The sequence below is a fragment of the Sceloporus occidentalis genome, unplaced genomic scaffold (genome assembly GCF_023333645.1).
Source record: "Sceloporus occidentalis isolate IW3139 unplaced genomic scaffold, rSceOcc1.0.p SCAF_565, whole genome shotgun sequence".
NCBI lineage: Eukaryota > Metazoa > Chordata > Lepidosauria > Squamata > Phrynosomatidae > Sceloporus > Sceloporus occidentalis.
The window spans coordinates 23,367-86,219 of record NW_028317545.1 but is presented as its reverse complement, the minus strand read 5'-3'; the positions used below and the strand labels follow the sequence as shown (position 1 = coordinate 86,219).

At 52.2% G+C, this 62,853-nt stretch overlaps 4 protein-coding genes across 4 annotated transcripts; 2 read left to right on the top strand and 2 right to left on the bottom strand.

The window, feature by feature from the left end:
* Positions 1-5,194: 5,194 nt before the first annotated feature.
* LOC149271105 (pyruvate carboxylase, mitochondrial-like) lies at positions 5,195-31,461 on the top strand (the record flags this gene model as incomplete). Its single annotated transcript, XM_089507623.1, has 12 exons — positions 5,195-5,377; positions 18,623-18,767; positions 18,856-18,945; positions 22,855-23,076; positions 24,555-24,711; positions 25,011-25,251; positions 25,686-25,935; positions 26,946-27,190; positions 27,893-28,072; positions 28,667-28,912; positions 29,050-29,190; positions 30,279-31,461. Coding segments are annotated over 12 exons (2,349 nt in total), but the record flags the coding sequence as incomplete, so codon positions are not given.
* Positions 8,452-16,380, bottom strand: LOC149271106 (leucine-rich repeat and fibronectin type-III domain-containing protein 4-like). The gene is made up of 3 exons (XM_089507624.1): positions 15,969-16,380; positions 13,015-14,499; positions 8,452-9,894 (listed from the first exon to the last, which is right to left on the bottom strand). The coding sequence occupies exons 2-3, from the start codon at positions 14,457-14,459 to the stop codon at positions 9,162-9,164; spliced, it is 2,178 nt and encodes a 725-aa protein (XP_089363750.1). The 5' UTR covers positions 14,460-14,499; positions 15,969-16,380; the 3' UTR covers positions 8,452-9,161.
* A 1,133-nt stretch (positions 31,462-32,594) lies between the features above and the next one.
* LOC149271104 (uncharacterized) lies at positions 32,595-35,136 on the top strand. The gene is made up of 3 exons (XM_089507627.1): positions 32,595-34,087; positions 34,249-34,359; positions 34,758-35,136. The coding sequence occupies exons 1-3, from the start codon at positions 33,632-33,634 to the stop codon at positions 34,923-34,925; spliced, it is 735 nt and encodes a 244-aa protein (XP_089363753.1). The 5' UTR covers positions 32,595-33,631; the 3' UTR covers positions 34,926-35,136.
* Positions 35,054-38,978, bottom strand: CUNH5orf15 (chromosome unknown C5orf15 homolog). Its single transcript, XM_089507625.1, has 3 exons — positions 38,816-38,978; positions 37,881-38,500; positions 35,054-36,829 (listed from the first exon to the last, which is right to left on the bottom strand). The coding sequence occupies exons 1-3, from the start codon at positions 38,922-38,924 to the stop codon at positions 36,698-36,700; spliced, it is 861 nt and encodes a 286-aa protein (XP_089363751.1). The 5' UTR covers positions 38,925-38,978; the 3' UTR covers positions 35,054-36,697.
* Between the last annotated feature and the right edge of the window lie 23,875 nt (positions 38,979-62,853).

Genomic DNA, 62,853 nt, shown 5'->3' with positions numbered 1-62,853 from the left:
AATTGCTGGATATTGCCTGGCTGTCCATGCATTTGGGGGCTGGAAGGGGCTGCAGGGGCTGCTGCCTCAGCACAATGGGGCTTCATTAGGGCAGCATCCCAAACTGCCCCCTTCCCCCATGGCAGCCATTGGAACACACATTCTGACCAGAAGTGGTCTTGGAGCCTGGGTTTTGGTGTTGTGTGGCTCTGAAGGGACCGGCCAGATGGGTCCATCCCTGGGCTGGGGGTGTTTGCCTAGACTGGGGGGGGGGGGCAGCCACGCCATGCCTAGCCTACCTTGCAGAAAGGCTGGGCAGGGGACCTCCAGTGGGGATATTTTTGATCTCCTGCTTGCTGTCCTAATGCCCCCCAGGCTCCCCTCCCCAGAGGCTTCCCTGACATCCAGCCTTTTGGTGGGGAGTTTCCTGGGCAGAGCAGGAAACCCCAAGACCTCCTATATTAAAAACCACATTGGGGGGCTTCCCCACTCGTGCCTCTGCTTCTTCTATGGCCTCCCGGCCTCCCCCAGCCCATGGGTCTGTTTGGCCGAGTTCAGGGGAGTGCACCTGAGATTGTATCCTTCCCTTAATTAGGAGAACTTTACTGCTGACTAATTACATTTCCGGGGATTGGTGAACTTCCAGGCTTCTGCTTACTTGGCAATCCCATTAATTACGGCCCTCCAGACCGGCTCTCCCCAGTGTGGCCCATCCGACCCCAGAGTGGCACAGGTGGTGAGGGCTGTTCTCCGGCTGCTGGGCTCCCTGGCACTCAGGGCAGGAGCCACCTCAGCTGGAGGCGGACCAGTGGCTGGACAGAGCAATTCTGGCCTGTGGATTTGACTCCTGCCTGCTTGCTCTGGGCAGGGACTGTCCAGGGTGCTGGGCATCTCTGGCCAAGGGCAGCCCAGGACCCTGGACAGGGTGAAGGGAAAGGAGAAGAGGAGCCACAATCATTAGCAAAACTCCAGGCTGTGCTGCTCTCTGAGGGGGGCGAAGGTGGGGAGTGAGTGTGTTTTTGGGGGTGCCACTGAAAAGACCACCCTTCAAGATGGCTGAAGAGGATGGACAGACGGACGGGTGTGCAGTCATTCACCTGTCCCCCCTTTCCTCCACTTTCCATGCAGTGTGGCCTTCCTCCTGTCCCATGGGAAGCTCCATGGGGCAGACGGATGGTCTCTCCTCTTGCGTGATCTGTGTCTCTTTTAGGATGCTGTGGGGTTTATTTCTGAGGAGGGGAGAAGACTGAGTAGCACTGCTATGGCCCAGGGAAGTGTTATTAAGAACCTCCTCCCTTTGGCAAAAGAATCAGGCCCGTTTGGGGCGAGGGAAGGAGCAGAGAATGCCAAAAGGAAGCTGCTTTTATCTTCTGCTGTTGCAAGAGTCTTGGTGGGGGGGGGGGGGGTCCAGACACACACGTGTGCTTACACATACGCACAGATGCACCAGAGTGTGTAGAGCAAGGGGGTGGAGAGGGAGAAGCTAGGAGATCTGAAACACAGCTGGGTACCCTGGGTAAAGGCTGAGCTGAGTTTTCAGCCGTGGGCCTCTTTCTTTGGGTCCCCCAGTGAGATCCAATGGTCACCCCCATCCTCCTCATCTGGTGGCAGTGAGTCCCAAACGCTTGCTTCTTAAGTCTCCTGCCAGGAGGAATCTCTCTTTTGCTACCTTGGCCGCCTCCTCAAGGTCTTTGCTGCCTCTCATGATGGCAAAGTGCAGAGAGGGATTAGTGTCTCTGCTGCAGAAGAGCCCGGTGGGCCTTTGCCTCTTGTAAGGACTGCTTTGGGTGTGAAATTGCACAAGGGGTGTGTGTGAGAGGGAGAGGCTTCCTCTTCTGGGCTCAAGGAACCTGGGACTCAGGGGCTGGCAGTGTGTATGTGGTCTGTGTGTGTGCGTGCTTTTGTATCCTTGGGGTTCATATGCACTCCTGCCCCACTTCCCACCACTGGGAATGACTTGGAAAACAGATTCCCAAAGATATCAGGGCAGGGAAATAATCCCTGAGTGCTGCCACCCTTTGGGTCCTTGTGTGCCCCCTCCTCCCATTGCAGCTGCACTGTAGGGCTGGCCTTTTGCCTTTTGCTGGCCAGCCTTTGCTTTGTCCAGGGAGGAAGGGGGTCCTTTGGACCTCCTCAAACCTCCCTTTAGAGCAGAGAGACAGGCTCTGCCCTGTTTCGGTCCCGTGCGCCTAATTGTTTGTGCATTTTCAGCTGCAGTGCTCCTTGGTATGTAGTTGCCAGTTGTTGAGAGCCAGCCATCCTTCCTTGGGTGGGGGGCACATGTATTTCTGGAGATGTCTCTCATCTGTCTGACTGGGGGGACAGATGCCTCGTGGGGGCAAGGAGGCCTTGGTTGAGCCACCAGATGGAGACCCTACTAGGAGCCTGACCTCCTCCTTGATCTGTCTTTCTCTGGATCCAGATCTGTTCTGCTCTGGGAACTTACATTTGCTGCTCTGGAACATGCAAATTGACTTGGATTTGCATATGTAGAGAGATTTGATTTGCATAATTCTGTTTCTGTAGTTCCAAAGCAGTCTCTCTTGTTTGGGAGAGGAGGGGCGCAAGGGGAAGGAGGCCCACTGTTTTCCATTGTGCCCCTGGGGTTTATTCACCCCCATTTGGGAGGGAGGCTGCCACTTCTTCCCCCCCTCTCCGAGCTGAGGGGAGCAGCCATTGTTTGTGGAGCAGGGACAAGGAGTGGCCCCTCCAGAGTCTCTGAAGGTGAGCAGAGCCCCCCACCCCACCCCAGAAGAGGTTTCTGCCAGAGGACCCCCTTCACGGCCAACAGATGGCATGCCCTGCCAGTCTTGGAACACCCCCTTCCTCTCCTCTCCTCTTGGCCAGGGGAGTTTCTGAGCACTTAGCGTTTCGGCTGCGCCTTGCCATCCCTGGGGATGGGGCACGAGGAAAGCACAGCGGTCCCCTCCCTCCCTTCAAAACCTTTTACAGGCGTGTCATGGCGCTGCTGACACAAATCTCTTAATGCCATTTATTTATTTAAATGTGCCGCAAAGGAGCCACTTAACTGGGCCTGCCCTTGGCGTCGCTTCAGAAGGCATCAGCTGACAGCCCTGAGTACAGGAACCGAACTCGGCCCTGCCTTGCCAGCGAGGAGGCATTTATAATTCATGGGGGAAGCAAGGTTTCTGGTTGTGGTGGTGGAGGGGCAGGCGGGCAGGTGTTGGCAGAATCAGCAGAGCCACAGAAGGAGGGTGACTCTGCTGAGCCTTAAACATGGGAACCGTCCCATCCCTAAAGATGGGAGCAATGAAAACTGCAGGCTAGAAATGCCAATTTAAAAAGGAAAACTGTCCTGAATAATTCATTAGATTAAGGAGGGGGGAAAACAAACCTTCTCCACCGTTTGTAGGTTCTGCCTTTTGTGTCACAATTCTCCAGTTCCACAGCATAGTGGCACTTGAGGAAACGGCGAGGAAGACGGTCAGGAAGGAGTAAAGGGCGCCCTTGGCGGTGGGTGGGGTAGGTTGGGGGGAGCCCCAAGGACCCTCCGGCGTCTCTCTTGCTGCTCCCTAAAAATAGTCTCTGGGAACAGGAAGCTAAGCAGCAGGACACAGAGGCCAAGGCCTTCCTAGAGGCCAGCTCCCCAGCTGCCCCAAAGCAGACCCAGAAGGGAGCCTTTGCCATGTTGGTTGTGTACTGACCTCACAGCCACAGGCTCCGTGAGTTCCGCTGCTCTTTCCAGCTCCGTGCAGCACCTGAAAGTGACTCACACACACACAATGCATACACACAGTGCATACTTCTATACCTGCGTTGCACAAGCATAATAAAGTGTGCTTGGGACAGCCAAAGACAAGAGGGAAGTCTGTCTGAGTCTCCTCTGCTGGAGGGATTTAGGCAGAGGCTGGATGGCCGCCTCCAGGATTGCCCACCTCTCCCCAAGAAGGAAGCCTACTTCTTTTCTGTTTCCATTCTCTTCCAAGGCCGTGTAAACTTCATAGGGTCACCATTAATAAGTCGGCAGGTGACTTGGGGGCAATTGTGCGCACGCACACGTGCATATAGAGCGCAACTGTGCCATGGGCCAGATCCCAGCTGCACGAGTGGTTTGCTGGGGAACTGAGTCGCCGTCTCCGTAAAAAGTGACTCGCAGCGACTGATTTTGAAAGTCCGGTGACGTTATGCAATCTGGCACCTTGTGGGTCACGCTGCATCTCCCCGAAGGGCCTTGTCACTTCCATTTAAGGTTCTGGCAGACCAAGGCGAAGGGAGTGTGTTGAGGCTGAGAGGCCTTGCACAAAATGGTGTGTGTGTGTGTGTGTCTCTGTGTGTGGGTTTGACCTCTCCTTTGTCTTCTACCACCAGCCCCCTCCAATCATCCCTCTCCTCCAGCACTCCTTCCAGAAAGAACCGTGTCCTTTGTGGTCCCAGGAGCTTGTGGGGGCATTTGAGTGAACTGAGACACAGACAGCTAATATACAAATGGAGTTGACTGCAGCGGGATGGAGAAGGGATGGGGCTGGGCCAGGGTTATGCCCCATGGGGCTCCCCACGCAGTAAAAAGGGGGCTGGGGGCACTCTCTCTGCCTTGCGATTGGCTCTTCCTTCCTCAAAGCCCACTGGTGTGAAGTAGCTGCTGCCCAGGCCTCAGTGTGGGTGGGGGACCTAGTTCCACCCACTGAAATGGTGGGGGTTGTCTTGCAGTATTCAAACTCCAGAATTGCTGTCCTCAAATAAAAATCTGAAGGTTTAGAAGCAGTTCTGGTTTACACATAGGAGCCGGCAGTCCTGGATGGCAACTGCCTTGTGTGGCAATTGCCAGCCAGAGTGAGCCTTATTGGGCTTTGCCACGAAATCAGGGCACCCTGGCCCAAGATGCCTTGCCTTTTTGCTGCTCCTAAAAGAACTAAAGCAGCAGGTAGCTTGATCTCTGGTGGAGGTTGCATTAAATGTTCTTCCTTAAGGCAGCTTCGGGTGGTTTTGGGGGGTTTTGTGTCCTGGAGTGCCATAGAGCCTCTGTTTTCCATGGAGAAGGGAGAACTTGCTGGAGGGGGAGGGAGTGGCTCAGGTCTGATGGGAGCCTTATGGGCTGATGGGAGAGGTGCCTTGCATTGCCAAGCCGGCAGGAAGGAAGGCAGGCAGGCAGGCCTGTAGCCGGTCACTGGATGAACCTGTGTGTGCATGCATGCGTGGACCTCTTGGGAGCTCCTGTCTCCTGACCACCACCCCTTTCTTTCCTCTTCCTCTGCAGGTGTTCCGGAGTGGGGAGGGGATGGGGATCCGCCTGGACAGTGCCTCTGCTTTCCAGGGGGCTGTCATCTCCCCACATTATGACTCCCTCCTGGTGAAGGTCATTGCCCACGGCAAGGACCACCCCACCGCTGCCTCCAAGATGAGCCGAGCCCTGGCAGAGTTCCGGATCCGAGGGGTCAAGGTAGGAAAGGGCTCCCAGAAGCCCCTCTGCTTTCCCATTTGCTTTTTGGGTCGGGGGGAGGGTGGGTTTGGGTTGCTTGATAGAGCGGTGCAGCTTCTTCTGTGTTTCCCCTTGTTCTGTGTACTTCCATTTGTTCAATGATTTCAATTCAGAAAAACTCACTCAGTCCTCATCTGCTTGGTCCTCCTGGGGTTTAGCTCTGAGGGCTCTACCCCACCCAGGGACTGCAGCTTCTCAGTCCTGCGTGGGGACTCTCCAGGGTCTGTGCGCCAGGGTTTAAAGTGCATTCCTTGCGTTCCTACCATGGGTATGTTCCTTCCACCTCATTGTCAGGCTGGGGCCAGGAGGCGAGGGTCTCCTTGCTCTCAGCCACACTCTGGTGGGTGGGTGGGTCCCACCTTCACCCAGAAGTAGATCTGAGTACCGCTGATGGAGCCATTTTCCGAGTCTGTCCAATGTGTTCAAGATGGCAGCCAAAACTGTAAGGGATTAGCAGCTTAACACCTCTGGGCAATCAGTGTATTTGAGCAAGCAGGGTGACTTTGCTCAGGTAGTGTAACATTTGTGAAAACCTCAATTTGACTGCAGGACCCTCAAGGCAGAGGGGTCTCCGCCACCTGTTCTCCTGCCTTCCTCGTTGCCTCCTCACACCTTGCGTGGCCACTGCGCTGGCTGGCCTAGAATGAAGGAAATGACGAAGTCATTGTGGCAGGAGGGAGCTGGCCCCTGAGCTTCTGCCAGGGAGCATTAAGGGCAACACAGCAGGGAGGCTGAATGGATGTCCAGCAAAAGGGAGGGAGGGAGATGGAACAGAGCTCTCCTTGCCTCATGTACCCAGGCACCTCTGGAGGCTGAGTGGGGTGGTGGCTACCAAGGGAGAAGGAGGGCAAGCCAGGCCCCTGGCTGGCAAAGAAGGGCCACTGAGCCACTCTCCATCCATCCATAGTGCCTGCCTGGATCTAGTTTCAGTGTTGGCTTCCCCCTCGCTGCCCCCCAAAATCCCTGGGAGGGCTCCTGGGAGTCCCAGGCCTCAGTTGGGACCAGGGCAGGGTGGGTGCATCCTTCCCTAGGAGGCCGGGCTGCTGCTGCGAATGGAACTGGAGTTGGTGCCCAGCCTTTGGGCATCCTCAGAGGGGAGTAATTGGTGGGGATTTATGAACAGTGAGGAAGTGTGGAGGAGGAGGAGAGCAGGAGCGCCATGCCAGGCTGCTAGCTGCAAAGGGCCAAGACAGATCATGCAAATTAAAACTAGTGGGGAAAAGGAAAGAGGCCAGCGTGGGAACCTGGGTCATTTCTCATTTATAATGGGAGAAGAGGCTCATTGAAGGAAGGTTTGGTAAAGGAAGCAATGGAAGGGAGCGGCCTGGAAGGCAAGAAGCCATGGTGGCCAGCTGCAGAGAAAGGCAGGGCCCCTATGCCCCAAGGGCTGGGGTTAGAAAAAGCTGGCGCCTGTACCTAAAGCTGTGGGTGGAATGTGCACCACTGGCATGGGTTTTGGAGGCCACACATCCGGTCCCAACTGCACAGGCATCTGGGCATCTTCTGAGTTTGGCTGAAGGGGCACCCCTGACTGGCTGGGGCAGGGACTCCGGAAGGACGCAGGCCCAGTCTTGAGATCCTCAGTGAGGGGTGGGGGATGTTGTGGGTCTCCCCAGACTCTGCAGATTAATACGCAGGGGACAGCAGGGCCTTCCCTGTAGAGACACCAGAACTCTGGATCACTCTTCCCCCTTGGAGAAAGAGCTCCTCCTGTCCTTCATACATTGCAGGGAACATACACACACATGTATACACACTTGCACACACACTGTGCCCTGCTCCTAAAAGTCCAGCTGCCCCCTGATTCTCCCCTCCCGAAGCCCCTCCATGTAGCCAACTCTTTAGATCATGCTGCCGCATAAAACTCCTCTGGCTTCTGGGGCTTAATTTCCAGTCACATCCTCTTATTGTCTCTGCACATGATTTGCCAGGAATATAAGAAAGCAAGGAAAGAAAGAAGGGGAGGATAGCTGGAGGGGGCCCTTATCATGCCTCTGATATGCCAAGGACCACCGATGGCACTTCTCAACAGCTCTCTTGCGTTTCCCGGGGGAATAGGATAGAGAGGCAGTTTCCCTCTCCTTGCTGTTTCCCTTTCCCCAACATTTTGCTTTGCCACAGTCAGGATCCTGAGGGCAGGGAGCTGGAGCAAGGCCAACTGACACACAGACAGACATACACCCCACACCATTGTTTTAAGGATATAATGCCCACCTATAGATTCTCAGGCATTTCGTACTATTAGGAATGATTGAATCCAATAAATCACAGTAGGACCCACAAGCAGCCGGGATGCAACTATCGCTGTTCTCCCCCTTCTTAAACAATAACAATAACAAAAACCCCATCTTTAGGAATTCCACAGGTGAGCAAGGGGGGAAGGAGTCGAGAGCTAAATAGGAAGGGGGGATGGAAGCCCCTGGTCCCATTTGCAGGAGGAGCCACAGTGGTGGGGAGGGGGTCAGGAGCCCTGTGGATTCAGGGCTTGGCCCTGCCACCCGCAACCCTCAAATGCCCTCCTGGGCAGGGAATGGCCGGCCCGCCTCCATCTGCCCCCCTCCTCCTGTTGCATGTCATCTCAGCTGATCCTTTTGCAGCTGCAGTTCTGCCAAAGTTGTGGTTTAAAAGCTCCTTCTTCCATCATTAATTAGGCAGCCAAATGGAAAGGAGGGAGCTAGCTATTAATATTTCATCTGGCCAATTTCCACCCTCTTTTGAAATCCCCCAATGAGGGCCTGGGCAGCCATTTCTTCCACTGACATCTGCCTGCAGGAGGGAGCAGATGGGGATGCCCCCCATGCCCCCAAAGGGCCATTCAGGGGCAGCCTTTTGTGCCTTGAGAAAGTGCTAAAAATGCCCACAGCCTGGCCTCCATTTCGGGACTCTCCAGATTCTGCCATTAGAAATGCAAAACCAGGTAGCGTTTGGTGGCGCTGGCGCTGTCTTTGCCGAACCAGAATATTTCTTTTCCTGGCCTTTTTCTCTTGCCCCCCCACTTCTCCCCCCCCCCCCATCAGTTTCAAGGCCTTTTGGACCAGAGACATCAGAGCCCCCTTTTGGGGGGCCTTTTGTCTCCGCATTGGAACAGCAGCAATAAAAATGTATGCTAAATTAAGCAGCAATATGTAAACGTTCCCAGTTTATACAGGTCACAAAATTCCAGATTTCCTTGGTACAGGATTTGGGTTTTTCCTGGGGTGGGATCCCCCTCCTCCCCCACTTCCCTCCCCCCATTTCAGTACAGTCTACACACCAGACTCTGTCCATCCGTCCATCCATGGATGTCCTTCCCCCCTTTCCCCTCCTGCTTTTGAGAAGAATATGGGGGGGTGCTTCTGACAGCACTTTCCCCCTCTACTCCCATTCGATTTTTGTTGTGTGTTTTTTGGCAAACCATTTTTAGAAAAGGCAAAGACCTTTCCCCTTCCCTAGAGTCACAGAGACTTCTTGGAGGGCGGGGGCTGCCCCTCAGTCCCCCCATCTTTTCTGACCAGGTCGAAAGAGATCAGCCCAGGGCCTGGTGGCCAAAGTGGGCAAGGGGCTCCTCCTTTTGCGCCCCCTGACTATCGGCATCTCCTCTTCCAGGTGGGCAGCAGCTCTGCTGCTCCCACAGCCTCACTCTCAGGCACAGGTGCTCTTCTTTCTCTTTCTTTTCCTCTTCTTCCTGCCAGGGGCCCTCATCCTGGCCCACAGGCACCAGTCTGGGCACGCATTTCTCCCTGCTCCCAGGGAGCCTGGCTGAGGGCTATACCACGCTCTCCTCCAAGTCGTCTGTGCTGAGGAGGGGCCCGATCCTCTTTGCTGCCACTGGGGCTGGCACCATGTCTCCCTCCGGCTCTTCCTCCGGGAAGCCCCCCCGACCCAGCATGCCATGGACGGACTGGCTGCGCTTGCTCCAGACGAAGCTCAGGCGCTTGGCGTAGCTGTGGCACCCGCGGGATGAAGCAGGAGGGCCCTCGCCCATGTCCAGGGAGCAGCTGCGCTTGGTCTTAGCATTGGGGGCAGGGAGAGGGCACCAGGCCCCCGTCCTCCCTTCCGGTCGGGCCCGGGCCCTTCCTTGCCGCTGGCGCTTGGGGCTCCGCTCCTTGGGGGCTGTCCGCTGAGGGGGCAGCAGGAGGAGGCCACCATTGGGGTGTCCGCCGTTGGTCTGGGAGTGGACGTGGGTGACCTTGGGCAGAGCAGATGCCCGGGCGCTCCCGCAGACCTTGTACCTGACCATCATGACTACGGTGAAGACCAACAGGGTGACCACCACCACACCCCCCACAATCACCGTTAGGGTGCCCCCTAGGAAGTGAGCGTGCAGCGAGCGGCAGTCCGGGTAGGCCTCCTGCGTGGCAAACTGGGCACAGCCCAGCAGGTGTGTGGCCGCCAATGCTGTGGCTGCATCGTCGAAGATGGCCAAGACGCAGAGGTCGTAGTCCACGCCGGGCACTAAGTGCCGGAGGAGGAAGTGCCGGCCGCTGGCTGGGATGATCCTGGATTTTGTGGTTAAAAGAAAGAGGAAAGGAAGGAGATAGAGGAAGAGGAGGGGAGCCTCTCAGGCAGCATCCCAGTCCTTAAACCCTCACCCCAGTGGCAGAAACAGACGCCCCCCCCTTCTCTCCCCCAACCCTTTCCACACAAGAAACCCTTTCTGCACATCCTTCTTGCAGCCTCCCTTTGGCAAAGGCTGCCCACCCACCTTCCCCTCTCCTGGGAATCTGCAGCATTGTGTGATCTTTGTCCATTGTGAGCCCAGTGGGGAACACATCAAACAATGCACAGCACATGACAAAAAAGTGGTGTGAACATTCAGAGAAAATAAAACCAAGCGGCAGTTAATGTATGTCTCATTAGGGTTGGCAGTCTCCTCCACCCGAAGAGCACACAATACATATGCACAGAACGTGCGACCACAGGAGCCACTCCACTGGCCCAGTGCCCACCCTGACCTCCTCCCATTGCCATCCATGAAGGGACCAGGATCTAACTGGGAGGGTGGGGGAATCAGGGGTTAATCCAGTGTGGGATTAATCAGGGGTTGACCTGGTTCTTGGGCATCATCACCAGCTAGGCGCCCACTTGCCCAGCTTGTGAGGGTCCGTGCAGCTTCTGTCATCTTTGCATGACCACACGAGACGTGACACGGCAAGTTTGTGACCTGGTTCCACTGCGCTTTTTATTGTTTTAAGTTAAAAGCAGTCATAGACTGGCCTAGGGCTGTGGTACTAGGCAACTCCCTGGCCCTTGTAAGAAGCGGAGATAGCAGGCGAAATGTGCCACTACTCCTCCTGCCCTCTTCACCTACGTACATTTGGAACCGGCTGCTCTGGCGTGTTTTGCCCATGTTGCCCCCATTGGGGGGGTCATACGTGGCTGCGCAGTGGAGGGCCCCTCCCTGTAAGTATGTTAGGATTTCGGTTGTCATTTAAAAGGCTGGCTTATTTTTTCTTCAATAGTTTTGGCCTTGCACTGAGTTAGTGTTAGGAAGGCAGCAAGTATTCTGAATCAAGCTTTGCAATTGGGGACTCAGACGTTTCCTGAACTCGTCACGTACTAATCCACTACTCTGAGTAACATGGATTCGCAGCTAGCTGCAGGTCAAGGGTAAAAGAGGCTTTAAAATGGCAGCTCTTTTGTTCTATTGATCTCTATAGGTTCTCAGGGTCAAATCTATAAATTGAAGATCAAGTTAAACAAGCTCAATCAAGTTTAAGCTTAGATCCTAGGTCCTGAATTTCTGCCATAGGTGTTAATGGGGCAGAACCCTTCTTCAATCTTGTTCTTCCTTTCACCTTTTAGGTGATGCCACCTGAGAGCCCAATGCTTTTGTGCTGAGGGGCATTTGGGATGGATGCCTCCATGGGGATCAGTTGCCCGCTGGGAGCTGAGCAAAGGGTATGAGACCAACCTGCACAAGAAGAGGGTGATGTCCTGCCATCAGACAGAACATAATCCTCTGTGTAGCGTGTCATAAATATCCGCAATGGGGAGATAAAGGCCTCTGTGGACTCAGGCCTGTCAGCAAACTACTGCTCCTTGCTTGGGGAAGCCCAAGACAGGCACCTAAGGGCAGCCCTTCCTTTTCTGCGAAGGGATTAGTCTCATGGACCTGTGCAGTTCAGGTGCTGAGACTGGTGTCTAAGCCAGCTTAAATTTTAAGAGAGACCTTAATAATTGGCTCTTTTTTATTTTTTAATCTGATTGGCATTTGTACAGTGTGACTTTCCTTTACGTGGAGGATGTGTTCCGGACCCCCCCCCCCCCCCGCATCAAGCAAAAAACGCGTAAGCTTGAGCCCCATTATATGCAATGGAGTGTATGCGTGCTGTGCGCGCGCCCCACAGCCACACAAACCATTTGTAAGCCCCATTGGATATAATGTAGCTCGTGCTCACCGTGTGGCAATGCGCACGCGCAGGGCACACTCCCATTTCCCAGGTGGCTTCAGCGTATGCTGAAAGCCACCTATAAGGAGCCCGTGTATGGCACGAGCGTACTGTGAAAACCTGCAGTTCCTTTGCTTTAAAACCAGCTCTCCTGCTCCCTCCTAGCTAGCTGTGTTTCTTCATGCAAGGAAGCATGTCTTGCTTCTGGAGCATGATTCAGGGACATTTTTCTACCAGATGTCCTGTAACCCACAGAGACACAAACATACCACCCTTTGCATAAATGGCAGTACAGTCTTTCAGCCTGCTCTGCCCACAGGGTCCCTTTGCTGAGGTGGAGACAGGACTCCCTCCCTCCTGCCTCCTCCAGAGGTACTCCTGACCCAGGCAGGGGTCTTGCCTGCCCCTCCCTAGGCTCCCCCTGTCCTGGCTCTGCTTGTCCTTCGGCTGCTCCTTGAGGGTCTCCCTGTCTTCAGAGTCAGACCCACAGGAGGGCTGGTGTGTGGTTTGTGTAAAAGAGGCTGGCAGGGGGACAGCGACTTGGGCGGACAGTCCTGGTGGAGGAGATCTTAGCAAAGAGTTGGGTGCCTGGAGCGAGTGGTCTCCTTCCTCTTTAAAAAGCTGAGCCTGGTTCTGTTCTGTTGACCCTGACTGGATGGTCTGTGCCTGGCCTCCCTTCTTGGTGAATGTGTTGCTTTTAGTCTGAGTTCTGTTCCTAAGAAAACAGGTTCTGCACCTGGGCAAAATATTCATCTGAAGGTGTCGCCTCCTGCTTTGAGGGGCAGAGAGCTTTGGGGAGGTCTAGCTGTATCCAGTCCCATCCTATCCGTCTCGGTTCAATGTTGGTCACCTCAGGGAATGGCCTCCTGGCTGGCAATTCAGATGCCCATGAACTCCGCTCTGCCCACAGGACCCCTCCTGAGCTACTTGGAAACCCACCCCTATTTTTCCTCCCCAGGGAAAGGGGTGCTGAGTGAGGGGGCTTTGTGGGATTCCTTTGGTTGTTCCTTCCAGAATGAGAGAGGCCCCTGCAGTGCCCTCAGGGCCATGGGAAAGTTGGGAAGGGGGCTTCTACTTCCTCATGTTTGAATGGGGAGAGAGAGAGAGACCCCTGGCCATCTGCCAGTCAACACTGGAGGGGGAGGGAGGAGGTAGGGAGGTTGACAAAGCAGCGCTTGGGATTGGGGTGTGTTGAGGAGCCCTCTTTACCTCTCCCCTGCCCCTTACCTGTAGATGAGCGCGTCATCCACAGTCGAGTTGTACTGGATCTGGTACATCCAGGCCGTGTAGGCCGAGGACTGGTCCGCTACCCAGCGGACCAGGGCCGAGGTGGCCGTCACCTCAGAGATCTCCACCATCCTCCTCACGGCACTGGTGACCCCCTCGCTTGTCCCATTGACTGCGGAGGTCTTGGCGGAAGTGGCAATGTCAGAGGACCCCGGGTCTGGTTGTGGGGCAGGGGCGCTGCTATTGCCCCGGTGCGGCAGAGGGATGATCTGGAGGTCGACGGTGGCCGTAGATTCCCCGGCGGCATTGATAGCAATGCAGGTGTAGGCCCCGTCATCCCGGAGAGCGGTTACTAGAATGTCCAGTGTGCCGTTGCGGAAGGAGGCCGTCCGGGAGGAATTGGCCAGGATTTTGTCATCGGGGGAAACCCAGTGGACCACTGGCTCAGGGTCTCCGATGGCCCGGCAACGCAGGGTGGCCCGCTGGCCCTCCAGCACCCAGAGCTTGTGAGTATGGCGGGTGATGAGCGGCGGCTCGCAGGCGAACTCCTCCTCGGGCACCGCCCAGAAGTAGCGCCCAGCCACATGGGGCGGGGATGCGCAGGTCTCCAGGTCGTCCTGGTGGCCCAAGCGCCGCAGCCAGAGCAGCTCGCAGTTACAGTGCAGGGGGTTTCCCCCAAAGCCGAGGGAGACAGTGGGGGCGTAGGGGGTGGGGCTGACCACCCCCGGCTGGGCACGGGCAAAGAGCGGGTCAGGGGGCAGCGTTTGGAGTCGGTTGGAGGTCATGTCCAGCCGGGAGAGCTTGTAGAGCTCGGCGAAGGCCCCCTCAGGGAGGGTGTCAATCAGGTTGTGGTCCAGGTTGAGGGTGTGAAGGCTGAGCATCCCCCGGATGCCGTCCCAGGGGGCCCGGCGGAGGTTGTTGTAGGAGAGGTCCAGGTCTTCCAGTGTCAGCACGAAGTCGTCGAAGGCGCCCACCGAGACCTCTGCCAGCTGGTTGTTGTTGAGGATGAGGTGCTGGAGGTTGAGCAGCCCCCGCAGGGCCTCCTCAGGGATGCCGGTCAGCCGGTTGCCATCCAGGTGGAGCGAGCGGAGGCTCTCCAAGTCCCCGAAGGCGAAGGGCCGGATGGTGTCGATGGTGTTGCGCGACAGGGTCAGGTCCACCAGCCCCGACATGTTCAGGAAGTCCGGCGGCTCCACCACCTGGATGAAGTTGTCGGCCAGGCGCAGCTCCACCGTCCGGCGGTCAATGTTGGGCGGGACAAAGAGGAGCCCCTTGTGGGCGCAGAGGGTGCTGAGTGACTCAGAGAGGTTCTGGCAGACGCAGTGGAAGGGGCAGGCCTCCACGGGGGGCTGGCACTGGGACTGGGGCCCCAGCAGCAGCAGCAGCAGCAACAGTGCCGGCAGGAACAGGGGCACGAGGGGCAGCGGCGCTGGCAGCTGGCCCATGTTAGGCGCCCTCCTTGCAGGTGGCTCCAGGCGACCGGCCCTGCAGAGAGGAAGAGGAAGAGCATGAGGAAGTGGGGGAGACCTGGCCAAAGGGGCAGAGCCAGCTCCATTAGAGACAGAGGGGAGTAACTTTGAAGGTGGTGAAGGGGAGTCCACTGGATCCTGGCCCTTCTCTCTCTCTCTCTCTCACACACACACATATTGTTTCAATAACTTTCTTCCACTTTAAACAGCATCTGCCACGCTTACTGACCCCTGCAGATCCATTTAGCTCACAGGCAGGTGAGGTAAATTGGGGCAGTTTGGGATGTGAAAGCGTGCTGGCAGGATTTGAAACGTGGGCATCTGCTCTTGGGGGTTTCGCAGTGTGTTCTGGCCCTGGCGCATTGGAAGGCCATGGGTCCAGGGGGGAGCCCAGGCAGCGGGAGCCAGCTTCTCTCCCCTCCAAAAGGAGCAGCTCCACAAAGAATACTTTGGGCTGGCTTTGGGGGAAGCCTGGCTATGGGGGCGGGATCCCTTCTCCTGTAGCCTTCTCTCTAGATTGCCATAACACACTCTTTGCGGGGCTGCCCTTGAAGACACTTCAAGGTGGGCAGGATCCACAGTGCATCCAGTTTGCACCAGTCTCAGAAGAGTGGCACTGTCAGCCTCTCTGGGCCTCGGCCAGAGCCAGTGGCCCAAGTGCTTCTGGGCAGAAGAGCCTCCCTCTTGCCCCCCTTTGTGTGCGTGTCTCTCTCTCTCTCTCTCTCTCTCTCTTGTGGCAGGATGCGGCGCATGGTCCCAGCCTTTGGGCCCTGATCTTTGGGGGGCCGCGCAGCCTCCTTGGCCTTCCTGGGCTCTGGCTGCCCTCTCTGCCTCTGGCTACTCTTATCATTGTGGGGCTTTATTGCATTGGCTTGATATTGGCGTGGCTAGCTTTGCTGCTGCCTTTTATCCCTGCCAGGGGCCCATCTGGACAGAAGGCTGCTGCAGAGAGAGAGGGATGGAGGTGCTTAGCCCCTGCCCTCCGGGGCCGGACTCAGGGCCCCTGCCAGGCTCCGCTGGGGCTGAGGGGCGCCAAGGGCTGGGGGCCCTGTGTCTGTGGGCCACATGCACACCTGCAGCCCCCCCTCCATCTGAGCAGTGAAGACCCCAAAGGCTGGGGGGGGGGCTCTCTTGCCTTCCCTTTCGGGGAACCCATGGGACTCGGGGGGGGGGTTGTGGGGGGCTCCCCATCCGGCAGTGAGGCCCTGGAGGGAGGGGGGCATTGCCCATGGACCTCCCCCTCGGGGCTGCCTCTCCGGGGCTCGTTTCACAGGCAGGGACCCCCCCGTCCCTCATAGAGCCCCCTGGGCAGAAGCAGTCTATCCCTGGGAACGAGCCCGGAGGGAGGAAGGGAGGAAGGGCAGAATGAAGGTGAAAGGAGGGGGCTCGCTTCGAAGCAGCCGCCGTTCCTGTCACCCAAAAGGAGGATTGGGGGGGGGGTTCAAGGGGAAAGGCCCAGGGAGGGAGGGCTGGGGAGGGTCTCACCTTCCTTCCTTCCTTCCTGGCCTCAGCGGCGCCTATCCGGGAGCCCCCCCGGAAGACGGGGCCTGGGCCTGCGAGGGGGGCGCCGCCTGGGTCCTCCTCCCTCGGCGACCCCCGGAAGGACGCTGGGGGGGCTCCTCCTCCGCCGCCCCCGGGACCCTCCTCCTCCTCCTCCTCTTCCTGCTGCCGGGGGGGCCATGGGCCGGGGGTCTTGCTCCGCGTCTCCTCCGCGGACCCCACTTTCTCTTCCTCCTCTGCCTCCAAAGAGAGAGACCCCTCTCCCCCTCCGACTTGGAGCCAAGAGGAAGGAGGAGGAGGAACCCCGCGGAGGCTGCGAAGGAGAAGCCCCCTCCCCGAAAGCGTCTGCGGCGGGGCACCAGGGCCTCTCCCTCCTTCCTTCCTTCCTTCCCTCCCTCCCTCCTTCCTTCCTTCCTTCTTTTCTCTGCCGGTAGCTCGGGAGGGGGGGGGGGCAGGAGGGGAGGAGCAGTCGCAGGCCCCTCCCTCCCAGGCGGGGGGGGCGGGGCGGGAGAGCGACGGGGCGGCAGGCCAATCACGGTCGACGGGGCGGGGCCAGAGAGAGGGAGGCCTTTGGGTCGGACTCGGGTCCTGTCCTTTCCTCTGATGCCCGAAAGACCCAGGCGCCGAGTCGCTTGCCGGGAGTCATCCGGCTCTCCCTGCCTTCCCTCTGGTGCAGCAGCAGGAGAATGCTGCTGGCTTCCCTTTGCCTCTTGGAGGCCAAAGGGCTCCGCCCTCCCCCTTCTTCCCTCCCTCCCAGCCAGGACCCTGACCCTGGGACTAGGCTGCCCAGAACTGGGCCCGGGGGCTACGCTTTCGGGGAAGGGACCAGGGCTTCCCTCCTTCGGGCGCTCTCTTCCTGCAGATGGCTTTCTGCGACTGCATTGGCCTTTTCCGCTGCTGCGCCACACTGCTGGCTTCCCTCAGGCCCTGCTTTCCAATTCATTTTGTTAGTCTTGGCCCCCGTCTAACTTGTCAAGGTGGTCCTGAGTTCTGAACCTGTTTCCCAGAACCCCTCCGCCTGCCATCTGCAAACCTGATAAGGCTGCCTTGTGTCCAAAGTCATGTGTGGAGCCTGAGAGTAGGGCCCACCTCCGGTGCCCTCTTGACACGGGCCGCTCTTCCTCCCGTGGATCTTCTCAGCTCAGTGGCAGTCTATGTCTAAAAGGCCCACTGTGGGGCCAGAGGAGTCATGCCAGTCTTGGCCTTTGAGCAGCCTGGCGGCACCTTATGGCTCTCAAAAGGCAGGCCTTTGCTTCAGTGGAAAGGAGGGAGGGGGCAGTTGGTGCAAGAGGATCCCCCACTGGTGGGCCTTTCCCCTTGAGTTGCAACCCCTCCATGGCAAAAAAGTCAGGTGGCCAAGGCTTCCCTCGGGCACAGCCCCCTCCCCAGAAACAAGTCTTGGTGTTTGGAAAGGCTGGGCCCAGGTCCCAGGATCAGAGCAGGGCTCCTGAGGGCAGCTTGACACAGCTCACCTTCTGGGATTATGCAGCTGAAGTGCACTTGCGCAATTTATCTGCTCCTACATCATCTGCTGTTTAGCATTTTATTGCAAAGTATAAATCCGTCTGCGGTGGTGTGAGGCGGGGAGCTGCAGAAGGAGCTACCTATGTGACACACCCATGCGCCTGCACATGCACACACGCAAAGGGGGGCTCGTCTTGCCACCCACCCGGCTTCTAAACACACCATGCTTGACAGTTGATCCCATTTTCTGTGGCAGAGGCAGGGGGCCTTGGGGAGCCCTGTTCCCCACGTATCAGCTGCCCATTAAGCCACCCAGGCTGCCCATAACACTCAGGCCTCTTCCTCCTCCTCCAAGTATGGGGCTGACCACAGCTGCTGTGCCAATGTCCGCTGAAGCCTCTCTTTCTGCTGGGCTTGTCCTTCCAACATGGTCTTTCCCAGTTAGGCAGCAAGGAAGACAGCGGGTGGTGCCTACTTCTGCACAGCATTAGTGCCCCCCTTCAACTCCTTGGCTCACCAGTGAAAGCACCCAGCAGACACAGAGTTTGCATGGTGTGCATCACCTTGTGCCAACTACCTGCACAGATGAGAGGGAAGTTCTTGGGTAGAGATGTCTTTTGACTGGCATAGAGGGAGTCTACAGGGTTTGGGTGGGGTTGCATCTCCTCCGCTTGCAGAGCCCTGTGGAGCACAGGGGCCACTGGATGACTGGATGCCCCGCGGATGGCTGTGGTCAGGAGGCCTCTCCCCAGGTGCCCCAGTGGGCGACTGGGGCTCATCCCTTGTGCTAGCTTGGAAGCTGGACTCCTTCTCTGCAGGGGCTGCCTTTGAAGACAAGGCAGGGCAGGAGTGGGAGGGAGGGATCTGTCCACTTGCGTCCCGTGTGGATTGTGACTCTTTAGAGCCTTGAAAAGTTTGGGAGGTTGGAAGGGCCACTCAGACACCCCTATGAAGTGAAGCCCCCCAGGACTGGGATTAGTCTAATCACCCGCAGTGGAGTAGCTGGATCTGGGCTGGGCTTTCTGTTCTGATCCGGAAATGCACATCTTCCTCTTTGTACTCCTTGCTGCTACTCTCTGGTTCTGGGAGGAGGATTTGTGCTGCCTGAATTTTAGCTCCTTTCCTCCCAAGAACTGCTAAGCATACGGACCTCTCAAGCTGCTTCTGTGTTTCAGACCAACATCCCTTTTCTGCAAAACGTTCTGGGCAATGACCAGTTCCTCCGTGGCACCGTGGACACCCAGTTCATCGATGAGAACCCGGACCTTTTCAATTTGCGACCTGTTCAGAACCGTGCCCAGAAGTTGCTCCATTACTTGGGTACATGGTGGTGGATGGGCCCCTTCCCTCTCCTGCGTCCACGGCTGTGTCTCCCCCTCTAATGCCGCTGTTGTCTCATGTTTTCCAGGCCACATCATGGTCAGCGGGCCCATCACCCCCATCCCAGTCAACGCCCGGCCTTCACCCATCGATCCCGTTGTGCCTTCGGTTCCTCTGGGTGAGTGTGGGACCGTGGCAGAGGCAGGCAGGTCACCAATCCACAAGCTCCTGCATGGTAGGGAATTGGGCTGGATGGCACGTGGTCTAAGTGTGAAAAGCTCAGAATGTGATTGTTTCCAATGCAAGACAGTCATACAGTTTGTGCAGCTGTGTGACATAATGCATCCTCAGTACAAATCATGGAATCGCTGAGCTGAGGGGGGCACCAACATTTTAGGAGCAGCGCTCCTAACAAACCCATGGAGTGAATCTCCAGGCCTGCCCTTTTTTCCAAAGCCAAAGGGAAAGAAAGCAGAACGGGGCCCATTGGTCTCCCTCCAGAAGGTAGTGGCCGGGGGGGTGGTGTTGGAAGTAAAGCAAGACAGGGTCCCTCCCCCCCCCCCCCCACATTGTTCTTCCTACAACTTCAGGGGGCTCCATTTCTACTCTTCTTGTCTCAGCTAGGTTCAGGGCAGGCAGACCTGCTGTCCAGGGTCCTGAACTGGCAGGTGGCATTGCCTGGCGATGCATCACTCTGTGGGACTCGGTTGTGGCCCCTCTAGCTGCTGCTGCTGCTGCTGCTGCCCACCCTCACTCTAGCTGCCACCAAGGCCTGCCTCCTTGCAGCGGGTGGGGGCCTTGGTTTTCCATGCAGGAAGGTGAGGGTAGGGTTGCCATAAGTCTGGACCTCCAAACCGGGACAAATGTAGGACAAAAATTTCAAATGGAGGGCACATTTTTTTTAAAAATGGAGGACACACGGAAAAAATTGATCGTTTTAAAAAAATGTTAACATAAATACATGTTTCTTAGGCATGATCAAAATGGAGGACATTTGGGCATTATTTCTAGACAGATGACAGAAATGTACCTTCCCTTTCTGGCCACTCCCCTCCCCCCATTCCAAACAGCACATTTGGGCATTGAACATGGCTTGACTTAACATGGCAATCTCTTGCATATTTCAGAGGCTTATTCCATAACCAAACTCTTTGGGTTTCACACTGAATATGTCAAGGTGATTTAACAAGAAGTGGGTTTGCCCTTGGATTCAACTGTACTTCTCAGAAGTGTGTACTTGGTCAAGGGACTTTGGGTTTTTTTCACTACGCATGAGTTTGTAAAAAATCAGAGCGACTTACATTGGTCGTGCCTCAGAAGCTGGCTCATATCATCATCATCACTATCCTCTTCCTCCTCCTCCTCTTCTTCCTCCTTGTCCTTCCTTCCTCCCCCTTCCTCCTTCCTTCCTTCATCCTCCTCCCTTCCTCCCTCCCTCCTTCCTCCTTACTCCCTCCTCCGCCTCCGCCTCCCAGCCCAGGCCCAAGCAGAGAGGAGGTGGGTGGCTGCATTGGCACCCTCCCCCCCCCCCCCGCCCACGCGCCAAGGCAGGAGGCAGGCAGCCACCCACCTCTACCTCAGCCTCCTCCTCTGCCTCTACCTCCCGGGCCCAAGGAAGTGCCCAGCGCAGAGGCGCGCCAGGCAGAGGAGGCGGTGGTGGCTGCCTGCCAGTGCCTGCTGCCTTGGTGCACGCGCACAGAGAGCACCAAGCCAGGCAAGCACCTCTGCTGCCTCCTCCGCTTGGCGCAGCCTGCAACGGAGGAGGAGGAGCCGCCCGCGCCACCCTCCCCCACCTCCCCCCACGCACCGCCTCCTCCTTCGCTTCCTCCACACGGCCGCACAGCCTGGAACGGAGGAGGAAGAGGTGGGTGGCGCGGCCATGTGGGGAGGCAGGGGAAGGTGGGTTGGCACTGCGCGGGCCCCGAATCAGGGGCTGGGGACCAAACCAGACCGGGACCGGGAGGTGCCCCCCAAAAGCAGGTTTGTCACGGGGGCCGCCGGGTTATGGCATCTCTAGGTGGGGGCCCTCTCAGGCAGAAGCCAGGAGGAAGTGGGGTGACTGCCAGCACCCCAGGAACTGCCTGCGGAGGCTGTGGCAGGGCAGGTTGCCCAAGGCGCAGGCACATGGTCACTCCGGACCCCAATGCACTGTGCAACATTAGCTGCAGTAAACAGCCTGACCCCCAGACGGAAGGTCCTCTGCGGCTGCCATGAACATTATACCCCTCCCAGAGGTATGGGTTGGCCTTGCATCACTGTCTGTCTGGGCATGGTGGTCACAGACGCCCTGACAACCTATTGCTTTCTGGAGTGCCAGCATGAGAACTCTGGTTCCAGAGGCAGATCCTGTCACAGCTGCAAGGCTACTGATGTGCATGCATTGGTGCCCAATTTGTGCCAGCAGGAATGCCAAGAACAGTTGCAATTCCCTCTCAATTTCCATGGCATGACGCTGCGATTCCCCGGAACAACCGTGAGGCATACATTGGCTCAGCCGTCCTGCCATCCTACCTGTCTGCCTTCGTGCTGTTGCCAGCAGCAACCCAGGCCCCATCTCACTGTGTGGACTTAGCTGTAGCTTGCTCTCCTCCCCCCCCCCCCCCGACCCATTGACTGCCAGCTGAGCCTTCCTGCAGAGCAAGCAGGCACAGGGTGTCACCCTTCTCAGCAGAGGAATGGGATGCGCTTAGGGAGCCTTGTTTGTGGGAGGGAGGCCAAACTGATAGACAGGCACAGAGCTAAAGGCCTGCTTGGGAACAACACCTGCACCCAGCCTCAAATTCTTATTGAGCCCCTCTGAGCTGCCACCACCTCTTTGTCTCTCTCTCTCTTTCTGGAAGAGAGCAAAAGGCCACACTCCAAACAAGCAGGTGCTACTCCAGAGATGCCCAGTCGTGCCATTTCCTGGTGCTCCCTTGGCAAGTGGTCTCCTCCGTGGCATTCTGACTTGCTGGTCAAGGGGAGGGCATTCAGTCCTTGCCCTGGCTCCATCCAGCCTTTCTGCTCCCAAAGAAATCAAGATCTGTGTGGAACCAGAAAAGCAGGCTCTTGCCCTGGCAACAGTCGGGTCTCTGGGACAGAATGCCCTCATCCAGTGCTGACCACTCTGCAGGCAGTGGATAGACCCACAGAGATCTCACCCATGCTTGGCACACAGACCCCCCCCCCCCCCAAAATCCTAAAAGGGCTTTGTAGATCCAGCAGGGTGTTTCAACACACACACACACACTCTTGGTACCACAGTCATGCCATTGGAGGGCTTCCCATGGGCTGTCTTTGCATGACCGTTTTTCTTTCGAGGGAGGATCAAGATCCTTCTAGTTGATCCCTGCCCTGCCTTCCCCTGGCCATAAAGAGCCAGCTGTGTTGAAATCTCCAGTGGGGGGTAGAGGGAGAAGGTCGGGTGGGAATATAATGGCTGCCTGATTTACAGCCTTGCTGCTTTCTGTGATTGATACATGAGGCTCCGTTTAATTATATCGGATTCCAGCCTCGTATCGTTATTATGGCAGTTTATTTTCTTTGTCAGCAGCTAATCCCCAACCTAAGCCAAGCATTAAGAGAATGAAATAAGGATGTTTAAATCTTGTTAAATTTCCCCTGAGCCAATGGCTAAACTCATGATGTGTGTATTTTCTTTTTTAAAACAACAATGCCCCAGACCTCCAAAGAGCTCACCCTCAACGCTTCATAAGCAGGAGAGATTAAGGAACGGCACCATTAAGAAGCAGTGCCTCCTGCGCACAGCACACCCCACACCCCCCATGTGCCAGCCCTGGGGCCCAGCAGCTGCCAGCTAACAAGGAGTGTTGGCTGGGCCTCTGACGCGCGTCAGAGACCTCTGTAATGCCAGAACTCAGTAGGGAAGCATGCACAGCCGGATGGGGGCCTCGGCAGGCAAGCTGGCGGGCAGGAGCTCCATCACCAGTCATAAGCCACAGGGTTTCCACGCATGCTACAGACTGAGCAATCTAGACGAATGGGGGTTTGGGGCCCTTTGTGCAACAGACGAGGCACGGGGATCTTTTATCGCCTCAACCCCCCTTTCACCCTGCCTCTCTCCCCCTGCCCTGGGTCTCCTTAACAGGCCAGCCGCCCACAGGATTCCGGGACGTCCTCCTCCGTGAGGGCCCTGCAGGCTTTGCCAAGGCCATTCGGCACCACCGAGGACTGCTCCTGATGGACACCACCTTCCGAGATGCCCACCAGTCACTGCTGGCCACCCGCGTTCGCACCCACGACCTGAAGAAGATTGCACCCTTCGTGGCCCACAACTTCAGCAACCTCTTCAGCATGGAGAATTGGGGAGGTGAGTGCCCTCCTTGAAGAGGCTTCTAGTCATTAGGAAGGTCAGGGGGACCTGCTGGGGATCCCTATCCCCTCTTAGGTTGGCCTACAATCTCTCTGGCTCTCTCACATCCCCAGGCGCCATCCCTTTTCCTCTTACAGCAGAAGATGGAGCCTCCTGTGAGGAGAGACGAGGAAGGGGCAACTTCCCTGAGCTTGAGCAGAAGGTTCAGCTTACATTCAAACTTTGGCAGAGTTTTTAAGATGTGCAGTTGTTGCTGCTGTGGCAATTGTTTCTACAGGGTCCCTGGTGTTTTACAGAACTGGGAAAAGTGACTAAAAAAGCCAGGTCCCTCTCAAACCAGCCCCCAGCAACAAGATAAAAGTATCACCCCTTTTATGAAAGAATCAAATACAAGGAAGGGGAGCAAGGAGGCTTATGGGGTGGGATCATCAGAGTTGGGTGCAGAGTGGGAGTCAGGGCTGTTGCTGGGCATCTTTGCTTGCATACCCACCCTTGGCCTCCTTTCCTGTCAAGCTAGGCATGTGGCTGGCGAAGGAGGAGAAGAGTCGGGGGGAGGGCACGATATACTTCCCCTGGCCCCCTCCCCACTGATCCATCTCTGGCTGCAAAATAAGGCAAGGCAAAGGCTCTTTCTGGGGGAGGTGGCAGTGGAAAAGGCTAATGGTGACCTCAGAGGCTATGGGTGTGAATTGGTTCAGTTGTTGATGTGATTCAGAAGTTAATGTCCGGACACCTCCTCCAAGGCAGCTCTGTGCGCAAGCCCAGAAATCCCTCTCTAGAGCCACGCAAAGGGAAGGCTGGTGGCTCTGGCTGCAAAACTGGCTGTTCTCCACAGCATCTCATCTCAGCTGGCCAAAAGTATTGCAGTCCTTCTGCCCAGCACTTTGCACAAGTTTGATGGCACTTCTTGCATCCAGGTGCAAGCCAAATGGTCCAGTCCATAAGACCCCCTTCCTACAGAGTTAGTGGCCTTCCTTGGGCTGATTGCTAAGTCAGCCCTCAGCCAGAATCCATCAGAAGGGAGGCCCCTGGAAGACCCCCTGATCCTGGGCGAGGGAAGCCTTGGGCCAGGCTGCTAGAAAGCTCAGAGGTGAGGTGGGGTCTGTGCTCTGTGGTCGGCTCCAAGGAGCGGGGTGTTCTTACCCGTTGACCAACTCCATACTGCAGCAGCTAGCAAGCTTCCTCCATGACTCTGGTACGCCACTGGGGGCCAGTTTCACCCTTCTGCTGGATCCTGGGTTTGGCTGACGGGCCAGAGGGGTCTGGTAAACTGCCCCCCAGCAGCTTCTAGCTCCTAGCCTGGGATTGTCCTGGAGTTTGTATGGTGCAGTGTGAGTTGGGGCAGGGAGAGGTTGCACTCTGCACATGCTCTGGGTTCTTTTCTTGGTTCTTGTCCAGACCATGGCACCCTTGGTGAGTCTGTGACCCAAAATCTCTCACAACCTTGTGCCTCTCACTCCCCCTCCCCACCTCAGGTGCCACCTTTGACGTGGCCATGCGCTTCCTCTACGAGTGTCCCTGGCGCCGGCTACAGGAGCTCCGTGACTTGATCCCCAACATCCCCTTCCAGATGCTGCTCCGGGGGGCCAACGCTGTCGGCTACACCAACTACCCAGACAACTCTGTCTTCAAGTAAGAACCCTGCTGCGCCCAGCCCTCCAAGCCCAGGCCAGCCGAGCCTTTCCTTCTCAGGCTTCAGTCCCTACCAGAGCAGACCCATGGCTCATCTGGGGAACAGTGACTCAGCAGGGATGCCAGCCCCATGGATTCAGTGGGGCCCTGGTGGCATTTGGACATTTGGTTGAACTGCTGGGTGGAGGCAGCCAGAGTCAGGGGATAAATAAAAATATTGCATTGTATCTCAGAAATACTGAAAAGCTATGCCTGCCATCATCCTGCCATCTTCTCACCCCTCCACCCTCCTCTCCCAGGTTCTGCCAAGTGGCCAAGGAGAACGGGATGGATATATTCCGGGTGTTTGACTCCCTCAACTACCTGCCCAACATGCTGCTGGGAATGGAGGCGGCTGGGCAGGCGGGGGGAGTGGTGGAAGCTGCCATCTCCTACACGGGGGACGTGGCCGACCCCAGCCGGACCAAGTACACCTTGGACTACTACATCAACCTGGCCGAGGAGCTGGTCAAAGCCGGCACCCACATCCTGGCCATCAAGGTATGGGGGAAGAGGGCGGGTGGGTCTGGGTGTGGACGTATGCGCAAGACGTCCCTGCATCTATCAGATGTGGTGGTGCAGCAGAGGAAAGGCTTCCAGCCCCTCTTCCTCACAGTGACTTTCTCCTTTCTTGATTTTGGGGAGCAAATAAGGTCAAGACTGAGAGCCGTGCCACCTCTCCTGGCTCAGCAGTGCAAGATGCCAGAGGTGGTGATAGTGCAAAGCACACAAGCCTCTCTCAGCCTCAGGGCTCCAGTCTGGAAGGGGGTGGGTTCCACAGAACTGGGGGGGAGGCGGCTCCCCTGCTTCTCCCTCCATTGCTTCTGCTGCGATGGTCTGTGCAGGCCCTCCCACTCTCCTCCTCTTTCTGTGCCCTCCCGGCATGCCTCCCCCTCCTTTCGCTCCTCCTCAGCCTCCACGGCTTTCTCTTGCAGGATATGGCGGGTGTCCTGAAGCCTCAGGCCTCTTCCATGCTGGTGGGGGCCCTGCGGGAGCACTTCCCCAACGTCCCTCTGCACATCCATACCCATGACACCTCCGGGGCCGGTGTGGCCTCCATGCTGGCCTGCGCTGCCGCTGGGGCTGACATCGTGGACGTGGCAGTGGATGCCATGTCTGGAATGACCTCCCAACCCAGCATGGGCGCCATGGTGGCCTGCACCCGCGGGACTGAGCATGACACAGGTGTGGAGGAGAAAAGGGTGGTACAGGGCAGAGGTAGGCAGGTGGGCAAGACTGGGCTGCAAGGGAAGCAGGAGAAGCACCATGGGGACACAGTTGGGAGCCCATGGAGTCTCCAAGAAGGAGAAGCTGGCTATGAATGGTCTCTTGCACGAAAATCCCTGGCAGTGTTCTTTCAGAATTACAGCAACCATCCTAGCGTCTCAAGTAGAAATGTCCTAACTCACTCGAATGCAAGTTAGCAGAGACAAACACTTTACTTTGTGTCACAGAGAAGGTCATTAAAACAATAATGGAAGCTGGAGTCTCCTCTTGCTGCTAGAATGGTAGACCAGACCAAAACTCAATCACTCACATGTGCACACGCATGTGCACCTAGATACACAAAGAGAGAGAGAGAGACAGATAGAAGAGCAGAGGAGCTGGTTCAGGGTCTCTGCACTCCACCCAACAGTGTTTAATTGCAGCTTTGGCCATTGCAAGGATTATTCCAGTTGAATGATCTGAACCCCTTTCTAAACAAAGAGTGCTGAGTGTCTTTCATAACCGAAAACTGCTCCCCCCAAAACAGAAGGGGTCAAAGGCCTGCTGAAATAAACATGACCCTCAAATAAGACACTCCATGGCCTTTTTATGTGGGAACTCTCCCCTTTGGGAAGTCTTTTATTCTGCCTTCTAGTGGTGGAATCATCCTGGTCTTCATTGAGGATGGCCAGGGCTGAAAGTATTTTGTTACCGAAGTTTGAGGAAGAGATTTAGAATCCTTTATTTCTGTTGTCAATGCTCCCCCCCCCCCGGCCAATATTTACATGAAAGGACAAGACAAAACAGAAATACAAGAGTGGGGGCAGGAACCAGCACTCCCACATCAAACACACTCTGAGTCCACTTTCAGCTGGGAACCTCCCTGAAGACATGGCATTTGGTGGCGGGTGGCTCCTGATTTCTGCCTCCCAGGGGGCAAGGGGCTCACAGGATGACGTTTCCACCTGCTGCTCTGCCCTCTGCCACAGGCATCCAGATGGAGAAGGTATTTGACTACAGTGAGTACTGGGAGATGGCCAGGGGCCTCTACGCTTCCTTCGACTGCACGGCCACCATGAAGTCTGGCAACGCTGACGTCTACGAGAACGAGATCCCTGGGGGCCAGTACACCAACCTCCACTTCCAGGCCCACAGCATGGGGCTGGGAAATAAGTTCAAGCAGGTGAAGAAGGCCTACGTGGAGGCCAACAAGCTCCTCGGGGACCTCATCAAGGTAGGCAGATGGAGCTCGGGGGTGGCCTTGGGGGGTGTCCCATCTCCCCAGAGCCCCTTTATTTTGCCATTTGCCAAAAGAGGTGTGTCCATGGCACCCAAAGGCCCAACAGGAGGTCTCCTTGGCATTCAGAGACAGTGGTTGCACTGGGGGCCCTAAAGAGGATGGCAAGACAGCCCCCCCCAGTGCCTCTGGGCCACTCTAAACACTTTGTTAGTCCTAGGTTGTGTGACAGCATCTCCAAATTATGACAGGGGTCTCATTCTGGGGGAGGGGGAAGATACATATACACCTTCGAGACCAGAAGGGTCCAGGGCTGCCTCTTTGTGGTTCCCTGCTATCTGCTGCCCATGGACATGAATCCTGCCTCACTCGAACTGCTCTGTCCTCAGCAGAAGGTGCAAGGCAGAGACCTCCCTTGTGACTGAGGCATGGATCCCCTCCCCACAATAAGGACAGGCGGCCCCCTTCCTAGGTAGCCACTTTGGCTGCTCCTTGCTCCCTCTATGGGGCATCCCATCTGGCATATGCCGTTTGCCTTGGGGGGCATCTGCCAGCTCCACAGCCTGGGCTTCAAATGCCTGGTCCCCTTTTCTCTGTGGTCCTTGACTGGCCAGCCAGCTCAACTTGTCTAAAGGGCTGGATGCTTTGTGGAGGGGTTAGTTTGCGTTCAGCTGCTGTCTCATCCTCCTTTCCTTGCAGGTTACGCCATCTTCAAAGATTGTGGGCGATCTGGCTCAGTTCATGGTCCAGAACAACCTGACCCGGGAGGAGGTGGAGGCCCAGGCTGACGAGCTTTCCTTTCCCGTCTCAGTGGTGGAGTTCCTGCAGGGCTACATCGGCATCCCCTATGGGGGCTTCCCAGAGCCCTTCCGGTCTAAGGTAGCCGGCCCTTGGAAATGGGGGCAACCAGCCAGGGGAGGGGGCTGCCAGCCCAGCCCTCAGCTGGCTAAAGATGCTCTGTTCAGAGTAATGGGCTCGCAGCGTGGGAGCTGTGGCGGCTAACTTAACTGGGGTTGGTGTCCGACTGGATTTGGGGCTTCTGCCAACACCGGCCCCATGGGACTCAGGTGGTCCTTTGACAGTTTTCAAAACCATCACATTGGATGCTTCTTGGTTTAAGCGGTTGTGGAGAGCTCTGAGAAATGTTGAAGGTTCCCTGTGAATCAAGTCAGCCTCCAAACTTGACCAGTCAGCCTACTGTATTGAGGGTGGGGGGGGGTGTCTCAGTATTCGGAAGCCGCAGCAGAGCCCCTTCTCTGCCAGGAAAGGAATTGGGAGTGAGTGGTTACTTAGGAATGGGGGGGTGGGCTGGCACAGGAACCATTGGCAAGCCCACTGGGGCACACGCATGCACACCAACCCCAAGAGGCCCTGAGCGCAGAGAAGGGGACCCCCTGGCTGTGTAGGCAGGCACCATTCACATTCGCCACTGCACTGGGGAGGGGTCTCTGGCACTGATTCCTCTCCCCCCAGGTGTTGAAGGACCTTCCACGGGTCGAGGGCCGCCCAGGGGCCTCCCTGCCTCCGCTGGACTTTGCAAAGCTGGAAGAGGAGCTGAACGAGCAGCACGAGGAGATCACCTCCGAAGACGTCCTCTCGGCCGCCATGTACCCCAAAGTCTTCCACGAGTTCAAGGAATTCACAGCCAACTTTGGGCCTGTTGAATGTCTCAATACCCGCCTCTTCCTGGAGGGACCCAAGATTGCAGAAGAGTTTGAGGTGAAGTGGGCTTGGAAGGGGGTCGGGGGGGGGTCCCCAGCAGTACCCCTATCTGAAAGCACGCAAGTGGGGCTGACACTGAGCCTCCCAGGGCAAGGGATCCTGCTGCAGCTGACTCTGTCCCCTGAAACACACAGGTGGAGCTGGAACGCGGGAAGACCCTCCACATCAAGGCCCTGGCTCTGGGGGACCTCAACCGGGCCGGGCAGCGGGAAGTCTTCTTTGAGCTCAACGGTCAGCTCCGCTCCATCCTGGTCAAGGACACAAAAGCCATGAAGGTAAGGTGGGGTGCACTGGGGACAGAGCCATAGAGGGCCAGGAGGAAAGGGAGGGATTGCATTTCACTCGTGTCCATTGGGGCGGCAGATAGTTTGAATTTACTTCGTACCAGCTTTGCTTAATTTAGACAGTCCTGGAATTCACCCCTTCCTTCCTTCCTTCCTTCCTTCTCATTTTGTCATTAGCAAGACTTTAAAACCCTGGCTGGCATTGCAGTGACAGGTTTGTGATTGACAGTTAGAGATCTGTAATTGTGATGGATTAAGTTAAGTATTCATGGTTGGGGTGCCATTGCTGTGATTGCAAATGCCCCTAAACTACTCTTGAAGTCCAGGGACTGCTCCAAGCGATGGCGGTCTGTTGTGCTTCCCATTGAGGTGCAGCAGGGTGAGGTTTCCAGACCCCCCTCGGCCACCAACCTCCAGCTCCTTGTCCTACCACAGATTGGCTGGCTTCCCAGCAGAACAGTTGCTGCTGGTTAAGGGAGATCTGGATGCTCAGTTACGCATTTGCCACTAAGTGGGTGACATAGGGCCTCTGGCCCCATCCTTAAACATTCGTGTGGGTTGTGTTGACCCTGGTTGGGTGCAGGGAGGCACTATTTGCCTTCTTGTCCATGTCATCTAATCCTGTTTCTGATTTCCCATAGTCACAAAAAGGTGTCTGCTGTGTGATCCACACAGTTCAGTAATACCTTTATTGGGGCTGCTAAAACTGTGAGCGTTGTAGTTCTCCAGAACCCTTCTTTAGGGTAAGAGATACACAAGCGTGGACTCCGTTCCATCCGTCCTGAAGCACCTGAAAACCCATCTCCGTTCTGATTATTCTTATTTCTGATTCTAATAAAGTGTTGCAGAACCCTATGTTTGGTTTCTAATCACAGCCCCCTTTTCTCATCATGGCCCCAAAGGAAAGTCAGGCTGGGGGCACCTGTGGTTTGCCTCTATCTTCTGTGAGAGAGACTGGTTTCCTGTGACCCTGGAGGCTCCTCTGGTTCTTATTCCCAGGAGCTCTCGGTGGACATCTACCCACACAAACACACAAGGACTGCCCAAGCCCTGACCCTCCTCCTCCTCCTCCGCTGCAGGAGATGCACTTCCACCCGAAAGCCCTGAAGGACGTCAAGGGCCAAGTGGGGGCCCCGATGCCCGGGAAGGTGATCGACATCAAGGTGAAGGAGGGGGCGGCCATAGAGAAAGGGCAGCCGCTGTGCGTCCTGAGTGCCATGAAGATGGAGACAGTGGTCAACTCCCCGCTGAGTGGGACAGTCAAGAAGATCCACATCAAGGCGGACATGAGCCTGGAGGGGGACGACCTCATCCTGGAGATTGAGTAACTGCCCGCTGCCCCCAATGGAGAGAGCCACCCGGACGCCTCTTGCCTTCGGTTGCCGCAGCTTCTCTTCTCCTGTGTGCCATTGGTTCTGCCACACCAGCGGACCTTCCCTGGCCCCTGGCCAGCATCCCCACCATCACACTTGCCTTAACTGTAGCCCACACAAGGGAGGGGGTGAGGAGCTATGTGTTTGCTCTTCTTCCCATGGCAGAAGCCACCCTGCCCTCCCTGGCACTCAGGAGGGAGGGAGGGTTGGAGGGAAGGGACCTTTGCCCAACGCTGCCCCCCACTCCTCCCCAGTGGCCTTGCCCCCCCACGCACACATGCGCACACTCTTCCTGGGCCTGCGAGACCAACGTGGCAAACAAACCTCCTCCTCCGCACCCCCTTTGTCTTGTTTCGCTGCACTTACCTGGCACCCCTTCCCTGCAAACACACACCTTTTCTCTTCTTTGCCTTTCTTGCCCCCCCCCCCCCAATAATCTCATGTTCTACATAGCCTTCTGCTGGGGGGGGGATGAGAAAAGGCCCTCCCATCCCCAAATTCCTAGCCTCTTTCATCTCCCCTTTGCTCTCCATTTCAGTTCCAAACGCCAGGCTGGGGGGGATGCCTGCCTTGCGCTGTGTGTGGAATCAAGTGCAAACCCTCCCTCCTTTTTGCAATGTACAAAGCGACTGTGTGTTGTTTACAGGGTTGTTCACTAAGAGTGGGAGGGGAAGGGAACGTGGCGGACCCCCTTCTCCCATTCCTCTGGTGAGGGAGCAAAGCAAAAACACGGAGCAACACAGTTTCCCTGTGAGAGAGAAATGAGCCAGGCAGAGCCAGAGGAAGATGGACTGCCTCCGAGGGACCCAGGGATCATGTCAGAGAGACTTCTGGGTGAAAGCAGGGCCCACCGAAGGGAGAAAGTGAAATGAAAGCAGCCTCGGCCTCAGCCTCTCTGCCTCCTGTTGTCTTTGTATGGATGTTTATTGATTGATTGATTTAGGTATTGATACCCCTCTCTTCAGCCCTAATGGCTCTCAGGGCGGCTTACAATATTGTTTTTAACCAGACAGTTCCCTGCCTTCAGGCTGACAATCTAAAAGACACGACACAAAAGGAGAAGGGAAAGGGGATGAGGTCCAGTGGTTCTTCTCTCCCTCGGAGGCCTGGACCAAGGCAGATGGACTGGAGGGAGGGCTCTTCCTTCTTCCAGGCTGGCCCTGATGGAGCTGGACTTGCCTGGCCAACTGCCTCTCAGGCCGGCAGATGGCAGTTGATGGATGTTGGCTCAGCCTCCTGCCTTGGGGCCCTCTCTTGATCGCTACCTGCAGCCTTCCTGAGGGCAGCTGCCAAGGAGGCTCCTGGCCTGCCAGGGTCCCAGGGTTGTGTGTGTTGGGGGGGGGGTCTCCTTCGAGCACAGAGAGGGGAGGCGGCGGGGAAGGTCTCCCTGCCCTGCTGAGTGTTGGCATGACAGGGACCTGCACCAGGGATCCATGGAGGCGGCGGCGGCGGCGGCTCTCCTGCGCCAAGGCCGAGGCAGGCGCTGCTCTGCTGGGTCCAGCTGGGCCTCCCTCTTGGGCCCCTTGCCTTTCCAAAGCAAAGGCCAAGGGAGGGAGGCGGGAGCGGGGCTCCTCGCGGGGCGTCAGCCAGCAGGGAGCCAGGAAGGAAAGGGCACCTGGCCGTGCAGCGCCGCCGCCGCCTTTGGGGCCAGGTCTGGGGAGGGAGCCCTGGAGAAGCCTCCTCCTTCCCCCAAAAGATGCGAGTCTTGCAGCTGGGAAACCCCCGCCGCAGAGGGCTGCCTCTGGTCGCCCTTTTCCGCCAAAGACCAATTGCTTTTATGGGGGAGGGAGGGAGGGAGGGAGGATGCGCAGACCCTGGAATCCGAAGCGAGATCCGCTTGGACCCATAGGAGCCTGAGGCGTCGTGGCTTATTTCCCCAGTGGCCCCGAGGGGCGCGGCAGGGCCCTGGGCAGAGGAGGCGGCCTTGGAGGGCGGAGGAAGGGTCCCAGGCTTCCTTGGCCTTCTGGGCCCCAGAGAGCAGAGAGAGAGCAGAGAGATGGCTGGGACCCCAAAAGACTCCCCAGCCCCTTCCGCCCTGAGCATCCAATCAGCGCGGCGGCTCCCGTGGCCCCGCCTCCCCACCGTTGCCTCCCGGAAGTCGCCCGGAAGGGAGGTAGATGGGAGCCCCTTCCGGGCCAGGCCCCCGGCACGTGACGCGGGAAGGTGGTCGGTGGGTGTGGCTGCCTGGAGGGGGCGGGGCCAGTGGCGTTGCGAGGGGCTCGGCTGGCCTCTCTCCCTCCCCGGTCGCCGGGGCTTCCTGAGCGAGAGCGCTCTCTCCGGCGGAGCCTTGGAGGAAGCGGAGGAGGCGGAGAGCTGGGTCCCTCTGGGAGAGGCAGCCAGGCGGCTGAGTCAGGCTGGCAAGAGGCCCTTCCTGCGGGATCATAACAAAGGCTCCGTTGAGGCGGAAGCAAGGGAAGGGCTCCCGAGACAAAGGCGGCAGTGAAGAGGGCAGATAGAGGCGCCCTTTCTGCCTCATGATCGGAGGCTGACCTTTCGGAGGGTTTACCTTGGACCGCGCTCCCTCCCGGGAGGCTTTCTTTGGCAGCAGCGCCGCTTCCGGGGAGGGAAGAAGGAGGGAGGGAGGCCTGCTGCTGCTGCTGCCAATGGAGAGCCCGAGCCAAGAGCAGAAGGGCCCCGGCCTCCAGAGACCCTCGAGGCTGCGCTTCTGCCGGAGGAGGAGGAGGAGGAGGAGGAGGAGGAGGTCCCGGGGCGCAGGGCTCCCTCTGGCCCCAGGCCGCCTCTGCCCCTTTGGGCCCTTGGCGCCAGGGAGGGAGGGAGGGAAGGGCCAGGGCTGCCCCAAGAGCCCAGGGGAGGGCCCTGGCAGAGCCCCCTCGAAGGGCATGGCGCCCAGGGGCCCCTCTCCTGCCTTTGGCTGCAGGGGCTGCGCCTGTTTAAGGTCTGCTTCAAAGGAGGAGATTCGGCCGTAGAGGGAGCTTGCTTTAAGGGCCAGGGAGACCCTTCCTTCTGCCCAGCCCTTCTAGGTGCCGTGGGTGCGGTTTGGCCCCAAGTGGAAGGGCCTGGAGGAAGCCCCCTGCGTCCCAAAGCGCACTGACCTTCACATGTTCCTTTCCCTGTGGAGGCAAAAGTGGCGCGGGAGGAGGACCTCGTGGCCCTGCTTTCCCTGCCAGGCTGGCAGATGGGCAGGAGGGGCGTGCCTCCGTGGGGAGGGGCTCCTTCCCTATATCAGAGGGGCCTGGGCCACGGCTGCCACACCGCCTCCTGCTCCAGAGAAGATGGCACTTTCCCGGCCGGGCCACTGCTGCCCCCGCCTTTGGGCCCTGGGGGGCCTCCCAGTGCTGCTGGTGCTGCTCCTGGGGCAACCAGCCCAAGGATGGGTCAACCTCCGGTCCCCGCTGTCCGCCTCCCGCTTGGCCAGCCTCATGTGGCCAAAGCAAGGAGCCATGCTCTACCGCCAGGCTGTGAAAGTGCTGCAGATGGCCATGGACCACTTGAACGAGAAGCACAACACGACCTACTCCCGGGCGCCAGGGATGCTAACGCACATCATGCTGGAGGTAAGGCAGCAAAGCGGGGAAGAGGGCGGCTGAGCAGGTGAACTGAGCCGCCTTCGCTAGGGCTGAGGGCAGCCCATGGCCCAGAGAGGGATGGAGGGGGGTGCCCTGGCCAGCAAGGCCCAGGAAAGGCCCCCGGTGGTGAGAGGGACCTCTCTTTCCAGACCGTGTTCGGACGCACTTACCATGTGAACGTGGTGCTGGTGGAAGCCAAATGCCCCGAAGGCCAGGCAAAGTGGGACTCCAAGGACTGCAAGGTCGCCCCTGACGCACCGGTAAGCAGGGATGGACAGCTGGGGGTGGGAGGGATGCTTCCCCCGCTGCAGAGGTCCACAATGTGGATGCATGCACACAAGTGTCCACCCAGCGCAGCAGACGTGGCAGACTGCTGGTGTGGGCATCTCCTGCTGTCTTGGCTTCCTGGCTGCCAGGTCTCCATGCCTGGCCTGAGCAAGGGCAGGAGCCCCAATTGTAGTCCTTGGGGGGGGAGGAGGCAATACAGGGGTGAGGGCCCCAGGGATGTGCGTCTGCACGGAAGGGGTTTGGTTCTTTCCCGCTTGGGGTGTGCATGTGTGTGTCTTACGGGTTCCTCTTCCCCAGTGGTGCCATGTGCCAGTCTGAGGAATCGCCTCGTCAAACGTTCCTCACTGTCTCCCCTTTTGCCTCTGTGTAGAAACTGGAGTGCAGGCTAGAAGTGACCATGTTTTTGGGCAACGAAGAGCCATACATTAAGGACGATGGCTGCGAGACCTTCAAGCAGCCATTACCTGACGCTGTTCCTGATCCAGAAGGAGGAGAAGACGGAGAAGAAGAAGAAGAAGCCGCCGCACCGTTCATCTGACAAAGCAGAGAGGATGCCAAGGGCTCTGTAGTTTCCCCTGTAATTGACCAAATGCAATTCTGAATTGATACTTTATATGATCCCCACCAAGAAAAGTCCCCTCTTTGAGGGAAATATACGACTCAGGCTACAATTACAACAGTACAGTTTATTTGGAAAATCCTTTTAAAGTAATACAAGTTCAAATATGATTAAAAATTAATGCAAAGAAGGTTCTGTCTATTCTCCGCTTTCTTACTTGGCAGAATATGACTTGTAGGAAGTCAAAAGGCTGAGCGGGCGCACCTTCGAAGGAAACATCTTGGCACTGCAGCTCTTCCAATGCCAGGAGGCTGGGCGCTTTCAGAATACGCTCATCCCTCCCTATTTGCTGGTTTTATATTTGCAGATCTGATTATTCACGGCTTTGATCAACATGTTCTCTCTAGGAATATCTAGGTCCTCCAGTGAAACTCTATAGTCAACCTTAACTAAAAGTTTTACTGAGAGGCCTAGAAATTCCTCGGCCTTTGTAGCTCCTCTATTGCAGTTCTGTGGTCAGTGTCTGTTGGATGTTGGCCACAGAGTTGCCCTGGAAGACCCAGAGTTCTCTAGAGAGGTGTCTTCTTAGGTAAACACATGGTGTTTTTGTTATTTGCAATGCTTCCATATTCACGGGGGTCTTGTGCCCCTAACCCTAGCAAATAGGGAGGCACAAGTATACTGCAATACTTGATTATAAAGCAATCCATTGGGTTCATTATTTACAGGCTCCAAGGCAGGCATCTGCGTCATTCCATTCTGTTGGTGAACTGCCTTGGCCAGACCCCAATGGAGCCCCTCAGGCTCCCCTCCAACAAGCCAAAGCCAGGCTCCCCCAGCTCCCTCTGAAGCAAGCTTTTTTGGAGCAGGGGAGAGGCCCCATCCCGTCCCCATCCGCTTTGGTGAAACGTAAGACACTATTAGATCCATTTCCAAAGTCTGCACACATTCAATGTTTGTAACATAACCTATATATATATATATATATATATATATATAAAATACTTTGACAGCCCCAACTAAAAATGGCAAAGGAAGTGCAGATTCTGTTTGTTTGTTTTGCATCTTTGCTTCCGGCCTGAAAAAGTTTACCACAATTTGGGGTTTTTAAAAGATATTATTTTGTAGGCAAAAAAACATCCCAGAAAATCTTAACCAGAATCACTGGTATATTTGTGAAATGTGCAGGAAAACGGGAAGATTCCCAAGTTGGGAAGAAAACATTTCTGGAGATGCTTCTCTGTGCAAACACTGAGCATCTGAGATTAGCATGACCGTTATGCCTTGGCCAGAAGGAGCCCAGCTTCGTCCCAGTGGGTTTGTCTGGGGAAAGCAGGCCAGAGGCATGGTCTCAAAGGGGAGTCGCCACACGTTCCTTTTTCATTGGCACCAGCTTCACTCAGCCATTGAGCATTGATTATCCTTTGGGGTGCCCTACGCCAGCATTGGCAACTGCTCCAGGCAGAAGACAAGGCGGCAAGGGAGGGAATGAAAATGGCAGGGCTGGGGTCGGTGTGAAAGGACCATGGCTCACCGGGGAGGCTCAGAAAGGAGGCATCCCAGCAGCCACCAGCCCAGGCTGCCAAATACTGGCCCAGATGGAGGCCCTGAAGGGCCTGTGGCTCAGAGAATGGGAAGGCGGCAAGAGCAACAACCGCTGTGCGCTCACTGCTTGTGGCAAACGCCCAGACAATGTTCCAAAAACAAGGCAAAGAAAATAAACAGTCAGGCAAACTGGGATCACGCTGTGCTTAAAAAACATAGTCATTAGTCATTTTTAATGAAGGCATTGCCTCATTGACATTTTGATCTAAGCGATGATAGCCAACCGTTCTGGAGCAAAGCCCATCTCGCCATCTTCTGCTCTGAACCAACAAGACAATCTGTGAAGAAAAGGACATTTAGTGACTCAGGAGGACCGTGGCGACAAAAACACTTACAATAAGGGAAGCATTTCCTTCCCATTCAAAGTGCTGATGAGCCATCAAGGAGTAATAAAAGATTTCTGAGCATTGTAGGCTTTCTTCTCCAAACAAGCAGCCTGTCATGACCATTGCTTGTCTTCATTCACTGCCAGAAGATTTAATTGCCAGCGGAAGAGCCAGGGAAGAGGACACAGGAGAAAGAGAGGCAGCACCATGAGCTCAGAGCCAAGGCAGGAGCAGAAAGGCCTAGTGCTGCCCCTCCATGCAGCCCCCTGTGATCCCCCCCCCAAAAAAAGAAACAGCTCAGGGACGCTGGGAAACACGCTGGAACCAGGGTTTGGGCCACTCCAAGGCCTGGGAGGGAAAGCAGCCCAGCCAGTTCCTGTCCACTTTCCACAGCAGCAGCCGTAACACATGGGATTCAGGGCCTGATGCATGCCAGACGCGTGTCAGGAAGACCCCCATTGTGCACAGCTCTCACTGGAGAGATGAGTACACTGCATCCCTATGCAAAGGAACTGAAAGGATGTGTAGGAAAGTGGGCGCTAGTGCAGGTCAGTGGCTGTCGTTCTGTGAGCATCAGTGCAGGGTGAGCTTAGAAGTGCACCACTGTCGCGTTCGAAGGGATCCAGGGGCCCCCAGTCCACTATGGCCATCGCCTGCCAGAACCCACAGAGCCATGGGACCTCTGGACCAAACGAAAGCGCATTCGAGAGGCTGACTGCCGAGTCCCTGTTAACTACTGCATCCATGCGCAAGTGATTCAAGAGCCTCCATGGGCTTGATCAATTATCTTAGTATTAAACGTTAGAATTAATCTGAACCTTATAATTTTTACGGACTTGCATTTTGTAACGCGGTGCGTTTATCTCTGCCTAGTCCTCACCTTTAAGAACCCAGAAGGATACAAAGTGAGGATGTGCGTAAGTGCAGAAAGGGAGCGCGAATGATCCCTTGCAATCTCGGCAAACTCCGAACACCTCTGAGGCTGACAAGGAGCCCAGCTTACCTTCCGCTTGTTGTGATACGTGATGTAAGCCACGGCAACTAAGAAGGCCACAACGACGAGGTGAAAAAAGAAATGGCCGTCCTCCTCCAGCCCTGAGACTGAGGCCGCTTCCTTCGTCTCGTCGGCAAAGGGCTCCTTGCTTTGGAAGCTGCGCACATCCTCCAGATCGCCTGCGGCCCTTGAGACCCCTTGGTCACCCTGAGGGTCGTCCGGGGGGTCGTCCTGAAGGTCATCGTGAGGGTCATTGTCCTGAGGGTCGTCATCGGGAACCCCAAACTCGTCATACTCATCCGCCTCTATTGTTTCCTTTGGTGACGGCGGGGAACTAGCCATTAAGTATTTGTCTGTAACGTCATCTCTGTCGACATCGGTGTCGTCAGAGACATCAATATCCGTCTCCGGATTGGCGCTGGGCGTCTCAGGCGCCACGGAGGGAGGCTCAGGAACTGCTGCTGCGCTGCTCGGCCCAGAGGCAAAAGGGAGGCCTGCTTTCGGGGAAGGAGGAGGAGGGCCGCCCTCTGCTGCGTCCGAGGGAGAGACGGAGGGCGACGGAGGAAGGGTCCCAGGCGCAGGCTCTGAGGGGAGCGTCTTCCCAGGCGGAGGGAGGCCTTCGCTGGTCTCTGCGTGGAGAAAGGACAGACAGACATTCTCATGGAACGCAGCGTCAAAGCCATTCTCCATTTAGAGCAGCGCTTCCCAAAGTGGGAAAGGGAGGCCTCCAGACAAAGAAAGAGAAGGGGCGCCTGGAGGCCCCCGAGGAGGAGGAGGAGGAGGGGGGGGAGCTGCCAGCCTAGGCCCAAGCCCCGGCCTCTCCGAGGCTGAGCCCCAGGAAGGGCTGCCCCGCGGAGGAGCCTTGGTCCGGAGGGAAGGGAAACAGCAGGGGCCCCGGGAGGGAAGGGAAGGAGGGGAAGCCCGGGCCCCGGACCCCGCCTCACCGTTCTCTGCTGCCTGGGTCCGGTCCGGAAGGGCCGCCGCCGCCACGCAGAGGGCGAGGGCCGGGAGGAGGAGGAGGAGGCCCCCCGGAGCCCAAGGCGAAGCCGCCATTTCCTTGTGACCCTTCCTGCCTTCCTTCCGGCCGAAGGGAGGGGCGTGATGACGTCAGGAGGCGGCGTGGGCGTGGCGAGAGAGGGGGCGGGGCCTTTCCTAGAGCGTCCATCCTCCCCGGTGCGACGCTGTGGGCCTCCGACTCGGAGGGCCGGCCCTCCCCCGCTGCTCCCTACGCCTCCCAAGAGCCGCCTTCCTTTGTCCTCCTGGAGCAGCAGCGAGTAGCTCTCTGGAAAGGCCCGCCATTTCTCAGCGCCCATGTTTCCAGGGGACGGAAGAACGGGAAGGACTTGGTCCCCTGCGAAGACGCGGAACTCTGGCGGCGGTTCATGTTTCCGGGGGAGGGAGAAACGGGCTGGACTAACGCGACTCTCTAGCTCTCGGCCGGCCCTCCAAGCCGCAATTCCTAGAACGTATCTTTGTGACGCCCTACCCTTTCTCGACTCTGTGGAAGGCCCTCTAAGATGAACTCCTAGAATGTCAGCAGGAGGACGCTCTAGTCATCCTCGCTCTCAGGGCTGGCCCTCTAAAATGGTTTTCCTAGAGCGTCGCCATGGAGACGCTCTAGCCCTGCGCGATTCCGTGATATACTCTCTGAAACGAATTGCTAGATCGTCGCCAAGGAGACGCTCTAGGAGTTCGTTTCAGAGGGCCTACCACAGAGACGCGCAAGGCTAGAGCGTCCCCATGGCGACGATCTAGGAGTTCGTCTCAGAGGGCCTACCACAGAGACGCGCAAGGCTAGAGCGTCCCCATGGCGACGATCTAGGAGTTCGTCTCAGAGGGCCTACCACAGAGACGCGCAAGGCTAGAGCGTCCCCATGGCGACGATCTAGGAGTTCGTCTCAGAGGGTCTACCACAGAGACGCGGACGCCTAGAGCGGCTCCATGGCGAGGCTACAGCCTTTTTAAAAAACATTTTTCGTCTTCAAAGAAGTTGTTTTGCCTTTTCAAAGCTTATAATTGACATTTTATTTTTTGTTACTTTCAATCCTCAGTATTTATTATTATTATTATTATTATTAACTTATTTCTCAGGTTTCACTTTGTTTTAATTCTTAGCTATTTTTATTTCTGTATTTTTTGTTTGATTTCATTTCACTTTTATTCCTTTAAAATTTTTCTTTCTCTATATTTCATTCTATTTTTTCATTTCAGTTGAAAACCCTTTGAGAAAGCTTCGTATTTAATTGAAAGGGAAGAGGAAAAGAGAGACAAAAATTAAACAGTAGAAAGAGCGGAAGAAAATTTTAAAAACATTTTAAATAAATGTAATAGCAAATGTAGAGCCAACAAGAAAATGCGTGACCGTTGTGTGGACAGTGAACGCAACCAATTATTTGTTGTTTAGACAATAGCCAATTAACTGCCTTTTGTATAATCATGTGTGTACTAAATAGCCAATTAAGCCAATGCTATGTAAACAATGAACTGTGTTCTACTATAAAACCTTTTGGAAATGGCTATTGGGCGCGGCAGTCATTTTATCACCATCTGCTGGTGTGCTGTCGCCTTGGCCAAATAAAGTGCGTATTGCCTATGGACATTTTGGTTTCTCTGTCTTCACTCAAGGACAGTCCTTTCAAACAAATAAATATCTAAAAATTAAAATATTTTTATAAAGGGAAAAAATACCGTAAAATAGAAAAGAAAATTTAAAAATATATAAAACAATGCAAGTAAAATTATTGATTGTTTTTAAAATGTAATATCTAATGACATAATATAAAATATAAATTAAACTACTGAGGGTCAGGGGTCAGGGATATTAAATGTAATATAAGGCTAGAATACAGAAAACTGATTTTAAATATAAATGAAATAAATGATGAAAAAGGTTTAATTTGAAAAGAAGTATTATCATGCATGTTTTATTTTCTTTTAGTTCAGATTTATTTTTTTTTATTTGTATGTTATTATTATTATGGTTTATTATGGTTTATTATGCACTTTTAAAAAAACTTAAATAAAGGATAAAAATACATTTAATTCAAAAAATTAACAGGTGAAATTTAAATAAAATTAAATTAAAATTAAACAAAAATTTAAACATTCAATAAATGAAAAGATGCAAAAGTATAATAAATGTAAAAAATAAAATTAAAATAAAATAATTTAAAATAAAATTTAAAAAAGTATTTTTAAACAATTAAAGTTCCTCTTTTCTAAGCAGGTTTCTTTTTGCAAAAGGCCAAACCGGGATCGAACTGGCCTCCTAAGACTCCAAGGGAGGACCTGTAGCTTCATGCGCCGCTGTTGGCGAAGGGGCGGGGCCCTTCTCTGGGTCTACTTGAATTCTCTGATGTTTGTTACGTCACTGGAAAGCGGCGCTTCGTTTCTTGCTATCTATCGCACTCCTGTGTCCGTACTGGGGCATTGCACCCTGAAGGGAAATCACTCTGTCGAATGGAGGAACCAGGAGGATTAGGGAAGGAGCGGCAGCCAATGGAAGTAAAGGGCTTCGCAGAGGGCCTAGGAGCTCCCCGGCGCCCCTCGGTGTCTCCACTGAGGAATGACACCTTGAAATAAAAGGATATGAAATAATAATAATAATAATATAATACAGTAAATAAGTAGAAATTAAATAATGTATAAAATCAAATACAAAAATCAAAATATAAAATTAAGCAAAATGCAAAATAAAATAAAAATAATAACTGAAAATGTTGCACTCCAAAAGTTAGTAAATATTAATCTAAATGTTGCTCCTAGCATCTAAGGAAATAATACATGAAATAAATATTGCACCCACCGACTATAGAAATAATAAGTAAAAAAGGCACCTCCTCCAACTATGGGAGTAATAAATTAAATAAAAATTAAACCCACCACTAAGTCAATATTAAAATAAATGTGATAACAACCATTTAAGTAAAGAATAAAATGAAGGTTGGCTCACCAACTAAGTAAAGAATAAATAAAATAAATGTTGCACCCACCCACCAACTAAGCAATAAAATAAATCCTACACACTTAGGGAGTTTAAAGTAAAATAAAAGTTATTTACTTAGTTGGTGGTTGCAATCTGTATTATTTACCTAGTTAGTAGGTGCAACATTTATTTTATTTATCTACATTGTTTGTGGGTGCAATTTATTTACTGTATTTATAACTTACTTTATGGGTATAACATTTATTTTATTTACTCTTCGGTTGTTAGAGGCCACATTTATTTTATTTATTATTTACTTAGTCGGTGAGTGCAATTTTTTTATTATTAGTTACTTTGATGGTGGGCAGAACATGTATTTAATTTATATTCACTTAGTTGTTTGGTGCAACGTTTGTTTCCTTATTCAGTTACTCCGTGGGAGCAACATTTGTTTTATCATATTGGTCCCATGCAGGCCTCTGTCATTAATGGGTCTGATAAAAACATCTTTTATTGTTTATTATTATTTCATTTTTATTTTCAATTCTAATTTTATTTTATTTGTTCATTTTTGACCATCTGCAAATGGAGTAGGGCTGGAGATTAAAGAGGAATCCTTCTCAGAGGATCAGCCTTTATAATTATAAAATTAAATGGAAAAAAATAATGAAAAAATAACGCATAAATTAAAATCCTAATAATAAATAACACGTGACATTAAAATCGTAACCTGGACCTTGTCCGTGAATAATTTTATCTTTCATTTTATGTTATTTGTCATTTAATATTAAATTCAAATGCATGTTATAGTTTAATAATTTTACTTACATCATCTTGTATTTTTAAATTGTATTTGTCTTTCCTTCGTGGATTTTTCCTTTTAAAAAAATTCTTGTAACTTTCAAACATTTATTTTATAATTTATATTATGTTATATACAGAATAAAATACAAATTAAGTAAGTTCGCTTTGAAGATAAGCATGAAATTTCCCTGGCCTTGAAAAAGGCGCCTGTCATTTCGCTTCAGGGTGTCATGCCTCCGTGGAGACACAGGAGGGCGGTCGGGAGCTCCTTGGCCCTTTAAATCCAATGGGTGCAGCGGCAGTCCGGAAAGGCGGGCCCTGCGAGTGCAGAGGCCTAGAGAGCCCTTACGGAGACATTCTAGGAGTGAATATCTTAGAGAGCCTGCCAACGAGTGGGGAAAGGCTAGAGCGTCGTCATGGAGCCTCTCTAGGAAACTGATCTTAGAGGGCGGCCCTCCGAGCGCCGATGGCTAGACCGTCCAGATGAGGGCGTGCGCCTGCGGCGAGGAAGGGGTGTCCGGTCTAGGTGTCCGTGACTCTATGGTAAGCCCTCTGGGACGAACTCCTAGATTGTCGCAATGGAGACGCTCTAGCCCTCGGCGCCTCTGTGGTAGGCCCTCTGAGATGAACTCCTAGATCGTCGCCATGGAGACGCTCTAGCCCTGCCTGACTCTATGGTAGGCCCTCTGAGATGAATTCCTAGACCGTCAACATGGAGACGCTCTACCCCTTCGCGCCTCTGTGGTAGGCCCTCTGAGATGAACTCCTAGATCGTCGCCATGGAAACGGTCTAGCCTTGCGCGACTCTGTGGTAGGCCTTCTGAGACGAACTCCTAGATCGTCGCCACGGAGACGCTCTAGGCGTCCGACATTCTGTGGTAGGCCCTGTGAGATGAACTCCTAGATCGTCGACATGGAAACGCTCTAGCACTCCTCGCCTCTGTGGTAGGCCCTCTGAGACGAACTCCTAGATCGTCGCCACGGAAACGCTCTAGGCGTCCGACATTCTGTGGTAGGCCCTCTGAGATGAACTCCTAGATCGTCGCCATGGAAACGCTCTAGCACTCCCCGCCTCTGTGGTAGGCCCTCCGAGACGAACTCCTAGATCGTCGCCACGGAGGCGCTCTAGGCGTCCGACACTCTGTGGTAGGCCCTCTGAGGTGAACTGCTAGATCGTCGCCATGGAGACTCTGTGGTAGGCCTTCTGAAATGGAAGTCCTAGATCCATGGAGACGTTCTAGCTATTCGCCTCAGAGGGCCGGCCCTTTGAGACCGAGGAGCTCCCGTGCGCCCTCCTGTGTCTCTTGTGAGGGATGACGCCATGAAGGGAAATAAAAGATCAATATCAGATTAAATATAATGAAAATAAAATATAAAATAAGTAGAATAAATAGAATAAAATGTAAAATAAAAATAAAATAAATAAATAAATAAATAAATAAAATAAAATAAAATAAAGTTACAATAAAATTTATAATTGTCAGATTCTTGTGGGGTTTTAAGCATCTTTCATTGTTCTGTTGTTTGTATAATTTTTTAAACAAATGTTTAATAAGAAATAAAGTTACAAATAAAGAAAAATTTTAAATAAAGTAATATAAAATATATAATATAATATAAAGTAATAAATAATAATAAATTTACAAATAAAATTAATTTTAAAATAAAACAATATAAAATATAATGTATAAAACATAAAATAAAATATTAAGTATAAAATAAAATTTAGAATAAAATAATATAAAATATAATATATAAAATATTAAGTATAAAATAAAATGTAGAACAAAACAATATAAAACATAATATATAAAATATTAACTGTAAAATAAAATTTAGAATAAAAGAATATAAAATATCATATATAAAATATAAAATAAAATATTGACTATAAAATAAAATTTTGAATAAATATAAAATATAATGTATATAATATAAAAAAAATATTACGTATAAAATAAAATTGAGAAAAAATATAAAATATAATATATATAATGTTAACTATAAAATAAAATTTAGAATAAAAGAATATAAAATATAATATATAAAATAAACTATGAAATAAAATTTAGAATAAAACAATATAACATATAATACATAAAATATAAACTATAAAATAAAATTTAGACTAAAACAATATAAAATATGATATATAAAATATAAAATAAAATATAAAATATACACAATAGTGTATTCCTATTGGACAGTTTTATTTTTTTTAATGTTGAATCTCTTTTTATGGGTTGACCACTGTTTTTATGATTGAGTGGAGAGTTGAGGTTTTGGGGTTTTTGAATTGTGATTTTTAATTGTTTGACGTTTTATTTATACTGTTGAAATGCGCTTTGATTCTTTTTTGAAAAAGTGGATACCAAATAAGTATTATTATTGTTATTAGATGGCCTTTGTGGGTTCTTTTAAAATCCCAGGGTGCTACGTATCCCAGCATATCAGAAGGAGTTCATACTAGATGGCCTTTGAGGGGTCATTTCCTATTTCAGTGTGCTCTATATCCCAGCCTGGCAGAAAGAGTTTGGACTAGAAGGACCGAGTGGTCCCTCCTTGTTCTAGGGTGCTGTGTATCCCAGTATGGTAGAAGTGCGTTTGAGGCTTGCATTCCTAGTCCAGGATTCTATGTATTCCTGGCTAATTCTGGACTACAACTCCCATCAGCCCCCAGCATAGCCAAGAACGGGATGAATAGGAATGAGAATGTGATTGAAATGCTTTTTGGCAAACTGTTTCTTAACTGGTGGGAAATGTGGTCAGGAGGCCTAGCAGTCATGGAAATGTCCAGAGGGCCTTGGCCTTATTCTTGTGACCCTTAGTGGAACGTGGCCCAGCAATGGCTGCAAGGGTGCAAGGAGTACATTTGATCCTGCTGCTTTGTTAGAACTATAGCTCCCAAGAAGGAATGCAGGAAAGCCATTTGCAGGGGTGCCATGGCTGCAGCCCTGTGGGAAGGCCCCAGGGAGCCCAAAGGCAGCCATTTTGTGAGGGGAAATCGGCAGGCTTTATTGACGAGCTCTTGAGAAGGTCCTGACAGGCAGGAAGGGCGGCCAATGAGAAGCTTGTTGCGGGGCAGAAGAAGAAAACGGCGGGCTCCTTAGTCGGGGGGGGGGGGAAATGGCGCAGGCGCAGTCGTGAGGGAAGGCAGAGATCGGTCTGGGCCCTTGGAGATAAGGCAGCGGTGCTTTCCCGCGCTTCTTTCCGAGTGGCTGTTACCGCGTGACGCGCAGCCGCCGGGGCCAATGGGATTCGCGAGCGGAGAAGAGGGCGGGGCAGTGTGGCCAAGGCGGCTTTCCGTACAGTGTGAGGGAACAACGTTCTCTGGGTCGCTTCGAATCGGACTGAGGCTTTTGGAAGGGTGAGGGGCACGGAAGGCTCGGGGGTTTCTCCTCAGGGGAAAGGAAGGGCAGGTTTAAAGTCAAGTTTTACTTATATCAAGATCTATATGTTTATTATATTTATTGTATATATGATATGTATTGTACATTGATATTTATTTCTATTGTAAGTTCCTTGTATTTAATTATGTATTATAATATTTTAAAGTACATTTTAATTCTATGTGTGTCTACTATTGTATTTATTTTTATTATGTGCTTATTTTATTTTATTTTATCAGACTTTATTATTATATTTTTATTATATCCACATGTATGGATACTTCTATTTATTGTATTATAAGTTTATTATATTTTTAAAGTTTCATTATATAATATATTTTTATGTATTATTTTTTGTTATATTTTGTAATATTTTGATATATTTTATTTTATAATTATACATTGTATATTTTCTGCTTTTATTTTATTATAATGTTCTTATATTTTATTTATATATGTGTTTTATTTTATTATAATGTTATTATATTTTTAAATATTTTATCCATAAACTTTTATTATATTTTGCATACATATGTATATATATATATATATATATATAGTATTTTTTATTTTATTATATTCTATTCTGAGATATATATATCTATCTGTATATACTGTATATATCTTTTTATTTTATTATAATTTTTTATAATACAATATTTCATTATTATATCTTAATTATTTTAATGTTTTAATATATATATATATATATATATGTATATATAATTAAAACAATTAAAATGTAATATATAATAATTTTATTTATTTTATGTCTTTATTTTATATTGTATTATATTTTTATCTTATCAGATATGCGTGTATTGTACGTTTTTATTTCTTTGTATATGTCTTTTATTTTAATATAATAGTAAAATCATTTATTATTATATTGTAATTATTTTAATCATACATATATTGTATGTTTATATTTATATCTTTTTATTTCATTATAATTTTTATAATACAATATTTCAGTATTATATTTTAATTATTTTAATGTTATATATATATATATATAATTAAAATATAATAAAAATAATATTACTTATTTTCTATGTTTTTATTTTATATTATATTATTATATGTTTATTTTATTTATTGGACATGACTGTATTGTACATTTTTATTTCTTTGTATATGTCTTTTCTTTCATTATAATATAGTGTTTGCAGAGGTGGTCTTTCTGTGTCTGTTTCAGATCTACAGTTCAAGGCGTCACTCAAACTGAGAGACGCTTGGGGTTTTTGTGTGTCTTTCTTGGGAGGGCTATGGAACCGAATGGGCGACCTTTGGCTAGTCACACTCTCTCAGCCTCAGAAACGCAGTTTTATTTTGCTCATTTGGTCAATAATACGTCTTGTTTATTTAGATAGTATATCCAAGAAGTATGCCTATAGATTTGTGAGGCAGGCAAACGGAAGGAAGGAAGGAAGGCTTTGTCATTCTGTTTGCGTCCATTGATTTTATGCTCTGCTTTTCTCCCATCACAGGGCTTGAGGCAGAACGAAACCTGAAAGTCTTTGAAGAAAAAAGGATAGGAAGAGGGAAGAAAAGAACAGAGAAGGAAGGAAGAAAGAAAGAGCGAGGAAAGGAAGAGACGAGAAAGGAGAAGAATAGAACACGGTGCCCAGCTGAGGATGGAAGCTGCAGTCAACTCGGTGAAGACAAGGCCTTGTAGCATGAAGGAGAATGCTTCACAGACACAAAGACAGAGACGCACAGAGCAACTCCCTTCGATAGGTTCAGCATCGATTAAATGCGTTGTAAAATGCCTCGAACCGTCGGACAGACTTTGGATCAGCCGCTGCCAAGGAAGGTGTCCGCCACAGTTTCAGGTAGCGTTTCGTTGGCACGGAGCAGGGGAAGAGCAATGGCCTAGAAACCCTGACTTCTAACTGCCATGGGACCTTTGTGAGCAGACGCGGCGCCCCGAGAAACCGTCGTCTCTGCCCATAGGTCTGTCCCTGGATTTAGATTCTGAGGGCGTGGCTCAATTCAGCCGTTTCTTTGTCCAATCGGCCGTCCCGTTGTTTCTCTTCCGAAACGTCCCCTTGCAGCTTGGAGGGCTAATCTCCCCGGGGGGCGAAACTCTCCGCCTCCGTTTTGGGGCGCTGCAGCGGCTTCATTCCCTTTGGCCTTCTGGGCAGAGCCTTTCTGACCGTTTGCCGAAGGCAGAGCGGCATCCCTGGCAGAGCATGCTTCGGGCCCCACCGGAGGGAGAGCGAGGGGACGCGCCCCTGGCGCTGTGGGGGACGCCGTGGGGACCCGCCATCTTGCTCCCAGACTTTTATGTTAAAAACCCTAAAATAAAATAAAATCTCCAGACCAAACGACAGAATTAAATAGTTTTCAGGGCCACCGTGTATTTTTTTATTTTAGTTTATTATTTTATTATTTATTTGTATTTAATTTGTTTGTTTTAAAAAAACCCACCCCGATAAATAGCTTCCCTGCTTAAACCTGACAAGCCCCCTGAAACCAGGATGGCACCTTTGGGATTAACTGGAAGATGCCTCTTCCAGTCAGCCTCCAAGGTCCTCCCAGACCTCTCTCCCTTCTAATCCCGCAAGCACTGGCAGGCCCCTCTGGCGACCAAGACGGCCGGCCTCCGTGGCGTTCCACGCGACGGCAGGGGCGCCTTTCCTCGCTCCCGTCCAGCGTGGCTCTTGGCATCCTCCGCCAGGAATGGCTCTCTGTGGTCCGCATCGGGCAAACCTTTCTCTGGGCAGAAGGAGAAAGAGGCAGAAGCTGGACTGCAGACTCCTCCTTTGAAGGAAGTCCCTTTAAAATCCAGCCTTCCAGGAGCACCTTTGCTGACTGGACCTGCATGGCAGCAGGAGGGGTCGGGGAGGATTTCTTCTGGGGCTCCCCTCCGACCCCAGCGCCCCCAAACTGGTAGCGGAGCCTTTTGCCCTCCCTGGCCATTCGTTCTCTAAGCTGCAACTGGACCTTTTGGAAGAGAGACAGTGGGAAGAACGGAGATGGGAAAGGGAAACAGCTGGACTGGGGTGCGTTCTCTAATCGGGATCCATGGGCAGAAATACGGGGAGGGATTCCGGGTTTCCTGGTGCGTTGCATAGTGTAGACAGGGTCCCATCGTAGTTAGAATTAGGCCAAGAGCACTGGCTGGGGATGAAGGTTAGGAGGTCAGTGAGGAAAGGGTTTCTGTGAAGTAGTCCGAACCGGGCTTCTCTGAACGTGGTGCTTAACACCGCCTGGGTTCTTTCTCTGCCGTCCCGGAAGGAGGATGGCCCTCCCACATTTTAAAAGCCAGTCGGGAGGGCCATGGTTTAGCTGGGGGGGGGGGGGCTGGCTTATAGAGGCTGAGCTAAATGCAATGCGTTCTTCTCTAGAGCAGGCCAAAGTTAATGGGAGGAGGAGGCAGGTAAGGACAGGGTAATGTCTGAGGCCGTGAGAGTGGCACCCAAGGGGCCTTGGTAGAAACGGGAGGAACCCACTGAGCAAGATGTTAAGGCTAGGGGCTAAGGAGAACAGCCAGGGCACCCCTTTGTCACCCCACAGCTGTACGCTGAACCTTTTTTTCCCCCCCATCTCTTTGTCCCTATGCCTCGAGAGAGAGCCGCACGCCATCCAGGCGGAGAAGAAGGAAAGGAAGGGTCCGGCCGAGGAGGACGACGACCCCGACAAATCAGCACCAGCCATGGATGATGGAAGATACAGTCTCTACTGGACTCGATCCTTTACTCAATTGTAAGTACGTGTGTGTGTGTGTACACTCATCCGTCCATACTTGCAGCTTTGATCATTTATAGGTTTGATTAATGTGTTCTCTAGGGATATCTGCTTTCCTCCAGTGCCACTGTGTGGTCAACTTTACCTAGAGTCGCACTGCAGGACCTAGAGATTTCTAGAGAGGACACTCTACTAGGCCTTTGTAGCTCCACTAGCGCAGTTCTATGGTCAGTGTCTGTCGGACGTTGGCCGCAGAGTTGCCACGGGGAACCTATAGGTTCATAGAGAGGACACTCTACTAGGCCTTTGTACTCCTCCAGCGCAGTTCTGTGGTCAGTGTCTGTCGGACGTTGGCCGCAGAGTTGCCACGGGGAACCTATAGGTTCATAGAGAGGACACTCTACTAGGCCTTTGTACTCCTCCAGCGCAGTTCTGTGGTCAGTGTCTGTCGGACGTTGGCCACAGAGTTGCCCTGGAGGGATAGAGATTCCTAGAAAGGACAGTGTACTAGGCCTTTATAGCTCCTCCAGCGCAGTTCTATGGTCAGTGTCTGTCGGACGTTGACCGCAGAGTTGCTCTGGAGGGGCTAGAGATTCCTAGAGAGGAGAGTGTACTAGGCCTTTGTAGCTCCTCCAGCGCAGTTCTATGGTCAGTGTCTGTCGGACGTTGACCCCAGAGTTGCCCTGGAGGGGCTAGAGATTCCTAGAGAGGAGAGTGTACTAGGCCTTTGTAGCTCCTCCAGCGCAGTTCTATGGTCAGTGTCTGTTGGACGTTGGCCACAGAGTTGCCATGGGGAACCTATAGGTTAATAGAGAGGACACTCTACTAGGCCTTTGTAGCTCCTCCAGCGCAGTTCTGTGGTCAGTGTCTGTCGGACGTTGGCCACAGAGTTGCCCTGGAGGGATAGAGATTCCTAGAAAGGACAGTGTACTAGGCCTTTGTAGCTACTCCAGCGCAGTTCTATGGTCAGTGTCTGTCAGACGTTGACCGCAGAGTTGCCCTGGAGGGGCTAGAGATTCCTAGAGAGGAGAGTGTACTAGGCCTTTGTAGCTCCTCCAGCGCAGTTCTATGGTCAGTGTGTGTCGGACGTTGACCCCAGAGTTGCCCTGGAGGGGCTAGAGATTCCTAGAGAGGAGAGTGTACTAGGCCTTTGTAGCTCCTCCAGCGCAGTTCTATGGTCAGTGTCTGTCGGACGTTGGCCACAGAGCTGCCACGGGGAACCTATAGGTTCATAGAGAGAAGACTGTACTAGGCCTTTGTAGCTCCTCCAGCGCAGTTCTATGGTCAGTGTTTGTCGGACGTTGACCTCAGAGTTGCCACGGAGGACCTATAGGTTCCTAGAGAGAACACTCTACTAGTCCTTTGTAGCTCCTCCAGCGCAGTTCTATAGTCAGTGTCTGTCGGACGTTGGCCACAGAGTTGCCCTGGATGGGCTTGAGATTCCCAGAGAGGACACTCTAATAGGCCGTTGTAGCTCCTCTAGCGCAGTTCTATGGTCCGTGTCTGTCGGACGTTGACCATAGAGTTGCACTGGAGGACCTAGAGATTAATAGAACACTGTAGTAGGCCTTTGTAAGTCCTTCTGTGCAGTTCTGTGGTCAGTGTCTGTTGGACGGTGAGCGCAGATTTGCACCGGAAGACCTAGAGATTTCTAGAGAGGCGTCGTCTCAGGTAAAAACATGGCGTTTTTATTGTTTGCGGGTTTTCCATATTCACGGGGGTCTTTTGCCCCTAAGCCTAGCGCATCTGCATGTGTGTGCGCGCACCCTCACAGACATATGTCAGCGTATTGATTCAACTTACACTGCCATGGTTCCTTGTGTGGAAAGCTGGGATGTATAGTTTGGGGAGAGCCTGGTGTTATGATTGTCCAGAGCAGCAGAATAGCTGGAGTATCTCTTATTCGATTTATGGCAGTTCACCTTAAAAAGCCAGTGTGGAGTTGTGGTTTGGACGCTGGAGTATGGCTATGGAGACCAGGGTTCAAATGCCGGCTCAGCCATGTAAGCTGTGGGCTGATCCTGGGCAGGCGACACTGTCTCAGCCTCAGAGGATCGCAATGGCAACCCTCCCTCTGAAGAAAGCGGCTTAGGAAACCCGCCGATAGGTTTGCCTTGGGCCCTCCGTAAGTCAGAAAGGACTTGGGTTTTCTTGGCAGGATTTCTTCAGAGGAGCTTTGCTTTGGTTCACTGACCGTTCGTTGTCCATCTTTGTTTTTAGTCAGGTTTCCCAGTTGCAGAGGATCCCTCTGAAGGCGCTTACCTTTCCGGTAGGGATCTGGGTTCAGGGCAGACTTTAAGCAGGTAGGGCCTCACTGATTTCGAGGACGTCTTCCAGGTAGGTTTTTTTCCTCAGAGGCCTTGCTGGCTGACTTTGGTGGCCCCTCTTCCTCCGGAGCCACCGCCCGGCTGCCTCCTGGTGCCCCTGGCTGCCGTTCGAGGGCCTCACTTCCCAGCCATCGTTTAGGCTTTCCTTTTGGGTCCCAGCTGGGAAGGGCAGGGGACAAGTGGTGGTGCTGGTCTCATTTGGTCTGCTGCTCAGATACTAACACTCATCCCTACTAACACTAACACAAACACTAAAAGGAACCCCACCATTAACACAAACGCTGCATCCTGTCTTTTGTCTCTCTCTGAGCAGATGAAGTTGTTGCATAGCAAGGTTTTCGAAGTGTGGTTTAGGGAAGTCTTGTTGCGTAGCGGTCGTTGGGTTGGCCCTTTAGCGTGGCACTTTAGCGCCGCGGCTAAAAAGCGATCTTGTGTGGTTTCTTCTTCTCAGTGGTCTTTGATGGTAGTTTTTGTCAGGGTTTTGGTTGAAATGAGGGAGCACCAGCACTTGTCCCCTGCCCCTGCCCCTGGGACCCCTCTGGACCTCCCTGCCCTCTCCTTTCTTTCCCAAAGAGAGCCCCGAACGGCGGCTGAGGCCCAGGAGGAGAGCGGCAGCCCCCCCAAAAGCCAGCAGTGCCTGCCCCACGGACACTCCTGGGACCCTGGACCCTGGGTTTGGAGGTGGGCCACTTGTGCCGCCTCTGATTCCTCTCTTTCTTCCAACGCCACCGAGGTCCCAGGTGCCAAGGCTGCCCCTTCGGAGGTCCAGAGGGAGAGTCAGGCGCATCCAGGCCCAGACGCAGCAGCAGCAGCAGGCGAGGAAGGGAGTGTCCAGCCCAGAGGGAGGGAGGAAGAGGCGGCCCCGGCTCCATCCCCTACGGAGGAAGGAAGGAAGAGACGGTCTCCGCTGGACATGGCCCCCCCACCCCCAATAGATTGTAAGCCATAGGGCAGGGAACCCCAACTTTAGGACTTTTTTGGCTGAAGGGCAAGGATGCTAAATGAATAATACTTCAATATTTGTCAAGGAACAAACTAATGCTGAGAGCTTTCAGTGTGCTTCCCTATGGTCAAGCCCTCCACAATGTTTCCCTATGGGCAATTGTTGTCCAATGTTTGCTTATGGGCAGGCATTCCCCAATGTTTCCTTATGGGCAGGCTTTCCCCAATCTTTCCCTTTGGGCAGGTGTTCCCCAATGTTTCCTCATGCGCAAATGTTCACCAATGTTTCCCTATGGGCAGGCGTTCCCCAATATTTCCTTATGGGCCGGTGTTCCCCTATCTTTCCCTATGGGCAAATGTTCCCCAATGTTTCCTTATGGGCCGGTGTTCCCCTATCTTTCCCTATGGGCAGGTGTTCCCCAATGTTTCTTTATGGGCAAATGTTCCCCTGTGTTTCCCTATGGGCAGGTGTTTCCCTATGATTCCCTATTGGCATGTGTTCCCCAATGTATCCCTATTAGCAAATGTGTTTTGAACTTAGGTTCCTGTGGAAAAACAGCCTGAACTAACAATTAAAAGAGAACATGTAGCATCTATTGTACACTTTTTAAAAGGGACATGAGATAGTGACTGTCTTTAATGGAGTGCCTTCATTTTGTATGGCTGCCTGGGAGAAGAGGGTCTCCTTCCCTTCTGTCTTGAAATGTCAATGTATGGGATGTTTACTGTGCACGATCCTAGGAGTCCTCTGGACCAGTTTTGTACTTTATGTGTGTGTATATCTCCATACATGATGGTTAGTTACCGCCACACCTTTGGAAGAAATAAAGCACACTGGATGTGAAATGAATTGCTTTGTTTTTCTTGTCGTTCTGTGTTTTTCACTGATCTGGAGGCGATGGCCGAAAGGCTTTGGACTCAATGGGATTTCCGGGGTCCCTCCAATTCTAGGCTGCTCTAGGGAAGTCATTAAAGGTGAAATGTTCATTGTAATGTATGATTTAGTTTGTTGGGGCAGGCAACAAATAGACAAATGTTTATTTCATTTATCATTGAATGAAATGATTCTTATTCTGATTCTTATCATTATTTCCTTAGTTGGTGGGTGTAACATCTATTTTCTTTATTTCTTAAGTAGATGTAATATTCCTTTTGGTATTTACTGTGTTGGTGCTTGCAATGTTCATTTTATTATTTAGTTGCTGGGCGAAGGTTTATTCCATTTATTATTCACTTTGTTGGTGGATTCCACAAATAAAATAAAGTTTGCCCCCACTAAGTAAATAGCATAATAATCCCGTAAGCAAATAACATTTTATCAATATTTTATTCTTTATTGTAATTTATATTTTATATTTAATTGAAATTTAAGGTATATTTCATACTTTTTATTGTGGAGAATGAATCTATTTTAACTTGGTGTTGCTATGCCTCAGCGGAGACACAGGAGGGCGCCGGGGAGTTAATAGGGCCTGCGATGGCGTTTCATTCCGACGTCTGCGGCGCCGGTCTGAAAGGGCTGCCCCGCCCCCGCAGAGCCCCCCCCAAACCCTATTCTGAGCCGCTCTAGGAGTGGACATCTCGCAGGGTCTGTCAGGGCGTGCGAAAAGGCTAGAGCGTCGCCACGGAGACAGTCTGGTAAACATCTCTTAGAGGGCCGGCCCTCCGAGCGCATATGGCTAGAGCGTCGACACGGAGGCGGTCTAGGAACCCCATCTTAGAGGGCTTGCCACAGAGTGGGGGAAGGCTAGAGCGTCGCCGTGGAGACGTTCTAGGAACAAGTATTAGAGGGCCGGCCCTGTAAGATGGGGGTGGTAGACCATGTCCGTGGCGACGCTCTAGCCATCCGCGCTCGGAGGGCCGGGCCTCTCAGAATGGCCTTGCCGTCATTGGAATGAAGGGCTCCCTGTCGCCCTCCTGTGTCTCCACTGAGGCATTGCAAGCTAAAGGGAAATCACACCTCGCCTTTGTAAGGCCAGGCGAGAGGAAAGAAGGCTGGAGAGGCGTCCAGTCTTTCATTTGTTAAAGCGAACTGACTTCATTTGTATATCATAGATTACAGATATAAATAAAACTGTTGTCTTATTTTATTCTTATTTCTTTTTAAACATTTTTCATTTTAATTTCATGTTCTCGTATAATTAAAATTTAAAGCCTGATATATAATGTAAAATAAAAAAATATAAAAATTAAAATGTTTTTAAAAGGGGGGAGTACAGTAAAAAAATAAAGTAAATGGAGAAAAGGTAGCCCAAAGGCAGCCATTTCGTGAGGGGAAATCGGCAGGCGCTATTGACGAGCTCTTGAGAAGCTCCCGACAGGCAGGAAGGGCGGCCAATGAGAAGCTTGTTGAGGGGCAGAAGAAGGAAAAGGCCGGCTCCTTCTTCGGGGGGGGGGGGAATGGCGCAGGCGCAGTCGTCAGGGAAGGCAGAGATCGGTCTGGGCCCTTGGAGATAAGGCAGCGGTGCTTTCCCGCGCTTCTTCCGGAGTGGCTGTTATCGCGTGGCGCGCAGCCGCCGGGGCCAATGGGATTCGCGAGCGGAGAAGAGGTCGGGGCAGTGTGGCCAAGGCGGCTTTCCGTACAGTGTGAGGGAACACAACGTTCTCTGGGTCGCTTCGAATCGGACTGAGGCTTTTGGAAGTGTGAGGGCAAGGGAACGCGGGGGGGGGGTTTCTCCTCAGGGGCAAGGAAGGGCAGGTTTAAAGTCAAGTTTTACTTATATATAGATATCTATGTTTATTATGTTTATTGTACATATGATATGTATTGTACATTTATATTTATTTCTATTGTAAGTTCCTTTTATTTAATTATGCCTTATAATATTTTAAAGCATATTTTAATTCTATGTGTGTCTACTATGGTATGTTTTTATTTTTATTATATGCTTATTTTATTTTATAATATTTTTATTTTATTTTATAAGACTTTATTATTATATTTTTATTATATCCACATGTATGGATACTTCTATTTATTGTATTATAAGTTTATTATATTTTTAAAGTCTTATTATATACTTTATTTTCATTTATTATTTTTTACTATATTTTGTAATATTTTGATATATTTTATTTTATAATTATATATTGTATATTTTATGCATTTCTTTTATTATAATGTTATTACATTTGATTTATATATGTGTTTTATTTTATTATAATGTTATTATATTTTAAAATATTTTATCCATAAACTTTTATTATATTTCCCATATATATATATATATATATATAGCATTTTTTATTTTATTCTCTTCTATTTTGAGATACATATATGTATCTGTATATACTGTATATATTGTATATTTTTATTTGTTTTGATATTTTTTGGTTTTATTCTAATTTTATTTTATTTTGATGTTTCATTATATTTATTGTATATCTGTGTATTTTTATTTTTATTTCTTTTATTTTATTATAATTGTAAAATATTTTATTATTATATTGTAATTCTTTTAATCATACATATATTGTATATTTTTATTTATATTTTTTATTTCATTATAATTTTTATAATACAATATTTCACTATTACATTTTAATTATTTTAATGTTTTATATATATATATATATATATATATATATATATAATTAAAATATAATGAACAGTAATTTTACTTATTTTCTATGTTTTTATTTCATATTGCGGCTTACAAAATTCATATTTCATCTTTCTGTGTCTGTTTCAGATCTACAGTTCAAGGCGTCACTCAAACTGAGAGACTCTTGGGGTTTTTGTGTGTCTTTCTTGGGAGGGCTCTGGAACCGAATGGGCGACCTTTGGCTAGTCACACTCTCTCAGCCTCAGAAACACAGCTTTATTTTGTTTATTTGGTGAAGAATACGTCTTGTTTATTTAGATAGTATATCTAAGAAGTATGCCTATAGATTTGTGAGGCAGGCAAACGGAAGGAAGGAAGGAAGGAAGGAAGGAAGGCTTTGTCATTCTGTTTGCGTCCATTGATTTTATGCTCTGCTTTTCTCCCATCACAGGGCTTGAGGCAGAACGAAACCTGAAAGTCTTTGAGGAAAAAAGGAAAGGCAGAGGGAAGAAAAGAACAGAGAAGGAAGGAAGAAAGGAAGAGCGAGGAAAGCAAGAGAGAAGAAAGCAGAACCCCTGAAAACAGTGCCCAGCTGAGGATGGAAGCTGCAGTCAACTCGGTGAAGACAAGGCCTTGTAGGATGAAGGAGAATGCTTCACAGACAGAAAGACAGAGAGACACAGAGCAACTCCCTTCCATAGGTCCAGCATCGATTAAATGCGTTGTAAAATGCCTCGAACCGTCGGACAGACTTTGGATCAGCCGCTGCCAAGGAAGGTGTCCGCCACAGTTCAGGTAGCGTTTCGTTGGCACGGAGCAGGGGAAGAGCAATGGCCTAGAAACCCTGACTTCTAACTGCCATGGGACCTTTGTGAGCAGACGCGGCGCCCCGAGAAACCGTCGTCTCTGCCCATAGGTCTGTCCCTGGATTTAGATTCTGAGGGCGTGGCTCAATTCAGCCGTTTCTTTGTCCAATCGGCCGTCCCGTTGTTTCTCTTCCGAAACGTCCCCTTGCAGCTTGGAGGGCTAATCTCCCGGGGGGGCGAAACTCTCCGCCTCCGTTTTGGGGCGCTGCAGCGGCTTCATTCCCTTTGGCCTTCTGGGCAGAGCCTTTCTGACCGTTTGCCCAAGGCAGAGCGGCATCCCTGGCAGAGCATGCTTCGGGCCCCACCGGAGGGAGAGCGAGGGGATGCGCCCCTGGCGCCGTGGGGGACGCCGTGGGGACCCGCCATCTTGCTCCCAGACTTTTATGTTAAAAACCCTAAAATAAAATAAAATCTCCAGACCAAACGACAGAATTAAATAGTTTTCAGGGCCACCGTGTATTTTTTTATTTTAGTTTATTATTTTATTATTTATTTGTATTTAATTTGTTTGTTTTAAAAAAACCCACCCCGATAAATAGCTTCCCTGCTTAGACCTGACAAGCCCCCTGAAACCAGGATGGCACCTTTGGGATTAACTGGAAGATGCCTCTTGCAGTCAGCCTCCAAGGTCCTCCCAGACCCCTCTCCCTTCTAATCCCGCAAGCCCTGGCAGGCCCCTCTGGCGACCAAGACGTCCGGCCTCCGTGGCGTTCCCCGCGACGGCAGGGGCGCCTCTCCTCGCTCCCCTCCAGCGTGGCTCTTGGCATCCTCCGCCAGGAATGGCTCTCTGTGGTCCGCATCGGGCAAACCTTTCTCTGGGCAGAAGGAGAAAGAGGCAGAAGCCGGACTGCAGACTCCTCCTTTGAAGGAAGTCCCTTTAAAATCCAGCCTTCCAGGAGCACCTTTGCTGACTGGACCTGCATGGCAGCAGGAGGGGTCGGGGAGGATTTCCTCTGGGGCTCCCCTCCGACCCCAGCGCCCCCAAACTGGTAGCGGAGCCTTTTGCCCTCCCTGGCCATTCGTTCTCTAAGCTGCAACTGGACCTTTTGGAAGAGAGACAGTGGGAAGAACGGAGATGGGAAAGGGAAACAGCTGGACTGGGGTGCGTTCTCTAATCGGGATCCATGGGCAGAAACATGGGGAGGGATTCCGGGTTTCCTGGTGCGTTGCATAGTGTAGACAGGGTCCCATCGTAGTTAGAATTAGGCCAAGAGCACTGGCTGGGGGTGAAGGTTAGGAGGTCAGTGAGGAAAGGGTTTCTGTGAAGTAGTCCGAACCGGGCTTCTCTGAACGTGGTGCTTAAACACCGCCTGGGTTCTTTCTCTGCCGTTCCGGAAGGAGGATGGCCCTCCCTCATTTTAAAAGCCAGTCGGGAGGGCGATGGTTTAGCTGGGGGGGGGGGGGCTGGCTTATAGAGGCTGAGCTAAATGCAATGCGTTCTTCTCTAGAGCAGGCCAAAGTTAATGGGAGGAGGAGGCAGGTAAGGACAGGGTAATGTCTGAGGCCGTGAGAGTGGCACCCAAGGGGCCTTGGTAGAAACGGGAGGAACCCACTGAGCAAGATGTTAAGGCTAGGGGCTAAGGAGAACAGCCAGGGCACCCCTTTGTCACCCCACAGCTGTATGCTGAACCTTTTTTTTCCTCCACTTCTCTTTGTCCCTATGCCTCGTGAGAGAGCCGCACGCCATCCAGGCGGAGAAGAAGGAAAGGAAGGGTCCGGCCGAGGAGGAGGACGAGCCCGACCAATCAGCACCAGCCATGGATGATGGAAGGGACAGTCTCCACTGGACTCGATCATTTACTCAATTGTAAGTACGTGTGTGTGTGTGTACACTCATCCGTCCATACTTGCAGCTTTGATCATTTATAGGTTTGATTAATGTGTTCTCTAGGGATATCTGCTTTCCTCCAGTGCCACTGTGTGGTCAACTTTACCTAGAGTCGCACTGCAGGACCTAGAGATTTCTAGAGAGGACACTCTACTAGGCCTTTGTAGCTCCTCCAGCGCAGTTCTATGGTCAGTGTCTGTCGGACGTTGACCGCAGAGTTGCCCTGGAGGGGCTACAGATTCCTAGAGAGGACACTCTATTAGGCCTTTGTAGCTCCTCCAGCGCAGTTCTATGGTCAGTGTCTGTCGGACGTTGACCGCAGAGTTGCCCTGGAGGGGCTACAGATTCCTAGAGAGGAGAGTGTACTAGGCCTTTGTAGCTCCTCCAGCGCAGTTCTATGGTCAGTGTCTGTCGGACGTTGACCGCAGAGTTGCCCTGGAGGGGCTACAGATTCCTAGAGAGGGCATTCTACTAGGCCTTTGTAGCTCCTCCAGCGCAGTTCTGTGGTCAGTGTCTGTCGGACGGTGGCCACAGAGTTGCCACGGAGAACCTATAGGTTCATAGAGAGGATAGTCTACTAGGCCTTTGTAGCTCCTCCAGCGCAGTTCTATGGTCAGTGTCTGTCGGACGTTGACCCCAGAGTTGCCCTGGAGGGGCTACAGATTCCTAGAGAGGAGAGTGTACTAGGCCTTTGTAGCTCCTCCAGCGCAGTTCTATGGTCAGTGTCTGTCGGACGTTGGCCACAGAGCTGCCACGGGGAACCTATAGGTTCATAGAGAGGAGACTGTACTAGGCCTTTGTAGCTCCTCCAGCGCAGTTCTATGGTCAGTGTTTGTCAGACGTTGACCTCAGAGTTGCCACGGAGGACCTATAGGTTCCTAGAGAGAACACTCTACTAGTCCTTTGTAGCTCCTCCAGCGCAGTTCTATGGTCAGTGTCTGTCGGACGTTGACCCCAGAGTTGCCACGGATAACGTATAGGTTCCTAGAGAGAACGCTCTACTAGGCCTTTGTAGCTCCACTAGCGCAGTTCTATGGTCAGTGTCTGTCGGACGTTGACCGCAGAGTTGACACGGGGAACCTATAGGTTTCTAGAGAGAACCCTCTATTAGGCCTTTGTAGCTCCTCCAGCGTAGTTCCGTGGTCAGTGTCTGTCGGACGTTGGCCACAGAGTTGCCCTGGAGGGGCTACAGATCCCTAGAGAGGACACTCTATTAGGCCTTTGTAGCTCCTCCAGCGCAGTTCTATGGTCAGTGTCTGTCGGACGTTGACCACAGAGTTGCCCTGGAGGGGCTACAGATTCCTAGAGAGGACACTCTATCAGGCCTTTGTAGCTCCTCCAGCGCAGTTGTATGGTCAGTGTCTGTCGGACGTTGACCATAGAGTTGCACTGGAGGACCTAGAGATTAATAGAACACTCTAGTAGGCCTTTGTAACTCCTTCTGTGCAGTTCTGTGGTCAGTGTCTGTCGGACGTTGACCCCAGAGTTGCCCTGGAGGACCTATAGGTTCCTAGAGAGGACACTCTGCTAGGCCTTTGTAGCTCCTCCAGCGCAGTTCTATGGTCAGTGTCTGTTGGACGGTGCGTGCAGATTTGCACCGGAAGACCTAGAGATTTCTAGAGAGGCGTCTTCTCAGGTAAAAACATGGCGTTTTTATTATTTGCGGGTTTTCCATATTCACGGGGGTCTTTTGCCCCTAAGCCTAGCGCATGTGCATGTGTGTGCGCGCACACGCACAGACATATGTCAGCTTATTGATTCCACTTTCACTGCCATGGTTCCTTCTGTGGAAAGCTGGGATGTATAGTTTGGGGAGAGCCTGGTGTTATGATTGTCCAGAGGAGCAGGATAGCTGGAGTATCTCTTATTCAATTTATGGCAGTTCACCTTACAAAGCCAGTGTGGAGTTGTGGTTTGGACGCTGGAGTATGGCTATGGAGACCAGGGTTCAAATGCCGGCTCAGCCATGAAAGCTGTGGGCTGATCCTGGGCAGGCGACACTGTCTCAGCCTCAGAGGATCGCAATGGCAACCCTCCCTCTGAAGAAAGCGGCTTAGGAAACCCGCCGATAGGTTTGCCTTGGGCCCTCCGTAAGTCAGAAAGGACTTGGGTTTTCTTGGCAGGATTTCTTCAGAGGAGCTTTGCTTTGGTTCACTGACCGTTCGTTGTCCATCTTTGTTTTTAGTCAGGTTTCCCAGTTGCAGAGGATCCCTCTGAAGGCGCTTCCTTTCCGGTAGGGATCTGGGTTCAGAGCAGACTTTAAGCAGGTAGGGCCTCGCTGATTTCGAAGACGTCTTCCAGGTAGGTTTTTTTCCTCAGAGGCCTTGCTGGCTGACTTTGGTGGCCCCTCTTCCTCCGGAGCCACCGCCCGGCTGCCTCCTGGCTGCCGTTCGAGGGCCTGACTTCCCAGCCATCCTTTAGGCTTTCCTTTTGGGTCCCAGCTGGGAAGGGCAGGGGACAAGTGGTGGTGCTGGTCTCAATTGGTCTGCTGCTCAGATACTAACACTCATCCCTACTAACACTAACACAAACACTAAAAGGAACCCCACCATTAACACAAATGCTGCGTCCTGTCTTTTGTCTCTCTCTGAGCAGATGAAGTTGTTGCATAGCAAGGTTTTCGAAGTGTGGTTTAGGGAAGTCTTGTTGCGTAGCGGTCGTTGGGTTGGCCTTTTAGCGTGGCACTTTAGCGCCGCGGCTAAAAAGCGATCTTGTGTGGTTTCTTCTTCTCAGTGGTCTTTGATGGTAGTTTTTGTCAGGGTTTTGGTTGAAATGAGAGAGCACCGGCACTTGTCCCCTGCAGCTGCCCCTGGGACCCCTCTGGACCTCCCTGCCCTATCCTTTCTTTCCCAAAGAGAGCCCCGAACGGCGGCTGAGGCCCAGGAGGAGAGCGGCAGCCCCCCCAAAAGCCAGCACTGCCTGCCCCACGGACACTCCTGGGACCCTGGACCCTGGGTTTGGAGGTGGGCCACTTGTGCCGCCTCTGATTCCTCTCTTTCTTCCAACGCCACCGAGGTCCCAGGTGCCAAGGCTGCCCCTTCGGAGGTCCAGAGGGAGAGTCAGGCGCATCTAGGCCCAGAAGCAGCAGCAGGCGAGGAAGGGAGTGTCCAGCCCAGAGGGAGGGAGGAAGAGGCGGCCCCGGCTCCATCCCCTACGGAGGAAGGAAGGAAGAGACGGTCTCCGCTGGACATGGCCCCCCCACCCCCAATAGATTGTAAGCCAAAGGGCAGGGAACCCCAACTTTAGGACTTTTTTGGCTGAAGGGCAAGGATGCTAAATGAATAATACTTCAATATTTGTCAAGGAACAAGCTAATGCTGAGAGCTTTCAGTGTGCTTCCCTATGGTCAAGCCCTCCACAATGTTTCCCTATGGGCAATTGTTGTCCAATGTTTGCTTATGGGCAAATGTTCCCCAATGTTTCCCTATGGACAGGCGTTCCCCAATGTTTCCTTATGGGCAAATGTTCACCAATCTTTCCTTATGTGCAGGCGTTCCCCAATGTTTCCTTATGGGCCGGTGTTCCCCTATCTTTCCCTATGGGCAAATGTTCCCCAATGTTTCCTTATGGGCCGGTGTTCCCCCATCTTTCCCTATGGGCAAATGTTCCCCAATGTTTCCTTATGGGCCGGTGTTCCCCTATCTTTCCCTATGGGCAGGTGTT

Bases quoted from the DNA above. Each gene is read 5' to 3' on its own strand.
- LOC149271104 (XM_089507627.1), top strand. From the start codon at position 33,632: ATGTTCCTTTCCCTGTGGAGGCAAAAGTGGCGCGGGAGGAGGACCTCG. The intron at 34,088-34,248 runs GTAAGGCAGCAA...CTCTCTTTCCAG, and splicing joins TAACGCACATCATGCTGGAG to ACCGTGTTCGGACGCACTTA. The intron at 34,360-34,757 runs GTAAGCAGGGAT...GCCTCTGTGTAG, and splicing joins AGGTCGCCCCTGACGCACCG to AAACTGGAGTGCAGGCTAGA.
- LOC149271106 (XM_089507624.1), bottom strand. From the start codon at position 14,459: ATGGGCCAGCTGCCAGCGCCGCTGCCCCTCGTGCCCCTGTTCCTGCCG. The intron at 9,895-13,014 runs GTAAGGGGCAGG...CACAAAATCCAG, and splicing joins GATGACGCGCTCATCTACAG to GATCATCCCAGCCAGCGGCC.
- CUNH5orf15 (XM_089507625.1), bottom strand. From the start codon at position 38,924: ATGGCGGCTTCGCCTTGGGCTCCGGGGGGCCTCCTCCTCCTCCTCCCG. The intron at 38,501-38,815 runs GTGAGGCGGGGT...TTCTCCACGCAG, and splicing joins GACCCAGGCAGCAGAGAACG to AGACCAGCGAAGGCCTCCCT. The intron at 36,830-37,880 runs GTAAGCTGGGCT...TTTTCTTCACAG, and splicing joins CGTATCACAACAAGCGGAAG to ATTGTCTTGTTGGTTCAGAG.